Here is a 72089-nt window from a genome sequence, read left to right on the forward strand (position 1 = left end):
TCACAACAATCTATTGGGTAATTATAATTATTCCCATTTTGCACATGACAAAAATAAGGCTCTCAAAAGACAGGCAACTTGCTGAGGATCATCTTGTGTTTTCTGTTATCATCTGTCTGCTTCCCCTCGGACTGCTACTAGGGCTATCCAGGGGGCCTCAGAGACAGATATGTCTTATTGGGGCTGGAAGTGATCTGTCAACAACTGAAAGATAGCTAGTTAGGGAAAGTGGCAGTATAATCAGACACATTCTGAGACATGTGTATCCTTGCCTCGTCTATGCCTCTGCCACCCCTTCTCATTCTGCCTCTCTTTCCCAGCTCTCTCTCTCTCTCTCTCTCTCTCTCTCTCTCTCTCACACACACACACACACACACACACACACACACACACGCACACAGCAGTGCTATGATCAGACCTAGGAGTACTGGGTTCCCCTTCAGCATTCAAAACAGGTAAAGGGGTGTATTAGGTAAATGGTGCATCATCTTGTATGTCTGTCCTTACATTTATACTCACAAGAAAGAGCGTAACTAATTACATCCTGTGCAGAAAATCCAGCACCCAAGAAATAACTGAAAATATAATAATTTGTTTCTAAGCATTTCAGCCCCAGGGAATGCTATCAGGAAATGCAGAAATATGAGACAACTATCAAGTTAAAGAGACAGATGTTATATAAAAACATAACTGAAATTTCTACAAACTTCCAATACAACTTTTTACTTTTATCATAAAAAAATATTTTCCTTTTTCTTTCTGATAGAATGACAAGAACCAGAAGCAGTAAGGAAAAGGGAGTTATCAAATAATTTCATTCCCTGAAGACAAAAATTAGAATTTGACTGACAAGTAAGAGTTGGAATCTAGAAAAAAACTTTAACTGAGCAACATAGTAGATGGTTGAGTATTTTTAGCCCTAGCCAGTCAGCTGGCTTAGGTCCACACCTGACTCAGCACACCCTCATAAATGGTCAGTGCTAACTGATCATGATCACCATGAATAAATGAGGGTTAGTAAAAAGAGCATTAAATACCAGTCAGCAAGTTTTAGTTTTTTAGGAGAAACACTAAAAAGGTACTGATTTGTCTTGTTCTTCCACTTAAAAAAAAGCAATATTGTAAATGTGGTCATAAAGATGAAGTAAATTAATTAATATTATAATGGTAGCAATGATAATTCTATATTAATTCCAGTTGCAAAGCAGTTTTTCCTATAAAATAAACTATATGCTTACAAAATCACACCAACATTGCACTGGAAATTACGGCTTGCACTTTTTACGTAAGAGAGAATGGAGGTTTGAAGAAGTTAAACTTTTTTTTATGTTTATTTATTTTTGAGAGAAGACAGAGCGCAAGTGGGGGAGGGTCAGAGAGAGAGGGAGACACAGAATCTGAAGCAGGCTCCAGGCTCTGAGCTGTCAGCACAGAGCCCCACAGGGGCTCAAACTCACGAACTGGGAGATCATGACCTGAGCCGAAGTTGGACCCTTAACCAACTGAGCCACCCAGGCACCCTCTTTTTTTTTTTTTTAATTTTTTTTTTTGAAGAGGTTAATGTGGTTTCCTAAAATTGTACAGTTCATATGAACACTGTTGAGCAAAGGGAACATTTTAGTGCAATTAATTAAAATCGGGGGCCCTTGTTTTCAATGACTATTCCCAAAGCCCTGCTACTAATTTTATATTAACACTTTTTTTTTTTTTTTTTTCAACGTTTTTTATTTATTTTTGGGACAGAGAGAGACAGAGCATGAACGGGGGAGGGGCAGAGAGAGAGGGAGACACAGAATCGGAAACAGGCTCCAGGCTCCGAGCCATCAGCCCAGAGCCGGACGCGGGGCTCGAACTCACGGACCGCGAGATCGTGACCTGGCTGAAGTCGGACGCTTAACCGACTGCGCCACCCAGGCGCCCCTATATTAACACTTTTAAAACAGCCTCCCAAAATATATAATCTTCAAGGGCCCATAAAACTTGGATTTGCCCCCAGAAAAGAAAGCATTACTCAGATCTTCTTTTCCCAAATCCAAAGTTTTTTTAAAACCTTAACCCTCTTACGGGGTTTTTAATTTACATCTCTTAGTTTTTTCTTCCACTAATGATGATGCTGATGCTATCTTTACAAATGTAATGTTTTAGAAATTGTTAATATTTTAGAACTTTTAGGTGGAAGACAAGAGGAGTTTATTCCCTAAAGACCCTACAAAGAAAAGTGATGAATACAGTTATCAGTGACACTGTGTTGAAAACTTTCCTCAAAAATCAAATGCCAAGGATACAGTACTTGACAAAGTTAAAATTACAAAGGCAAACACTATCCCTCTCTTCCATTCTTACCAATGTCCACACCTCCATGCTCATCCTTTTTCAAATAGTTAACCAAGTATTGAACAACTTCTTCCACCATTCCCTCCCACCATGTCATCTACCTTTAATATTTACATTATGTTCCTTCTCTTGTTTTCTCTGACCCTTTCTATTCCATGCCCTTTCCCTTTCCATTGTTCTGGCCTTGAATTTATCTATACATTCACATACTTATCCACCCATTCAATCAATCAACAAGCATGTAGCAAGCACTAACTATATGCCATCATTATACTAAGCATGGGGTGGAGGAGGGTTGACGAACCAAGACAAAAATGGTCTCCGTATCTTACATTCTAGCAAGAAATACAGCAAACAATTGATAATATAATACATATTTTAAACTTTGAATGTGTTACAAGCTAAAAAGACACTTGCTGGAAGCAATGTGTATAGAGAATAAATCCTATTCTAGTGGGAGTGAAGAGAAAACATTCTCAAAGAGGTATCTCCTAGGCGGAGTACTTAAGGATTTGTTGGAATTAACCAAACACAAGTAGAGCCATCCAGGAATTGGAAAGGGAAGCAGCAAAGCCCTGAAAAACAAAGAACTAGGGCATTCCAGAAACAAACAGAAAGCTTCTGTGGCTATACTCAGACTGCTATAGGTCGAGTTGGTTGAGGCTGTTGACATAGGCAGGCACCAAATCACCTAGGAACAGCTATCTCCTTAAAGATGCTGGTCTTTACCTCCTAAGGAAAGTGACATGATAAAATGCTCCTTTCACAGTCTAAATCTAAAATTATTTCAAAGATAAGGCTTTCTTTCATCATTTCTGTGATGTTATATACCATTTTCACTCCTTGCTGCATCATGGCCTTTTAACAAAACAAGGTGAACATCTTTTTTTTTATATATATGTTTATTTATTCTTGAAAGACAGAGACAGAATGAGAGTGGGGGAGGGGCAGAGAGAGACGAAGACACAGAATCCGAAGCAGGCACCAGGCTGTCAGCACAGAGCCTGATGTGGGGCTCAAACTCGGGAACCGGGAGATCATGACCTGGGCCGAAGTTGGACGCTTAACCAAATGAGCCACCCAGGCGCCCCTACAAGTTGAACTTCTGGACAAATACCATTGTTTAGATCCCGGGTATGCTTGTTTCCCAGGAAAACATAGTTACATTCTCAATTAACCTAGATACCTTTCTAGGATACTAATGACTATGCAAAATGCTCAGTTCCTATTCATTGTATTTATTTCTGAGTGCTTATATGTGCTCTCTACTACTTCCTTAGTACACTCTAAAAATATGGATGCGTGGATGCACATTTTTGCAGTATATTTCCATGATAAACTACAACAGATAAAATCTTAAAATATAGAATAAAGTGGACCCTGGGCAAAAGTATGCATTATCATTTCAAGTTATCATTGCTATAATATTCAATTCATTTTTAACATTCTACAATGATTTAATTTCAAAATCAAAACTTAAAATTCAATCAGATAACAGTTAAAAGGGAGCAACTCAGTTAAAAAGCCTTATTGAAAAACACATTTATTCCATGAACTTGAATGAATAAAAAATGAAAAAGAATCAATAGGTAGGTAGATCGCAGGAAGGCAGCAGTAAATTACAGGAAGATACCATATTGGGAGGAAAGTCTCATAATTAAACTTTCATTTATCACACTAGGAAACACACACACACACACACACACACACACACACACACACACACAATTACCCTCACCTCTCTCTTCCACACATACAAACATGAAAATGGAGAGTAAATAAGAATATCTGATCCATTTTTTACCTATGTTTTTGCCCCTTTCAGTAAACACTTCCAATAAACTTTCAATAAACACTACTTGAACCTACAGCTCTACAGAATTAGGTGATCATGAATAAGAGTGTAAATAAGACATCTACCAAATTACAGGGACTTTAGTAGGTGAAAATTCCCCACATTATGTGTGAGAGGTATGCATATTTTCAGCTTTAGAAGAATGCACATCCTTCCAAGTTTACACCTCAAAGACATTCCCCTGGTTTCAGCAAGTTAACAATAAGCTCAAAAACCAGTACTGCTAAAATCTAGACTACTATGACCAGCAAAAGACTATATGAATCCCTGTTTCTCCTGTATTGTTTCTCAATTTTACAGCATCATAAAAATCACAGATAAAAATTTGCTGCTTCTCGAGACCGCTTCCTTTAGATGTGCTCACACACTTTTGCAAAGCTTCTATACCATCTTTCCCTCAGATATACCTTCGTCCCATGAAAGAATCATTCATAAGTATAAAGGACGTTGGTATACCCTGAGGGTATCTGGAAACATCTGGGCTCTTTCTATAATTTCTATCTATCCTTTACATTTTAACAATTAAAGGGAAAATAGGCAAAGAGAGAAGAGCCATTGGTCAAGGTTGCAACATAGCAGCAAGGGAAGAAACAGAAGGAAGAAAACAAAGACAAACAACAACACAGTATAGGAATGTTTCTCAGAGAGTAAATTTTGTAAAACTGACTGGCTCCTTATCCATTGTATTACTTTCATAACATGATGGTTCTGGGTAGAATTTACTTCCGTAAAAGCACAATCGACATCTATTAAAGAATACTTCGTATTCGTAATGACAAACTGTTATATATATTGAAAATTAGGATATATGTAACAGCATGGAATAATCAAAAGGATGAGTTTTGGAATTATAATGGCAGGATTCAAATGTACTAATTAGTGACCTTGAACAATTTATAAAACCTCCAGGAAGCCTAGCTTCTTCATCTATAAAATGGAAACAAAAATGTTGACCTCACAGAGTTACTGTAAAAATCAGTAATGATTTCTCTGCAGTACAAAGTGAGCATTCATTATAAGGTGGCTTTTATTATTAAAGTATTATCTTCTATTATTATGCTTAAATTGACTCCATCACTTATGTATCATCATCAGATCAAAATTTTTATGTAACTAACTTTGAATAAAAAATTTTTTGAGCAATCTCTCTCGCTAAATTTATTGCTTGGAAATAGTTACATTTTTTAAAAACTATAAATCTCAGATACTGCAACATTCTTAGATGCATGATAATATGGGGACCAGAAAAGGAGTTGAGAAAGCACCTCAAATTTAGTGAGAACCCAAAAACAATCCTAGAAAGAAGAATAAAAGAGCCAGGTGAAATTGAAATAAACTGTTACAGTACGAAATGAGCAAAGGAATCAGATGTTGGGTTTCTTCCACTGCAGGGCCACGGGCCTTTATAGCTAGCCAATGTGACATGTCACATAACCCATGCAGAACAACCCCAGCACTGGCCTACTTTTTACTCCTGATTCAACAACAACAAAAAGCTAAGGTATCTGTTACCGTAAACATTAAAAGAAATACAAACAGATAACAAATACTGAATTAATTAAATTCAAGTTGAAAGAAAGATAAAAGAAATGTTGAAATGCCACATTCCATGTAGTTCTGAGTATGGCTGTTGCCACTATGGTCTCAGTGAATTATATGACCTAAAACTGCGAGATTCAGTTTTTGTGACTAGAGGAGCTGGCCCCGGATATGCCCAGGCTTGAGGAATTTTAGTACAAAACACATACAGACAGGTGAATTTGGGGGGTATGGGTTATAATTGCCTTGTAAAATAAAAAGGTCCGTCACTTTATAAAATACCTTATAACCAGTGGCCTTTAAACAGCAAGTACCCCCCCATGTATTTTAAATAATTCTATTTAGAAAACATCACAGGGAACAAATTTTCAGGAACCCATCTCTTATTCTGTTGGAGATTTGCATTACCAACCAATTAGAAGAAAAGTCTCCATGGATAGGAATCTGTCTGGCAGGAATCAGGACACAGGATCCAAGTCCTAAGTATGGCAGGTCAAGGTCAAGAAGCAGATTTCAAACAGGAGGCACATATAAAATTAATCACAAATACCGGCTCAGAAGTCAGCTGGAGAGTCCAATAGAAGAAAAGGAAACTTCACAGTTGAAAGAGAAGCTGGGCTAGAAAAGGTAAATACTACAGATCTGCATATTGGCACTCCCCAGGATGACTGACAATAAACTCTAGTTTTCTAGCTCCCTCAACAGGGAGAAATGCTGCCCAATGACCTCAATGCACGGCAAAGCCAGCATGTGAACCAAACGTGGGTCAACAGATTAATCTCCTTTGGTGTAAGTGTTCTACCTATGAACCAAGCAAAGAAATACGTCTCTATATTTCTCCTTCCTCCCTTCCTTTCTCCCTCCTTTCCTTCCCTCTTTCCTTTCATCTTTCCTTCCTTCCTTTCTCCCTCCTTCCCTCCCTCCCTCTCTTCCTCCCTTCTTTCCTTCTTTCCTTCCTTCCCTCTCTTCTTTTTTTAAGTGATCTAGTCTGCGAATCCATCACCATGGCAATGGGTAAATGCCATTAGAAGAAAAATCCACAGCATTTCATATTTGCTAGAAAAGAAAATGACACATTTCATATTTTAAAATTATTCCTTCAAAGAGGTGGATTAAAAGGGAAAGAAGAACTCACCTAAATTAGCAGACCCTCCAAGCACAGTGAGATAAATAAAAAACTAAAGCTACTCACATCTCAAGTAGTAAAAATTGACCCCTACTTAGGATAGGTAAATTAAGAAGTCTATAAAAGGAATCATGAGCAAAACATTTTCTGCATATGGGCCAAAGAAAATGCTAATTGTATCCAGGAAATGATAAATGATAAACCCAGAATGTGACATATGCCCATATTAGCAGAAAGAAAACAAATGGAATAGGAATATAAATCTGCAAATGATAAAATAGGAACCAGGATGCCAAGGGCAATCAATTTTCTATTTTCATGGAAACAAACTAAGAAAAATATCATCAAGAAATGAATTGCCACAGCCCAGAAACAAGAAATCTTGATTGAATAAGCTAAGAAATTATTTCACCACCCCAAAATATTTTTTATTGAATGAAAAAGTGAACCAAATTCTTCAATGTAGAGAGGATGAACAGGGTCTAACCATCTCTCTGGTCATTTATGACAGGGGAACGATAGGCTCAGACAACCTGAAGCCTCAGAAATATTCTGCAGCATCATTCATAGAATCTATAATGCCTGCAACTCCATTGTGCAACTCCGTAAATAAGTGGAAAGTCCAGGAGCCAGTAGGCCTGGGGTTGAGTTTCCAAATCATTCTCTGAGCAAGAAGGGATGTGTACAATGACTGCAGGTACTTTCGTCTGGTCTATTCACCTTTAACTTGAACACTTAGAACAGGGCCTTGTGCAGTAGGCCCCCAGTAAATATTTGTTTCATTTATGTTGAATGAATAAATTATCTATCCCCTAAATTTCCTCTGTTGAGATTTAAGGCCATTTGCTCATGTTCTGCTCTTATAATGCCCCTGATGACAACAGAGAATAGCTGTTTGTGTTCTTACATAAAGTAGCCCTCCAAAAATTTAAGAGAGCCATTAGGTTGCCCTCAGCCTTCCCTTCAACATTGCCTACCTGTTTCTCTTTGTTCTACTACCTACAAATGTAACACTTAAGAAGCACTTCATATAATATTTAAATGATATTTAACATGCAGAGTGCTTTTCATCCTTAGAGCTTCTTGAAAATAAAGTTAATTTAATAAGAAGATTGCAGTGAAAGAACATGCTCTTATCTAAAGCACCACAACGTGAATAACAAGGATAAAGAAAGTAATTGGACAAGTATATACATGCATATGTAAATAACTTTGTTTAAATGTGCTCTGCAGTGAAAAACACACTTTAAACACCAAATTTTAACAGAGCAGGCTCAATGTGCCATTTCCCTTTTGTGTTCAATCAACTGAAGGATTTTCTCAAACCAAGAGAAAGTAGTCAACTGCATTTGCAATTGGTTAATGTTCATAATAAAGAAAGAACACACAAATATATGTTCTGAAAATTAAAAAAATATTTTTATATGGACTCTTAGGGAATTTCACTTAATATGTTCTTAAGGTCAAGCTAAAAGTTTTGGTTAATGTGTTTACTGAAGTTGCAAGTAGATGTATTTTAAACCACATTAAATTCATGCTCTACTGGGGACAAGGCGGGAGAGAGTGGAGGGGAGGGTGATTCTGCTTCTCAGCATCATTATTCAGGTTGATGACTAAAGTATGAGACAATTCTTCTAAGAGAATACATATATCTCTCTGGAAGGAATTTGGTCATTGGATTAATTACCCATTACATTAAGCCACATGCAATTAAGTTTTAAATACTTTTATATAACATGAATTCCTTTAGTTATTTCTTCTATTTTGTTCTGTTTTATTTGGAGGCTTTATAAGCTTGAAAAAATTACCTTACATTCAAGCCAAAATAAGTGTTCCCAAATGTAAATAATCATTGTCATGAAGTTTATTACATATATAGAAATCCTAATAACAATAATAACGCCTATTTTTTCTTCGGGAGGGGCATGTTATCAGTTAGTTCTTGCCATGTCACAAATAGCCCAAAACGTAATAGTTTAAAACAACAACCAGTTATTTTAACAAATCTAAATAGACTCTCGAGGAACAGCTGGGAAGTCCCATTGATCTAAGCCCCGCTCAGCTGATCTCAGCTGGGCTCATTCATTCATCTGGTGAATGGGCAAGGGAATGGCTGGTCTATGACTGGGCGCTATTCCATGGGGTATCACATTTCCCTCTAGGATTTTGATGGTGCAACAGGAATTCAAGAGAAAGAACAGAGCATGCTGGGCTGTTAGAGAGTTTGGCGAAAAATGGCATACCTCAGAATAGCACTCTGTGGAACAAAACAAGCCTCAAGGGCTGGGAAATAAATTCCATCTCTTGATGGGAAGAACTGCAAAGTCACATTGAAAACATGAAAAACTGGGGCAATTTCTGCATTCAATCTACCACATATGTCTATTATATGCCAGGTATTGTTTTTGTACATTACATACTTTAAACACATTATTTCAATTATACTCAAAACAACCCCATGAGAAAGGCAAGAGGACATTAATGTTTAAAGAAGTGAAATGGCGACCTGCCAAGATCACATAGCTAATCTCCGTAAAAATTTAGGAGAAAAATCAGTTTAAACTTTGCAAAGGGCTTTGACATAATCTCTCTCCTTTTAATCTGTACAATGGTAGTGGGTAAAGCAGAGTATTCCCATTTTACAAATGGTGCCCTGAAAGGCAGGGTGAATTGGTACTTATGAAATGATTGAAAAGAACTTCACTGACATTAAAATATTTAATGATTAGTAAGGTAACAATTTCTAGGATTCCTTAGTATAAGCAATATGATAAAAGTGAAATCATAGCAAAAGCGTACTAGCTAAAAGCACGGGTTTTAGTAAGATTTAGTTTGCATCCTGGCTCCACCATTTATTATAAAGAGATGCTAACAATGCCTACTGAATATATCTGCATTGAAAATTACATGAGATAAGGCACACAGATATACTTGGCCCTAGGAAAAACAATAAAACTTGCATACTATTAGGTATGACAATAATAATAAAATTGTAGTTTACAAATGGTTAAGTTAAAGGCTTTTCACTCTTTAGTTTTTATATATACATACAAATTTCAATCATAGGCAGACAAATCATTATACCTCCCCTGGAGTTTCAATGAGGTTAAGTTCCTTCCACAAACTCACAAAACAAGCAAAGAAGCACAGGCGACATGTAAACCAAGGTCTTCTGTGTCCCAGTACAGCACATTTCCTGCTGTACCACAGCTCACTGTAAAATGTTCCTTCACAATCAACCTGCTTGCATAGAGCATTACAGATAGTTCAAGTGAATTTTTAATTACATCGTTAAAAATAAATATATAAGCATGCCTCACTCTGCTAGAGAACTGAGCAAAGACAATTATAAATCAGATTCCTGTGAAGAGAATCTTCTTTCCGCATTGCATATTATTACAAGAACACAATTTTAACTCAACATCTATTGATAAGGAAAATCAAAATGTAGGACCTTATATTTTTATAGTGCTTTAACCTCTAAGGGAACTATGTAGATTCAAGTCTCTACAGTAGACTGATTCACTCTGGAATTAATTATTTTAATCCAATTTTTACCCAGTTCATAGAAGTCTCTAAACTCCAAATTAAAAACATGATGAAACTTAGCTCCTTTTCTTTAGCATTTGCCAAAGCCAATGTAAGAAAAAAACAGGTTCAAATCATAACTTTGCATCTTATATTAGGTGTTCCATCTGGAAAATACACCATGTCTATTTTCTATAGAAATCAAAAATCTAGTATGTATGTATAAATCAATCCTATCTCATCAGCTATGTACATGTACTATTCTATCTAATGTAATCTGAAAACAGAAAATATACGTTTCAATTTTTTTGAGAAGAGCTGTAAACTTTAGTTTTATTGTGAACTTCACATCTTTTTACTTTTATTTATTTATTTTGAGAGAGGCAGAGACAGCGCAAGTTGGGGAGGGGCAGAGAGAGACGGAAAGAGAGAGAATCCCAAGCAGGCTCTGCACTGTCAGCACAGAGTCTGACATGGGGCTTGAACTCATTAAACTGTGAGATCATGACCTGAGCTGAAACCAAGAGTCAGACGTTTAACCAACTGAGCCACTCAGGCACCCCTGAACTTTGTAATTTAAAGATGCATTAATATGGAATCTTAATCTTTTTTCTTTGTTAAAGAGCAGTTGGTATTGAATCATAATCTAGTGACTGTTACCACAAGCAACAGATTAAAAAGTCATCAGACAGATGGCCAATCTAACTAGAATAAAGTGTACAAAATATATGATTATAATAATTAAACATATTTTAATTGCCAGTAATTACTGTAAATTACCAAAGAAAGCTAATTATAACAAAATGTGAGTAAACTGACTTGTTTGTACCCATTCCTACTTGATAGCTTGGCAATAAAATGGGTCCCCAAACATTCTTATGGTTCAAATAAAGCTAATATATACATTTTTAAAATAGTGTAAGGAAATTTAACATAATATTATTTACTTATTCCCAGTGTTTTTTCTGAAAATGACACCTTTTTAACTCATATTATTAGAATAAGTAGGAAGTACTGCTACATAATTTAACATAAAAAATGACAACATTTTACTAGGCAGTTTATGCTAATCTCTTACAATCCAAGCACAATAAAACCGAGATCAGTGTAGGGCAAACAACAAGGACACTATAATCTGCTGTGTTTTAAACAATCATATTTGCCTTTGTCCAAAATTTCCATCTTAATATTTTCATAACTATGAAAAATTATAGTAATTTTGAAATTATAAGCATCTTCTCATTCAAAAATGTGTGCTAATTATATGACATGGTATTATCTCTAATTTTAATAATTTTGTAGTTTTCTAAATATGCATACGAATAGTTATTTCCAGGGCTAATCATAGAGGTTTATTGGTCTTGGATGGATAAAAATACTAAGTAAAAAGCAGGTCAGTATCAAAGAGAAGTTGTTATATGGTGTCTAGAACAAAGGGTAGCTAATATTTACTGATATTGGACTCTAAAAGACTGCAAACACCAACTGCATTAAAATCCATTAGTCCATGGTGACAAAAAGGGAGATAACACACATTTGCCATCAATAAGAATCAAAATGTCTGGTATGATTTAAGCAAGACCCCCAATAGACAAGTAGAAACAAGATATACAATATTAATATAGTTGTATTCAATATGTTAGATACGTTTAAATGCATTATCACTATGACTCTGGTATATATGAGAAAAATTTTAAAGCATGTTGTGTAGCTTAAGAATTTCCAAAGTTTAAAAAATTTTTTTAAAAAAAGGGCACCTGGGTGGCTCAGTTAAGCATCTGACTTCGGTTCAGGTCATGATCCTGTGGTTTGTGAGTTCAAGCCCCTCATCGGGCTCTGTGCTGACAGCTCAGAGCCTGGAGCCTGCTTCAGATTCTGTCTCCCTCTCTCTCTGACCCTCCTCCACTCATACTCTGTCTCTCTCTTTCTCAAAAATAAATAAACATCAAAAAAAATTAAAAAAAGAATTTCCAATGTTATTCAGGAGGTTATTCAAATGTATGTTATTCATATATTTCATTTCCAAATAGATTATTAATAAAAAGGAAACTTGGAATCTTTTTTCAAAGTTTCTTATTCAATTTTAGTCATAATGTACATATGGGTGCTTTCGTTTGTTTATCTGTTTTGAGAGAGAGAGAGCACATGCGTGTGCATGAGCTGGGGAGGAACAGAGATAGAGAGGGAGAGAGAGAATCTTAAATAGGATTCACAATGGTCATGGAGACTGATGCAGGGCTCAATCTCACAACCATGAGATCATGAATTGAGACAAAATCAGGAGTTAGAGATTTAACCGACTGACCCACCCAGGTGCCCCAATAGATGTTTTTATTATGACTGGTTTTGTTGTTATTGTTTTGGTTGTTTATTCTGGTAACACTGATTTTAAATAACCATTACTGATCACTTTCAACTTAGTTTTGTTGATCCCTGTGCTAATTATCATTATTACTCTCATTGTTTTCCATCTGGCAGGTTATATTCAGGTTCTTAAAATTGCCTGAGCTGCCAAGAACACAAAACATTCTGGGGATGTTTCATTGCCTAATTTCTCCATGTGGTTGACACCATCTTAAGGATGGCAGGACCCAGAAATCAGGAAGCTAGGATAATACAATTATAATGCATGTTCCACTAATGAGGACTTTATTTAACACTTTTGAAGCACTTACTAGGGGTCAGGCACTGTGCTTAGGCTCCAGGGATATAAAGATGAGTAAGATTAAACAGTAGCAGTAAATAGTGTTATTTCACAGTTATGTTGTAAACAATCTTTCACATGAACACTATCACATATGTTTTCTGTAGACTTTTCCAAGCTTTCTTACTACTGAGTTCATCTTCAATTCAGGATTATGTTACTATTTTCAGCTAATTCAATTTTCCCACTAAACTAGAAGCAGCATTAATGTAAAATACTCTATGGTGTCTGTAAGGTAGGGAATTGATCATTTTTTTGACCTAATTACCCATATACTATCTGTGATAAAGTTACCTGCATTCTCCAACCTCTTCCCAACTGTGGCATCCATGTTATATATTGCACTAGCAGCATTTATACAGGGGTTCTCAAATGTATTTATTATATGGGGGGTGCCTGGGTGCCTTAGTTGGTTAAGAATCTGACTCGATTTAGGCTCAGGTCATGATATCACAATTTGTGAGACGGAACCCCACGTCAGTTTCTGCGCTGACAGCATGTAGCCTGCTTGTGATTCTCTCTCCTTCTCTCTCTGCCCCTCCCTGCTTGTGTCCTCCCTCGCTCTCAAAATAAATAAACATTTTTAAAAATATATTTATTATATGAATGCTGCTATAAGGTTTCAGTACTATCACATGAAGTAGACATCATTATTGTATTTGCATCCAGTTAATTTATACCTGGTTTTAGAGCTGGTTCTATAGTCTAAAAATGCTACCAATCTAGTAATAAATATGAAGGAACATCTGAAGATGGTTTGTAAGATAAATTTTCTATTTTTCTGGAAGCATTTTGAAAAAAATATTTTGAAAATCTAAAACCTGCACTTGTATTCTTCACATTATCTTTTTTCAATAATCTCCATTATTACAATGGAGATTCATTTCAGCAAAAGTAATGTTGGTCCCAAAGTACAATAGAAATAATATAGAAAAACAACTGATCGTTTTATACATAGAGAAAAATATTTTTCTAGTGAAACATTATTAACATTTTTCTCAAATTGCTGGGAGGAAGAACAACTTACTCATGCTAAAACAGCTCATAAATGTCTTCTTTGCTCTGAAACTACATCCTGTTAATCTATCTCAATTTAGCTAAGCCGAGGTAAAATGGCTTTGATGCTGCTTTGATTTTCTGCACCTCACAGGCCTCTTTTGATACAAACCCAGAAAGGGCTGAAGAAATTCCACCTATTTGGCTAGAGTAAGGGCATAGGCCTCTGGTTCTGCAGTTTGTTCACATAACATAGGATGCTGGCTAGAGGGATGAATAAGGACTGAAATCCACTTCCTGCTATGCTTGCCAAACTATCTGCCCTGCTGCAGGACTGACAGCTTCTGGAGCATGTTAGAGGAAGGTGTACCTCTTTGTAATTTTGGGGGATGGTCATTTTTTGCCACCTACTCATCTGTGCCACCTACATATGTGTGTGTGTGTGTGTGTGTGTGTGTGTATCACTGAAATCATGTAACTCCTTTCTTGACCTCATTCTTCACATCCAAACACAGCAACATGTCTCTCTCTTATCCCCTTACCACTGCCTTTTGTTTAGGACTTCATCTTCTCTCACATGGAATGCTTTGACTGCCTTTGAATTGGTCTTTCCTCCAGGCCCTCTGGGTACTCAGAATCTGATTCATATCCCTATTGCCTGTTGACCACTCCACCTCAAATCTGATAACTCCACCCACCTCCATCGTCCACACTCAGACCACTCACACTCAGTGTGAACCAGAATGCAACATACCCTCTTAGTTTTCAGGATCCTCCTCCCTTGTCTCCACAGCCTGGCATCCTCTGCTCCTTCACTTTTTTTTTAAGTAAATTTTTGCTTATTTATGAGAGAGGGGGAAGGGGCAGAGGGGGTTGGACAGAGGATCCCAAGTGGACTCCATGCTGACAGTAAAAAGCCCAATGTGGGGCTCAAACTCATGAACCATGAGATCATGACCTGAGCCGAAGTTAGACACTCAACAGACTCAGCCACCTAGGTGACCCTCCTTCACTTCTACTCTTCCTAGCTTGTTGATTTTCCAAACTCAGCTCAAACATCACCTCCTTATGAAAGCCTTCCTCCCTCCCCTTCTTAGAAAACATCCTATTCCTTTGTGATTTACAACACCTTGTGCATGCCCCTGTTATTGCCCTGACCACACAGATTTATAATTCTTCATTATCTCATCTGCAGTATTGAGTTGCTTGAGGAAATGAACTCTTATTCTCTGCTATAATCTCATTACCTAGAACAACACTGCCACATCTAATGATAATGAATAAGTTATTCATTTGGAAAAATATGGAAGAATTACAGGGTTGAAAAGAAAACATTAACAATCATCTAACTAAACCTTCAATTATAGATGAAAAAATTACTCTTAGCTGTTATTCCAAGATATAGATTTCTCAAATCTGGGAAGTCTGGCCAATCAGCAAAAAATTCAAACACTTTAAGAGCTATATATAGGGGCACAGTTATATGCCACTGAAATTAGTGTCCAAAATGCTTTCTACATTATTTTAAAATAATATTCTTATAACTATAAAGGTAAAGTGTTCTTATTGTAAAAGATTTAAAAAATGTACAAAAGATTAAATAACTAAATATAAAATAGCTGAAATAACATCACCCAGACATAACTATCATTAATATTTTATTATGTAAACTTCTAGTCTTTCTTTAATATCAAGACAATGATAATAAACAAAATGTGTATCTATATATATATATGCATCTATACCACTTTATTGAACGGGCTAGATTCAGTGGAGTATAAAGGATATAGCTTTGCTGGGTCTTCATTTGGCTTTCAAACCTCCTGTCCTTGAAATATCTTAGGCCAATCCCAAAACTTTCTGAACCTTTGAAGTATTAATAACTAGTCTAATTCTTATGTGAAAAATTTCACTTTGTAATTCAGTTTAAAGTTGATTTGCCTCCCCTAGTTCACACTTGTTTCAGTCTTAGAAATCTGCATAAGGTTGGAGAGAGGAGGGAGTTCAGGGAGAAGGCTCACATCTTTACTACTTTCCCCATCTTAATTTTCCACTCTTCCTTCACCACTCACTGGGTTGTCTCTGGCCTCACCTAAGTTGGAGAGATGGGCAGGTGAATAAAAAGAAAAAGGTTGCAAAGGTCACATTCAATAATGACACGGCAAATCCCCCAAATGTTGGCTCTTTCTTTCAAGGAGAGCTTCTGTGGGACTCTGAGGTCAACTCTCCTTCACAACTCAATCCAAGTTTGCTGATGACCTTTCTCTACAATACTCACTGGGATAAACCATGGCCCTACAGCTGACTGTTGAAGCCGCACCCCACCCACTGCCATGGTCCACTGCATGTAGACTTATTCTGGGGTCCTCCCACCCTGGCATTGACTCATCTTAGGTATCCAATGTTCTCTGCAGTCCACCAAAACCAGGATCTCCTACCCATCTTCAATGGAAGAAGTACAACCTACTTTCAATGCAGCTTTCTTTCTTTGCTCTGCTACCTTAGACAGCTTCATCCAGACTTTGGTCTTTGGCTTTTTTACAGAAAGATATCAGACAACAGTCTCTACACTCTACAAGGAATGAAGGTCAAATTTTCCTAACATCTACCTCCCCCACACCAAATCTGCTCTCATCACAAGGTAGCAAGAGGTCCCTGAGTGGTTTTGCAACACAGAAGATTATAGGATGTGGGTGTCTCCTCTAAAACTTCCAATCTCTCCTGAGCAATTCTATACATCCTTTATTCAGGTTTCCTCCAAGGTAACACCTAGCAAAACTACAGTACAGTATCATTAAGATATTGACACTGAAACCATCCACTGATAATATTCAAATTTCCCCAGTACTTCTTGCACTTATTTTTGAGTGTGTATTTTTTTAGTTGTACACAATTTTATACCATAAGTTCTACATATCTACACTCCACATTCAGAATAGCTCCAATACCACAGAAAATGCTATGCTGCCTTTTTATAACTACACTCACCTCCAAACCTACCCCAAAACCTGGAAACAACTATTTTTTTTCCATTTCTATAATTTTGTCATTTTAAAAATATTATAATAAATGGAGCCATGTAGTACATAACCTTTTGAAATTGGCAATTTTGATTCAGTATAATTCCCTGAAGATTCATATAAATTGTTACATATATCTCTAGACCACTCCTATATATTACTGAATTGCATTCTATGCTATGAACACCACAGTTTAAATTTTCACCTATTGAGTGAGAAACATTTGATTATTTTAAGTTTGCAGTTATCATGGATAAAAATGCTATGATCATTCGTGTATTAATTTTTGTGTGAATATATGTTTTCATTTCTCTCTGACAAATGCCTAATAATGCAATTTCTAGGTGGTATATTGGAGACAGGTTTAATTTCATAAGAAAATGTCAAACTTTCTTCTAGATTGGCTAAACTATATTATATTCCCAACAGCAAAGTATGAGTGATCCAATTTCTCTGCCTTCTTGCCAGTATTTAATGTTATTTTACATAGTCTGATGGTACCAATACTTCACTGAATTTTAAATTTTCATATCCCTAACGGCTAATGATGTTAAACATCTTTTCATGTGGGTTTCCATCATCTATATATACATCTATATATACTTGGTGAAATGTCTCTTCATACCTTTTGTTCCTTTTCTAACTGGATTATTTACATTGATACTGTTGAGCTTTGAAAATTCTTGATTTACTCTATATACCAGTCCTTTGCCAAATACATGGTTTGTAAATATTTTCTCCTAGTCTTTAACCTGCTTTTTTATCCCCTTCACATGGGCTTTTGCAGAGCAAAAGATTTTAATTCTGATGAGGTCCAACGTATCAATTATGCTTTTTGTATGGATTGTACCTTTGGTGTCAAATCTAAGAACTCTTTGCCTAGTACTAAGTATGAATATTTTCTCATTTTTTTTTAAAGTTACATAGTTGTATGCTTTGTGTTTCAGTCAGCTACCCAGATTGTGTTAATTTTTGGACAAGGTGGTAAGTTTAGCTAAATGCTCATTTTTGGGCTATAGATGTTCAATTGTTCCAGCACATAAATAACTTTTAAATATATTATTCAGAGCTTTTATTTACTGAATGCTCACATTTGGACTTAGTCAAAGAAAAGTGAATTTATTCTCGAGATCTATGGCCACATTAAGGTTACTGTCCCCAGTAACTGTGGCAATTATACCAGGCTTAAATGACTCAAAATATTAAAGAGAAAGTACAAAAAAAGTATCCCTATTAAAACAAAACAATCTAGAAAAATAAGAGCAAAATTATTTAACTAGCAATTTTTAATCTTTGCGTAGTTACTATTTAGGAAAATTTGTTAAGGGCAACACTGAAAAATATTCATAAAGTTTCACCTGGAAAAAATACATTGCTCATATTAAACTTCGGTTACTAGCCAAGTAGCTAAATTTGATCTGGATATTCTCTATGGTATTAAATATACTAAGATTCAGTCACAGGCAAATATTCAAGAGAGCATCCATTTCTTTGCAGCTCTCTGCCATAAAGACATAAATTGAGCATCTCCTGATGCTGCAGATATCCTCACCTCAACAATAATTTATACCTGGATAAAGCTCTAATGCCCTAAGCCATCAATGCATGTAATAAGTTAACTCCCCTTCTCTGCATCTAGCATGGTACTAGGTATACACTATTCTTGGGAGATTTTAGAAAATAAAATCTCGTAAATCATTTCTATGTGTTCCAGTTTAGATGAGAAAATTAAGAAAGACTGGGGAAGACAGGTGATGCTTTGCACCTTTGGGATATATTGTGGTGCAATATATTTTTCCTTTAATGCTCCCCCCACAAACAAATGGCATTGAATTATCAAACTATATTGGCTCCTTGGGACTTTCATGCATCTTGTGACTAACTCCTTCCAACCAGGAAGATGTTGTCTAGCATTCAATTACATATGGTTTCTAACTACCTAATTTCATTAAAAACCTTTATTTTCCACTGAACTTCTCTTGTTCCTATAATATACGTATTTGACTGATAAGCTTCCTTCCTGCTGTATTTCTTATATGTAAAGAATTGTCTACAGTATCACAGTATTCATTCGATTCTTCAGAATATCATCATCTTCCTCAGACACTATATTTAACATATGCAACTTGGGGCTTTTTAAAGGTAAAAAGAGATGCTAAAATTAACAAATAAAAAGTTTTGGTTTCCTCCTAGCACTTTGTACAACTGTTGTTGTGATGGAAGATCCTCCTTAATGCCACCATTAAATTGACAGAAAACCTTTCCCAGGTGTTAAACAAAGATAGAACACACTCTTAAGTGTGCCAGGTCTCAAGCATGCAAAATAAATCTATAATGTCTTTGCCCTAAAGAAGCCCATGGTCTAATTTGAGATAAAAGATTAACCCAAATTAACTAATTAAAAAGCAATACAAAGGCTATGAAAGTGTAGACAGGTAATTGAGGTCTAATGCCTAATATGCGGAAATTTTTCTAGATGGCGGAAAACAAATGCCTGATTTTCTGAGCTGGGGCAGAGAAGACTTTGAAAGAACATGCCACAAGTGCTAGGAAATATTTCAGGACCAACAGATGCGGTCATTGGCTATTACAATGTGACCTTTTTCACACCTGCTCATTATTATCCCAGGTTGGGTAATTCACTCTTTTATCCACTACTAGGAGCTGTGAAGCATACTCAGCTGCAATTGGTAATACAAATACCTTTCTTTCTACCTTTTTTTTCCCTGCCTCCAAGTGCATTTAACCTCACTTAAGCTTTTAAATAGATACCCCAAAAGCTTACAGTGCAGAATGAAGTGACAGCATTTTATAAGGCTACCAGGAGGTGGCAGTGTCCAGTTCTAACTTTAAATCATCTGTACAGAAGATGTCACACTCCACAAACATTGCCAAGAAACATCTGATGCTCAGAAATGTATAGTTTAAATTGCTAGCATTCTCTGGAAAACAGAAACTTAAAAGTGCATAATTATCAGCCATACAATAACCCAGCCTTGACTAGAGTATGAAAATGTTCCTTTCTTCATATACTCCAAATGTTGCTATTCAAACCCTGTTAATTAGATCATCCTGAAGGCCAAGAGCCAATAGTCTAAAAATATTTTGCATGGAAATGTCTATGTCTCTTCATCAATTTGGCTTAGATCTAAATGTGATGATAAATTTGTCACAAGAAAGACTGTGAATCAGAAAATAAAGAGAATAATAATAATTAATAATAATAATAGATAAAATAATACTTATAAAGTTATAATGGTACTTATACACTAGAAGTGTTGCTTATTTGTTTGCTAACTAAAATTATTTACTTCAGGATAAATCATCCAGGGTTTCACTTCAGGGTAGCAAAATGTATCATCTCCTTTCATGGTTTCATCAAGTTTAAAATTTTATAGTGAGCACTGGATAATGCTATTAATCTATAATATACATTATGCTTTTGTACAGTTCCATAGTCTCTCCCTCCTCAAACCTAAAGTGTTTCATATTACTTATAAGTAACCACTCTGAAAGAATGATTCACTAACTGTTTTAGCCAGAACAATCTTTTGGAATAAGTGGGTGGTGACTGACAACAGAAGTTTCAGTATAGGTCCTCCTAAAATGGCAAGAATAAATACACTTTGCATAAGTCTCCTCACTAAATTCCACTTAGCGACACCTGCAGAAACACCAAATAGCTTTAATGACCAGTGAGTGAATGGACACTATTTTGCATAGCATCATACTGATTTTAACAACAAAACAATAACTTGTCAAAGCTTCCCATAAATAATGTTGTGATACAGGGATGACATGACTCTGCAGTTGTAGGCAAATGTATTTTTAATTCAATTTATGAATTGTTTAAAAATACTGAATAACACATACCACATTCTAATCATCTTCTGGAATATACCCTACAACAACGGTCTTAGGCAGGATATAAAATCACACATTTTCTGTGTGGGTTTCAGTTAAGACCCAAAAGCCAAAATGCAAAAGTAGTTGACAAGTATCCCCATGAGTTTTTTTCTTTAATAAGACTTTTAAAAATACATATATGTTTGTTTTTGAGAGAGAGGGAGCACATGCATACACAGAGGGGCAGAGAAACAGGAAGACGGAAGATCTAAAGTGGGCTCTGCACTGACAGCAGAGAGCACGATAAGGTACTTGAAGTCACGAACCACGAGATCGTGACCTGAGCTGAAATCAAGAGTTAGACACTGTGGCTGAGCCACCCAGGCGCCCCACCCCATGTTTTTAATGGAAGTGCTAGGTCATGTATGTAAAACTTTCATGGAAACTCAAAAGCCAGTTTTGTGGTCAATGTCCCTTGAAGCTCAATTGGTCAAAAGGCTGGAAACTACAGAAAAAAGTTTTTTGAGTTGTTGATGTAGTATAAATACCATCTCCTCACCTCACACCTTGAAGAAGCTTTAAGGAAACCACTTCAAAAGCTTGAAATGCCTAAGGGAAACAATAAAGCCCAATACCTGTCTTAGAAGACTGTTCTAAGACCACTGTTGTAGGGTGTGTTCCACAGGATTATTAGAGCACAGTTTGTGTCATCTCATATTTTCTAAGCCACTTATAAATGGCATTAAAAATGAAAGACTATGCTCCTGAACTGGCACAGTAGAGAGAGGTCAAGCTATACTTTCCCAGGAGACACAAGATTGTGTAAATGTTTCCAGAAGACCAGAGGTGGGCAACTTAGAAGAAAAACTTGTTTAGAAGACATTTCAAATCCAACCCAAGAAGAATGCATACAGGGATAAAGTCATCCCAACAGAAGAGATGGATTTCTGGATTTCCAGGAAGTAGGACAGGAATATTATGCATCTAGCTGAAAGGAAAAGCATTTCTTGTGTCATAGAAAATACAAATACTCCCACTCCCTCTGAGAAAGTCATGTATCTTTCTGTTTTGATAGCTTATGTTACACTGTGGTAACAAACAACCCAGTAATTTAGTAGCTTAAAACCACAGAGATTAGTTTCTTGCTCATACAACATGGTTGCTGTGTGTCAGCAGTGGGCAGAGACTGGGTCTTTTCGTTAAAGTTTCAGTGGCTCAAGAGGACAGAACAGCCACCATCTCTAAAGCTCCTGACTGCAGTGTCAGAAGGAAAAGATCTCTGGAGATGCTTGCACCAGTTCACCCTATCAGTGACACTTGCCACTTCTGCTCAAAACTCCTTGGTCAGAGGGCCTCACCTAAACACAGAAAGCCTATAAGTTCTATCCTACCATGTGCTCAAGAGGCACAGAAATTTTTGATGAGCAACATTAATGTCTACCATGACATCCTAAGGTAAAACAAGGAGTCCACCAAGCCCTGAAAAAACATTGCCAAGGTGACATTCACATCCAATAAATCAGACCTCACCTTTACCTCTTCTACTTTTCTGAAACTCAGCTTTAAAGGGGTCATAGGCACCCTATTTAAACAGGACAAAAAACATGGAAGTCAGCTAGGGGAAACACAGGAGAGGCTGACCAACTTCCTCTTTTTCCCATGACAAATGGACAGGAGAAAACTAGCAGCAGCTAAGGTAGGCAAAACTTTATCACTAAATGAATTTAGGACTTCCTTCTTTTTTTTTTTAATAACCAACTTTTTTTTTCAGCTTTATTGAGGTGCGGTTGACAAATAAATATTGTATATATTTACACTCTACATGATTTTTTAATGGTGTGCAATGTTTTGATTTTCTATTGAAGTATAATCAGCATGAAATGTTATATTAATTTCAGGGGTATAACATATTGATTTGGTAATTCTACATATTACTCAATGCTAACCACAATAAATGTAGTCACCAACTGTTGCCATACAATATTATTGTAAGATTATTGATTATATTCCCTATGCTGTACTTTTCATCTCTGAGACTTATGTATTTTATAACTGGAAGTCTGTACCTCTTAATCCCCTTTGTCTATTTTGCCCATCCCCCTACTCACCTCTCCAGAGGCAACCACTAATTTGTTCTCTGTATTTAATAGTCTGTCTTCTTTCTTTGTTTGTTCAGGACTTCCTTACTAAATGAATAGGTTATAACAGAAATGAGACTATTCTCATGATTAGAACTGATCACAGAGCATTTTTTTTTTCTAATAGTAAATAAGTTAAGATATGAGCCCTATTTGAGATTTTATTCACAAGCAATGAAAAGATTAGACCCGCTGAGCAGGTTTAAATGGAGAGCAGTAGAGACAAAGGGGATAAATACCCATTTGCTTAAAAACACTTATGAAAAAAACAAGTTTGTGCTAGGTGAATGCATTTTCACTGAATGCTATGGTCAGCAAGAATACGAGTGACAAAAGAAAAAGACACTTCAAAGTGAATCCGAATAAAAACAAAACTATCAATACACCTTTAGAAAATCAGAGAAAAATATCACATATAACCAAGACAATCTCAAAAGCATTAAGATAAAAAGCTATTACAGAAATGGGAATAAAGTTTAGAAATGAGGCTAATCTACCTTGGAGTTTTTCTCAGATACATGAAACCCAAGTTAAAGCTAAAAATGCCCTAAGAATCTGACTTAAGTCAAAAATACCTACAAAAATGCTCCATCACAGCAAAATGAATGGCAGAAAATCTGATTAGACTCTGTAACATCGGCCAAATAGGAATGCTGGGCAGAGACGAAAAACATAATTTATTTCCAACAAACTAGATTTAGGCATAGAGTGATAACCCCTTATTACTATCAGAACACATTAATAGTGGATCTCCCAGAAGCAAACTACTATTAAATCAGTAACTACTTGCTCTTTGAATTTTCTATCAGTGATCTAGAAAGTAACAAATAAGAAAATAAGACACAAGTGCTTGAAGAGGTCAAATGTTCAAAATAAAGAAATAAAATACAGATTATTTTACGTAAATTGTAATTTCAAGAGAGGGTAAAACACTGGAGCGATTATTCACCAAAAGAGTTGTTCAACAGTCTTCAATCCAACTGTAAATGACTGCATGAAAGTTATCAACTAATCCATCTATAACCAGTGTTAAACAACCCTTGTCCAATCTGTATTGTCACCTTTGCTTCGTAATCTATAAAATACAATTGGTATATGAAAATTTGATGAAATATTACAAAAAAGGCAATAGAAAGAAATCAATTTCAAGTTTGGGTTTTGGTTTTCTATATAAATCCCACACTTTGTTTCTAAAAGTGATTCACATTACTGCATTTGATATTTTATCAATGGCTTTTAAATATATATTTAATTCAATAATGACGTCATTTGTACAGGTACAGAGTATACAAGTTTATTTTCACTCACTATTCTATTACCATAAACTCTATATAAAATGTGTATGGCAGAAAGGTGTTATCACACCTATTTCACATTAGGAAATTAACACTTCACGAGACTAAGAGATTGCTTGACGTCCAACAATTAGTGTCAATGGCAGAATCAGGATTTGAAAACAAATCTTTAAACTTTTAACCACTGTACGCTATCTCCTTTACCAACTGGGAATAGTATTGTGATAGTTTGGGACACATTTTTAAACTGTCTAGGATGTTCTAAAAATCACATTTCAATCCATTCCAAAAATATTGAATAAAAACTGACAGTATTCTAAATTATTTTTTAAAATGGTGACAAATAAGGTATAATTTTTACCATCAAGGACCCATCATGGTTTGGAAAGATACACAGAGCAGTGTATAATAATAATAATAATAATAATAACAATAATATATTTTAAAAATACATATAATAACAGAAACTTATAAAAGAAGAAAGATTGCATTTTGTCTCAGGCTTCTGGAATACCTTATTGAGAATATGATATAGGCTAGTTTTCAAAAGATCTATTGATCCTGCCTGGATATTCTGGAAAAGGATATTTCATGTAGGGGGCTCCCAGTGTACAAAGCTATGCAGATACATTAAAAATTAAATAGTTTTATCAGTAAGTACTAGATTATTTTACCTTTAAATACTATTTCCAACATATCAAAACTTAGTATGAATTATTAATTAAATTCATTAGCACTTTATTCTTATAAAGCAATTAGTACACTTGATTCTACATTCTTTCTTCTCCCACAAGAACTAAATGGTAAGATGAGTGATTATCTCCCCCAAATGCAAAAACTTCTCCATGTTTTTCTACCATTACTAGTGATAAAACTTCTGATTATCATCCATATTCTAAAGCTATAATTTTAAATCATTAATTTCTATTGAATCAAACTGTGTACCCTCCCTTGAACTTTACATTAACATAATCATTGAATGTTCTTTTTCTAAGCTTTGCTCCCCTCATCCCTCTCTCTATAAAATGCACAGTAGGTTCTCCTGTAGACAGAAAAGAGAAGTAAAAGTTCCAGGTCCAACAAGACAGTCATCCAATGTACCTCTACTCAACAGCTTTTGCTAAGCTCCATAAGCACCGATAATAACATGCACAATTCATTTCATATCATATTTCACATTAATTTTATCAGTCTCATTCATACATATTTTCAAGGAGAATGAATGACAAAATAATCCATTCTTTATTTTGATTATAATTTCTCTGCCAAAGATACACTACATTTTTGTTCAAAGTTTACATAGTACCCTGCAAGAATCTTGAATACTGAACCAACCGTAAATGCTTCCCTCTTAATTTTAGCATCTACAAAAATAAGATCATTAACATATGAATATGTTCTAGAATGCTCTCCAGTAATTTTAGTCAAAAAAGTTCTTTAGGAAAGAACAGGCAACAGGGCACCTGGGTGGCTCAGTTGGTTAAGCATCTGGCCCTCGGTTTCAGCTCTGGTCAAGATCTCAGGGTTCATGAATTCAAGCCCCAAGTTGCGATCTGCACTGACAGGGCAGGGCCTGCTTGGAGTTCTTTCTCTCTCTCCTCCTTCTCCTCCTTCTCCTCCTTCTCCTCCTTCTCCTCCTCCTCCTCCTCCTCCTCCTCCTCCTCCTCCTCCTCCTCCTCACCCACTCATGCTGTCTCTTGTCTTTCTCAAAATAATAAACTAAAAAAAAAAAAAAAGAAAGAAAAGATGGAATGCCATTAATCTAATTTGGTTATGTAGAATGAGTTTTTATGGCAAACAATAAAAAAATATCAATTAAAGCCATGTACAGAATCATAAAACAACCCACTATAGGCTCCACTGTTTAAGGGTATGTTAGACAATTACTTGGAGGAGGTATGCTGGAAGGCATATATCCAAGACACAGGTAAATGCATTAGATGGGTAAGTCCCCTCAAAGAAAAGATGAAGGGAGGGGCATCTGTGGTGTATCTGCTAGTACCCTCTTACCCACACAGGCTGGCTCTTTTGCCTCGCTGCCCCAATTCTGACACAAAAATGAACTCTGTTGTCAGTCTGTACTAGGCATCCAGTTGCATTAATGTTACTAAGACTTATGCGACTCTGAAGATTTAGAGATCACAGGAAGCAGTGCCACTGTACAAGGTTTAACACTGTATTTTTAAAATTCCCATGTACCATCTGTCTTCTCAAATCTTTTCTGGTCCCTGACCACTTAATCCTCTTGCCTCTTAACCACACAGTACACAGTCTCACTCTTCTCTCATTTCTTATGCAATATAGTTTCCTACTTTGTGAAAGGGGACCTCAGGTAGCTCTTTCACTTTGAAATTATGTTATTTCTGTAATGCTGAATCTTCCAATGATGTATTTTACTTTTATAATCAGAAAGAAAGAAAAATGATTTAAAATTACATATGGAGAAAAAGACATCAATTAGGTTAACTAAAAAACAAGGATATGCTTCAAACAACTGTGAATCCCTAGCATTTAAGACGATGCATTTGTTCATAGTGGGTGCTCAATGAATGCTGACTGTGATATGAAAATTATTGCACGTGAGAGATTCATGTAACAACACATGGGAAGTTAATGTGATAAGAAAGTAGAGTATGTATTTATTTATTTTTAATTTTTTTTAATGCTTATTAATTTTTGAGAGAGACAGAGACAGAGCACAAGCAGGGGAGGGGCAGAGAGAGACAGACACAGAATCCAAAGCAGCCTCCAGGCTCTGAGCTGTGAGCACAAAGCCTGACGTGGGGCTCGAACCCACAAACCATGAGATCATGACCTGAGCTGAAGTCGGACACTTAAACGACTGAGCCACCCAGGCGCCCCTGAGTATGTATTTTTTTTTTAATGTTTTATATTTAATTTTTGAGATCGAGACAGAGCACGAGCAGGGGAGGGGCAGAGAGAGAAGGAGACACAGAATCTGAAGCAGGCTCCAGGCTCTGAGCTGTCAGCACAGAGCCCGATGTGGGGCTCGAACCCAAGAACCGCAAGATCATGACCTGATTCAAAGTCCAATGCTTAACCGACTGAGCCACCCAGGTGCCCTGTATTTCTTAAACACTGGATAGGCAAGTTACTGGATATGAAAGGAAATAAAATGAGGTGGGAAAGAAGAATGGTTTGAATTAGTTTATTACAAGGTTCTCTACCAAGTGCTCACTAGGTACCAGACATGTCTTAAATATTCCCATCCCTCTCCTAACACTCATGGGTAAATCCACACCATTCTACTTAGTTTCTTTTCTGCAAAAAACACAATTTCTCATTACATATTCAATTTATTTCAGTTTCATTATAGTTCTCTCCCACAATAGCCTGTAAGTCTTTCAAAAGAATTATATCTGCCCCTTCCCACAAATAATATATACAGAAGGCCTATCCTAGTGCTTAACACAGAGGAGGTATATAATAAATACCTGTTGACTATATCAATCAACCTACCATAGACTAAGCATTGTTCTACAATTACATTGTTCTTCTTAATCTCTAATATATAATGCAGATTTTTCTCTGATGATATTTAAAGAACTGTAACACTCTGTTTACCTTATTAAACCAGCAACAGAATCCATTGTATTCATACTCCAAAGTTTATTGAACTATATTCCCAAGGGATGTCTGGGTTTTTTGTTGTTGTTGTTTTGTTTTCTTTTGTTTTTCAGTTCTTCAGTAAGCAAGCAGTTGAGCATGTCTTCCTCTTCCTTGGCAATCTATCTGCCTTTTTGAGTTTTTTCTTGCCTTGATTGGATAGAATTTCCAATATAACATTGAGTAGAAGTGATGAGAGCAGACATTCTTGTCTTCCTTCTCAGATTACAGCAAAAGAAGTTGGTCTTTTGCCATTAAATATCGTATCAGCTACAGGCTTACTGCAGATATTCTATATCAAGCTGAGGAACTTCTCTTATATACCTAGAGTATTTGCTAAGAGTTTTTATCAAGAATAAATGTTGGATTTTCTCAAATACTTTCATTGCATCTACTGAGATGATCATGTACTTTTTATTTCTCATTCTGTTAAAGTGAACTACATGGATTGATTTTCTAATGTTTAACTACCACTGCATTTGGGAGATGAACCCAACTTGGTCACGATGTATTACCTTTTCATATACTGTTGATTTATATTTGTTAAAGTTTTATTAATACTGTTTACATCATGTTCATGAAGGGTACTGGTCTGTACTTTCCTTTCTTTATATTGCCTTCTCATGGTATTGGTATCAGGGCAATGCTAGCTTCATGGGATAAAATATAAAGTGTTTCCTCCTCTACAACATCCTGGAAGAGATTGTGCAGAATTAGTATTATTTCTTCCTTAAGTGTTCAGACATTTTATTAGTGAGGTCATCTGCACCTGGGGTTTACTTTGTGGGAAGACTTAGTGGAGTACTGTTTTGTTTGGAATTGTGGTTATTCATACAGCTGTATTGAGATATAATTTATCTACCATAAAATGTACTCATTTTATGTAAACAATGCAATGACTTTTAGTAAATATATAGATTTGTGTAACCACAGTCACAATCCAATTACAGAATAGTTGTTTCACCACAAAAGATTCCTCATGCCCATTTGTAGTAACTTATCATCCCCACTCCCAGGGCCTGACAAACACTAATCTACTTGCAAATTCTGTAAATTCGCTTCTCTGGACATTTTGTATAAATGGAAGCACACAATATGTGGTCTTTTGTGTCTGGCTTCTTTTTTTAGCATAATGTTTTTCAGGTTTTTCTCATGTTATAGCATACATCAGTATTTCATTCCTTTTTCTTGCAGAATATTACTCCATGGTATGAATATATCTTATTTTTGTACTCATCAGCTGATTTGACATAGGAAGGTTTTAACTACTAACACAATTTCTCTACAGGATATGAAGCTACTTAGTATGTATGTTTTTCTTTTATATACATAATAAATCTTTGTAAATTGATGAGAGCATTTTGGAAGATACATTCCTAGAAGAGGAACTATGAAGCCAATTATTATGAACATTAGTAATGTAACAGATATTTAAATAATAAGTATTTACATTTCATTCCAATGGGGTTAAACTGATACACAATATCTCCAATTATATGTATGAGTTCTGTTCTCCCACTCCATTAACAACATAGGAAATCTATCAGTGTTCACATCTTTGTACTAACTCATCACCAAGACTATCTCACTATTGTGTAAATGTGCACTGTTTCAATTATTTCTGAAGTTATATATTTATTGCTCTTTTAAATTCTACTCCACCTTAGATCAATTTCCTCCCCTTTTTTTTTATTTTTTTTAAATTTTTTTTTAATGTTTATTTTATTATTTTTGAGACAGAGAGAGACAGAGCATGAACAGGGGAGGGGCAGAGAGAGAGGGAGACACAGAATCGGAAGCAGGCTCCAGGCTCTGAACCATCAGTCCAGAGCCCGACGCGGGGCTCGAACTCACAGACCGCGAGATCGTGACCTGAGCCGAAGTCGGGTGCTTAACCGACTGAGCCACCCAGGAGCCCCAATTTCCTCCCCTCTTTATGAGAACTCCCCAGGCCACTCTCATCTCACCCTATCCTGAATTGCCTGCTTATACAACTCTTGTATTGTTATGATTACTCTCTGTAGTCTTGTGAACAATAGATACTTAAGAATTTTCTGAATGAGTTGACAGACTATTCTTTGTTAACTTCCAGTTCACTTTTTGCCTTCTGTCTTTAACAATATTACAAGATTCTTAAGCACAAAATATAATATACATACACCATTCAATCCTGAATATCATAAAGAAAATCACTTTAATGTCAGTAAGTATTTGAGAATTAATTGATGTGAATGTAACTAACTGAGGCCAAAGCTAGGGTTTTTCATTACCTGCAATGAAATTAATGGCAAACCATAAAGAAAAACCATCTGCAAGCCATAATCATATACTTAACTAATGGGTAATAGTCAAGAATATAATTACACAAGGACTATGAACTGCTTTTAAAAGGAGATTTAAGTATCTATAATACATATTATACATAATACATAATCTATATTAATACATATAATACATATTATACATAATACATAATCTATAATATGCAGTATACTATCTAATATATGTAAAATATTATATGAATGTATCATAATATATGTAATATACACTATATAATACATATAATACAATGTATATAAGACTATAGTATATATGAAGTATAGTATGCAAAGTATATATACAGAGAGAGACAGAAAGAGGGGAGAGAGAAAAAAATATATAGAAAAGTCCAATAAAAAAATAGTTGAGAAGATAAAGACTCTTTCTCTTTGACAAATGAAGCCCACCATTTCAAAATCAACATTTATCACAAGGCACTGTTGTTGGCTCCCCTGGTACACCAGGAGCAATACAGTTTTTATGCTAATTATTTCCCTTCATGCTGGCTACTAGATAGATATCTTGCAGCTAACCATAGTTACATTATAATAGAATGAGATTGTATGAAGACACAAAATCCTCTTATGCAGTCCAATTTAGAATCCATTTCAAAAACTCTCTAGTGCTATACCTAGAAACTGAAATGTGCTGGGAATCTTAGATTTTTGCATATATTTCCGTTACACTGGATTTGGGCAAAGATTTTTGTAAAGACAATAATTCTTTTTTTTTTTTACAGAAAATTTGATATTATGTTCTATTACACCTGCAATAAAAAATGTAATTTGTTTTTTTAGGCTAAGTTCCTAGGTTTACATTTAGTCTTACTAATACTATTAGAGAAAATACACTTGTAGTTTATATTAACAATGAAACTAAAATTCTAGGGGAAGAAATGGTATCTGTCTTATCCTTGCAACTGGTACAGATAAGCTGTTCCTAATATTAACTAGTGTTTACATGTAGAAAAGCAACAAAAATTATTCTAGTCCAAATTCTAGCAGGCACCATACTTTATCAAAAGAGCACATAATTATTTCAATGGGGCTTTTAAAGTTTTATTCAAATCAATGAGTCATGTAATATCTATCATTTACTTTCTTACTAATTCACCTGATTAAAATAATCTATAAATAATATTACTAGTTTTTAATAAAATAAGACAAATGGACTATCAGCATTCCTGAGAAAATTCCATTGTAAAAATGAAGACACTGTATTAGTTTTGTGTCAAACATCACAAATTAAACCATTGAATCAACATTTTAAAGAAAAATATTTTTAAACTGCTCATACAAAATGGGTAACTAACCTGATAATAATGAAATCAATGGAAATTGCTACTTGCATTGCATTAAGTATTCACAAGAAGAAAAATGTAGAATGCTTTAAAAAGGCAGGGGGGGTTCCATTTAAACCTTATTTATTCAAAAATAGTTTCCTCTTCTTTTCTTTTTCTTCTTTTATCATCATACCTCTTTAAAAGTAACTCGAATGCTCAGATGTCTCTCACAGTAGGCATCACATAATTTTTACCATATTAATAATAACTTTGAGGAAAGCATCCCACATACATATATATTAATGTAAATTTTACTTTCATGATACTCATTAATAGTCCCCTGGGCAGGTGGGGTGGGGGACAACAACAACTCTCATCAAAGGCATTTCAAAATCCATGCTTCATTATGGAAGTTTGATAGATATTCTTTAAATAGAGTTAATTTACTTTTCTATCAAGTGTTACAAGGTTTGATATTTACTTGCCACCTGAAAGGTTTGGGAGTTTTCTTTGGTTTTTGTTTTTTGTTTTTTTCTTCTCTTTTCAAAGCTTAAAGCTAGGTGTGGTCAAGTTTTAAATACAAGAAGACAGTGTGTAGCTTTTAATTTTCCCCATTTTGCAGAATTCAACACTGAGCCTTAGAAAAACAAGACAGCTTTTCAAAAGTGACACCATTAGTGGCAAGAGAGAAGTAGAATTCAAGCCTTCTAAAACCAAATCCAGTGATTTTTTTCTACTTCATGCTGCCTCCTGGTGGCACTGAATTAGTTTCTCTTGGGAGATTTTTGGATACTAGATTTTCTCTTGGAGGACATTTAAAAACTGTTTAGCAACTGGTATTTGATGAATGACACAAAGAGAATTACATTTAGTAAAGACTTAGATGGAGTTAAGGATTTTCCAAAATGGATTACTAATTTCTGACCAGGTATAAATTGACAGGTATAACTCAACTATTTGCTTACTGTGAATATTTCAGGTTTGATTGCATTGGCCAGATGCACATGGACAAAGTATCAGCTACATGGAAATAAGTCACTCAAAGCACAAATGCACCATGTTTCAAGGCAGCCCATCCACCTCCAGGGACTACTATCCAGGCTTGTGGAGAAACAAGGAGCTAGAACCAGACACAAGAAGTACCAACAAAGTAAGAGAGAACCACCAGCTGATGACTTCTGCTCCCTCAAGAATCATCCCCACACTCTAGCAGGTTTCTTCTATATACATTTTAAAACTAAACACAACAGTCAATATTTTAAAACTACATCCCATTAAAAAATTTATCAATTGATCATTGTAAACTAACTGTAATTTTGGCATGGCTTTTTTTCTGAAGAAAATATTTAACCAAAAGAAAGAAAAAAGAAAAGAATGAAAGAAAGAAGGGAGGGAGGGTAGAAGGAAGGAAGAAGGGCAGAATGAAAAATATTAATATTACATTTAAGTTTAAATTTTTTAAAATGTTGCTGAGAGAAGAAATAATAGACATACATGCAGTTAGAGTATTTAACCTGTCTCTCCTATCCTCTTTTCATTTCCTCATCAAACATCTTTTTAAAGCTCAACTGATTTTCTTTCAGGAAATATGATCTTTTATGATTAGATAGTTCTTAAAGTTCTTTACACTGAAATAGCCCCTAAACCATAAAAGGAAAGGGCTTGGTGAAATAGTTCCTCATCAAAATTATAAATGGAGTCCCCACAGGTTGAGGGTTATGACAAAGAGGGAAACATTCATGTAAATTCAGAAAACTGATTTTTCCCCCCAAGCCCGCATCCTGCCTTATAGGTAAAATGCAACCAAACTGGAGAATCACTAACTGGCAAGCTTTTTTTTTTTTTTTTTTGCATCTAGTGACCTCCTCTCCTTGTACTACAGGAAAACATTTCCACCTAGAGTCCTTTCACAGAATATCTAGAGACCAAATGAAATCAACCATAATGACTACCAGAGCCAGATAATAATCAGTTTTTAATTGAAGCATCAAGCCAATTAATTTGTGACAACATCCTATCACCTCTTATTCTTGACATGAAGTTTCAGAGGACTCAAAAACAGTTTTCAGGTCCATAGCATCCCTGGAACATTTCAGTGTTTGGTCTCTTTTAAAATCACATTTATTAGAGACAGAAAAACCTCTTTGTGGAGATAGAGTCCTAAAACTGAATCTGAGGTTACAAACCAGCCTCACTAGTTTGATTCAGTTAAGTGTCAAGAAACACAACATTTTTTATTCATCACGTACACAGATTCCTCATACTAGGAGATCTCCCTCTGGTTTCAGAGATCTCTTTCACAATGAAAGCTGAGCCCTTATTGTGTATTTGTCTTGGTTAATTCAATTCAACAAATAATTTGTATCTATCTATGCACGCAGATAAGTACATTTAGATTAGTAACTATTTTTTCGTCACACAATAAGATTTCTACAACAGTTTATTTTAAGAATTTAAGCCATCCTTCTTGAGATTTCAACAAGATATTTATTCTTGTCTTCTACCCAGAGCTCCATACAATGCAATACATTTAACGACAAACTTTATATAAATCTTCCTTGAGATCATGCCATGTGTTATTCTGGAATGAGAAACATCAGTAAATTGGCCTGTTTTCACTTGCACTAAATTACACTTATTATATAATATTAACTCACATATTTACCTTGATCAAAAGTAACAGATGTCCGACACATAACCAAACCACTATGGTCCTCACCAATAGGCAGACCATTCCATTTAAATTCTTAGGGTGAAATATCAGACAGTATCTCACAAGACATTTTACTGTTTTTCAGCAGGAAGTGCTTCATGTTTTTCTGCCTCACACTCTAACTGTATTGGAAGTAATGCAAGCTACTGGATGATGATGGTAGTAACTACAGAACATCCCCTTCTTTTAAAATGCTACCCACTGCTTCATCCCTGAAAAAAGAAATATTTGGCACTCCTTCCCTATGTGGCCCAATATTTCACAAACGCTGGATCTCAGGTTTTATTCAGTATTCCTAGGACAGTCCATGGCCCATCACATTTCCTGCCTTCCTTCAGTGTTATTCTGCAGGAGGTTTATTATCACAAGTCATGTTTGTGAAGAGCCACCTTTGGAAGACTGAAATTGCATTACTGAATGTAAAATGACCACATATGGTATGCACAAACACAACACAGCACAATGAAAATCACATACATTTCCTGCTGCCTGACAGACACGATGTAATCATGCCAAAGCACACACAATACCCGCTTTTTTTTTTTTTTTTTGGCCTAGACACAATCATCAAACATACTCTGTGCCCACCGTGCCCAAGGCAATACCTAGCAGAAATGATTTCTGTTAGTAGCTTGAGCAAGGATTATGTCAAAGACAGTGTGAAATGTGAGCTGAATCAGACTTTATCAAATAATCTGGAACTCCAAGGCTATTTCCCAGCACCCCCCACCCTATACACAAGCTTAACTTCACCCTCCTTCCTTCCCTGATGTTCTGGCCATGACTTCCCTCTCATTCTCCTCTCTCTCTCTCTCTCTCTCTCTCTCTCTCTCTCTCTCTCCAAGTCTCTCAGCAGCTTCGATCCGTTCTCAGAGCCAAACCCTTGGGAAAAGAAATCAGTTAAATGCGAGATGGTGAGACCTCATCATCAGGTGAGAAGGACAGGGGAGGAAAAGAAGAGGGTGTGGTACGCTTTTCTTCACCACACCCCAACCCTGGAGTCGCGCACTTCAAGTCCACTGCGGCTCAGGGGAGCACAACGGGTCCCCTCGCTCACCTTGGAGCAGCCCGGCCCCAAACCAGCCACCCGGCACTCTCTGCAGAAAACTTCCCTCAAAGCAGTCAAATATTCGGGGGAGGGAGGGGGGGTGAAATTGGAGACTAGTTCGAATACACATTCTACGGAGCTCCTCGGAACAGGACTGAAAGGCACCTTTAGATATGGACCCTACAGACCCTCACCCTCCACTCCCTCCCACCCTGCGCGTTAGGCTGAGGGGGTACGGAGAAGCGCGGGGCGAAAGGAGTGGAGAAAGGGGACGTTACCTCCCGGGACTGCCCTCAGGGCGCGGGCCAGGATCGCCCTCTCGAAGTGTCTCCGACTCTGGGGCACAGCTTTCCCGAGCTCAGCCCGGATTCGGACCCGCGTCCCCCGCAGCTCTGCGCTCGGCCAGGAGGCGCGCCAGGACTCCGGCTCACGTCCCCCGCCCTAGCCGGGCTCGCCTCCCCCTGCCGCGCCCGCTCCACCACCCCGCGGGCACGCTCGCTCCCCGCGCTCGCCCCTCCGCCTCCCGGCGCCCCCACACCCACCCGCTCCGCGGCGCCCGCTGGGAGCCTCTAGCGGAGGCGAAGGGAACCGCAGCAGACCCGCGGCGCCTGGGCTCCGACGCCCGCTCCAAGAAGCCAGCCAGGCGGCGGCGTGGGCTTCGCGCGCCCCGCGATCCGCCGGCCGGATGCCGCCGCCCCCACTTGCCCACCTGCGCCAGGCTCACCTGCCACCGCGTCCTGGCGGCGTTCGCCGGTGCCCACAGCGCTGAGTGGCCACGAGGGGATGGGTCTGCGGTGCTAGCGGCGGTTAAAAAAAAAAAAAAAAAAAAAATCTCGCCGGAAACACACGCACGAATCCACGCTGTAAATCAGCCCAGACAAGTCGACCCAGCTACACACCTATTTCCAATAGGCTCCAAAAAGTGTAAGGTCAGGACACCAGAACACTCCCTTCGGTTGCTGCCTCCCACCTGGGCACCGGCGGCACCGGCTACTCCCTGACTTGTCCGCTCCAAGGCACTCGCGCGGCTTGAGCAATCTCGTGGCGACGCCCGGAGAGATCATCCTAACTTGGCTTAAGCCCCCACCCCATCCCCGACATCTATTTTAAGTTATTCTTCTTCCTGGCGGTGCTTGTGCTGCCTCTTACCTTGAAACGCTGTTAATTCTCGTTCGCGTCCTTAAAATCCAAAGCCAAGGATGCGTTGAACACAAGTCCAAGCTTTTACTTGTCCCCCCACCCACCCACCCCTGGCCTCAGCTCTGCCGGCTTTTCCTTCCGAAGGGATCGGGAGGTGATGGCGGTTTCAAAGCCCTCGCGCTGGAGGCGCCTCTAAATCTTCACGCCCGTGGAAACGGGGACGGGGACAACCTTTCCGGCGTCCGGAAGCCTCCCAGCCCCTCCTCCGTCAACTTGGCTTTTCTATTTAATTTTCTTCGTTCGCCCTCCAGGCCCATCGGTCAGTTCGGCGGCATCAGGCAGGAGAGAAGCGCCTATCCTCAGCTGTGGCCGCTCCTCCCTTTCTCTGGATGAAAACCCCTCCCCCTCCACTCCCCCGATTTGGGGAAAGCTTCTACCTTCTGCCCGGATTTGGGCGGGGGGTAGAGCACAGCTGAGAGGTGCTGGAAGAAGAGCCACTCCAAGGCACAGCTTCAGAAATCCATCTCCCTGGGCAGCCCTTCGCCAAGGTGCCCGCTCTGAGGAAACTTTGAGGGGAGGCAGCGGCAGCCGAGGGGGCTGAGCGGGCGGCCGGCGGCGGGCGCCAGGTGAGGAGCCTGCGAAGACGCGGCTGCAAGGAGGTGGGACGCCAGGCAGACGGGCGGCAGGCGGCTGGGTCCCGGCGACCGGGCTCGGCGCGCGGGCTGCGCACACACACCCCCGCGCGCGCGCGCAGCAACACACGCACGCCCAGCCCCGCGCCGGCGGCCCCAGGCCACTGGCGAGCGAGAAGTCGCGAGGAGCGAAGCGGGGCAGGGGCTCCCCGGATGCAGGAGACGGGGAGACTCAGTCACTCCTCCCTAGTTAGCGGATTGCTGCTGGCAGGCAGTTCCTCGCCGCCAGCCCTCAAGTGCGTTCGGCCGCCTCTCTGGTCCCTGCCCTCCCAGGTATCTCGGCTCCCAGCCTCTTTTCCTCGAAGCCAGTTACTCTCCGGGCAGCCTGCGTGAGGTCGCCGGACTAAAGATTAACCCGGTCCCGGTCTCCACCCTCCAGAGCCACCTCCGCCCCTTTCGCGGAGCACTGAAGTGGCTGCCGCAGCCAGCGAGGGAGCCGAGGGGCTCCCCGAGGTCTTTCGAATAGAGGAGCCAACGCATATTTTCCTGGAATATACAGTCCCCTCTCATGCCCCCTTTCCTGCGTACTCCATCACGTAACATTTTCCCAGGAGCCCCTGAAACTCAGGTAGATTTTTCAAAAAGGAACTGCCCAGGGATTTGTGACGCCCAGCTTTTGGAACCGGGCTAATGCACTGTCTACGCTTATATTGTAAAGTGGACGGTAGCAGGTGAAGGGCTCAGCTGGAGAAAGGGAGGGATTAGGAGTCTGGAGACTCAGCCCCTTTAGCAGCCATTTCCGACGTTTCGCACCAAGTGTAGGTGTCCTGCTCTCGGTCTAGCTCCTTTCCCAACTTCTGCCTCTTCTCTGACAGCCGGGAAGGATCACTGGGTGCCACCCAGCTGGGGAGCCCCAAGTCGGAGACACTCCTCTCTCAGAACAGCCCCAGGCTCTTTCACTCCTCCCCGGAGAAGGAGACTCCCAGCGGGAGGGAGTTTGTCTTACCCAGACTGGGATTCTGGAATTGCTCTCCGAAAGTAAACTTCTACCCTCCGGGTTTTTGGGGGTTTTTTTGTTTGTTTGTTTGTTTGTTTGTTGGTATTTTTTTTTTAACCGTGGCTCGCCTTTGTGCTCTGGAAGGTCGCTACACCAGCAGAGCGTTACTCTGCCATCCCAAGGGCTGGCCAGGCCGAGGACTGCTGTGGGTTTTTTCACTCCAGAGCTTCGAGAATCTCTGCAGCTTGGGACCTGACGGAAGGAAACACAAAAAGTTGCGCAGCGAGGAGATGGCGCGAGCTTCTCTTGCCCCCACTCTGGGCGCCTGGCTCCGCCAAGGTCTCCCTTCAGGTAGCTCTTGCCTGGCTCTGGGAATCCGCTTCGAGTTGAAAGGCAGCCGACTTTGCCGGGAAGACAGTGCATGAATGCCAAAGCCGAAGGTACAGTTGCCGAGGCGCAAAAGTGGAACAAGTGGATGATTTGGTGCAAAAGATGAAACTTGTGTTGATAGGAGTCCTAGCGGCGCTACTCACAGCTCAGAAATCCATCCAGAGCGTTCGAAGGTGAGCCTTGCCGCGCGCAGAGTCTGTGGACCAATAGCTACCAATTTCAGGAAAGAACCTGCTTTGGATTCGGTTTGAGCCGACTCTGGAGGAAGCAGAGACCAAGGGAGACTGTCCATTTGAGAGGGTGATGGATCATTCGATGCTGTCCCTCGGAACCAAGGGAACCTCTGGCAACACCTTCTCGCTAACTTGCGTCTGTGCAAAAGGCTACTCACACAGTCACGCTTGGGGAATCGCAGCGCGCAGTTCCCACGGACTGGCTTCCCTTCTGATGCAGTTAAGAGAAAAGCTTGAAGCTCAACCCGGGAGCCTGCATGAAGAAGTCAATAATGAATTTGGTGGTGAGATACTAAAGGATAAAGAGGCGTTTAATTTCTGTGTGAATTAGTTTGCCCGGAGCGACTTTTTAGGTTTAGTATTCCAAGATGTATCACGGACAGACACCGACTTTTTGCAGAATTGCAAGTGGAGGATGTTCCCAGTGTTTTTTAACCCGGCGTAAATCTGTACATTGTCAGCTTGCCACAAGGTTGGATGCTCCTAGGAGTTTTGATTCTCACAAATAATTAATAAGTGCTAATCGACTGTTTCTGGTAATGAAGTGAAGTGGCAGTAATAGTTATAATGAACTATTTCCGACAAAGGCCATCTAGCTTGTGAGTTCTGTTGACATAAGCCTACAGATTAATAATAAAATACTGTGGCTATTAGACAAGAATTGCAGAACTTAGTGGAGGGACTTAGTGGAGGGACTTGAAAGAAAATTTGGAATTCAGAGTTTACTCCTCTTCATAAAGATTCTGGCTGGTAATTCCTTTCCTGGTTGCTGTTTTTGTGCAGGCTGCTGTCTGCTACTAAAGGGCTCTCTTTAAATAAAATAAGTAAACAGGACTTTTACACATTTCGTACCTGAAAAGTTGTCTTATAGTTTTGGAAAATGTTGTGGAAGCTCCGAGGAGTATTTTTCACTTACCTTGAGCTTTTGGTTTACAAGATGTGTAGGCAACAGTGGTAGTCAGAGGTATGATATTCTTGATATTTAAGCAGCTTCAATGAAATAAAAAGGTCTGTGGATTTATGGACCCTTCAAGAAGCATTCACTTCTCCTCAAAAAGTGCAGTTTCCTCAATGACTTGATTATTGCAAAACCAAACTCACATTTATTGTTATACAAAAAACAAAAACAAAAAAACAAAACAGGATGTGAGGGTGTGAATCACTTTTCCCTCCCACTTTTCACACTATGCTTTTATGAGGAAAAATAGTTGACAATAAACAAAAGAATCAAATCTCAAGGTCAGTGGATTCACTTCATTCCCTATACTTCAGATGAGTCTACATTATCAAGAAAAAATTATTGAGGCTCAAAGGTACTCCAGGAGCCCTCCGAATCCCACCAGTAAATTCAAATAACTACTTCATTGTTCCGGTGTTATATATTTCCCTATATTCTGTGACAAGTGAAAATTGAAGTTGGTATATGGTATCTCTTCCAGTGAAAACTTTCTTGAACCTTTTATTTCTTTGAGATAATTGCTGAGGAAAATGTATTTTCAGATCACTTTTCTTCCCAGGAGATAGCATTTAATCTACTGGTGTATTGCTTGTTATAAATTAAAGTTATTCTTTGCTTACTGGCATGCCTTTCCCACTGTACTATAAGCCCCAGGAGCAAGGATGGTGTTGTATACATTGCTGTCCCCCAACATCCAGTACAGAATCTATCTCAGAATAGATGCATATAATAATGTTGGGGATGATAATGAAAGCTACCATTTACTGAGTAACTATTATATGATGTGATTGAGGTACATTTTCTCAGTTGATCCTCTTTATATCCCTCTGGTCTAAATTGTATATTCTCAAATTGTGGGGAAATTGATGCATATGTAAATTTATCCAAGATCACAAAGCTATTTTCACAAACGAGGTGGGATTAGAATCTATATGCGCTTGACTCTGAAGCCTGGACTATTAACAACTTTGCTCTATTCAAATAGCCAGGCACCACATGTTCAATATATATATATATATATATATATGTATATATATACATATATATATATATATATATCTGTGTGTATATATATATATGTATATATATATATGTATTTAATGTGGAATATAAGAATATGTCAAATTTAGAATAAATTCCTTAGCACTAATGCAATATAATCAATATCAGTTTAAGTGTGGAACATTGAAACAGTGTAGTTCTCATGTTAAAATATGATACTGTCTTCTAGGAATTATTGCCACAAGAATGCCAAATATAAGTTTTGTTTTTAGTTTTTTGAGGGAAGGGGATTGGGACACCATGAATTTAAAGTTATAGAAAACTTTTCATTGTTCATGTCCATGTTGATTTCCTTATGTTAAAAAAAGAAGGGAAAGCTGTTAGAAAATTTCAGTAATGCAAGATGAATAAATTCTAGAGATTGGCAAAATATTGTGCCTATAGTTAATAATACTATATTGTACACTTACAAATTTAAGAGAGTAGCTCTCATGTTGGGTGTTTCAACTCCAATTAAAAAATAAAAATAAGAGTCTGGGAACACAGAGGACGTTGGATATAGAATGGCATAGAAACATGCTACAGAGATGTAATTATCACTTCCAGAGACTCACGTTACAAAACATTTTTTAAGCCTTGTATCATTACAGTATAGTTACAGTACATCCATTCCACAGGAGACTATGTTGCTGTGGAAAAGAATAAGAAAGTTATCTTCATACTGATGTGGAAAAGGCTTCATGACATTTTTTAGGTGAAAATTGCAAGGTGCAGTGAGAAAACACCAGAAATTAGTAAAAGTAGTTAGGGTTGAGAAGTAAATGGGCAAATGGTGTCAAGGGTTGAGGAAAGACTTCATGTATGTATGTATGTATGTATGTATCTGGAACCATGTGAAAGTTTCACCTCTCAAAAAAAAAAGTGTTCTTGAGGAATTGCATGGAAATAAGAATATAACAAATGCATCTCCTCCATTACTGAAAGAGAAAAAGATGAGAATCTGGCCTGTGGTACATTTTCTCATTCACTCTCTTTATTAGAGAGAGACCTTGGGGCAGAGTGAAGAGAAGTGTCTTAGCATAGGTTGCCATAACAAAATATAACAGACTAGGTGGCTGAAACAGCAGAAATGTATTTCTCATGGTTTTGAAGTCTGAGAAGTCCAAGATCAAGGTGTCAACTGATTCATTTCCTGGTAAGAGCTCTCTGCCTGACCTTTACACTGTCGCCTTCTTTATGTGTTCTCATGGAATTTCCTTGATGAGCACATATGGGGAGAGAGGGAGAGTCCCCTCTTCTTATAAAAGCCACTAATCCCATCATGAGGCCCCCTAAGTAAGCCTAATCACCTCCTGAATGCCCTATCTCCAAATACTATTACCTTGGAAATTAGGGATTCAACGTATGAATTTGGAGGAGAGTCGCAAACATTCAGTGTACAATAGGAAATGACCAAGTCTAATCTCCTTGTCAATTGGACATCCTCTGGATAAATAGACTGATGATATTTGCTAGGAAGAAGAGGTCTATCAGTGAAGTGTCTTTAGTTGGATTGCTCTAAGAATTACCTATAATGAATAGAACCAAGGCATGGATCCCTGGAGAATGTCATATCGGCTATCTAACTGTGAAATATAAAATAGAGATGTTTCATAATTTAAATGCTGCCCACAGTGTGAGAAGCCATGCACACCTTACTTCTCTATTCTGGGCTAGAGTAAAGCAACTGTTATAGGAAGGAAAGACCTGGAGAGCAAGCCATTCTTGGTGAACCTCTTATTTGTATCCTTGAAATTATTTAGTTTAGGTTGATACTGCTTATGGTCTCTGATTCATAGCAGTCTGATTTGAAAAGTCCAGTCCTATGAATTGCTCAAAAAGTTGTGGGCTTAATTCAAATTATATCCAACTTTACTGAACATCTTTTATGTACCGGGCACGATCCTAAAGAACTAAATTTATGGCTTCATTTCATACTAACAGCAAAAGTATTAGTTATTATCATCTCCATTCTACAGATGAGAAAACAGTCACAAAGAGGGCAAGTGACCTTGCCATGGTTACACTGCTGATTAAGTAGTGCATGCAAGGTTTGAACCTTGACTGTCTTGATTTGGAGCCCAGCTCCTTAAACTGCACTAGAATGTTCGGTATAGGCTGTAAGGTCTGTTAGAGCAGGACTCGGATATACTGTTCATCATAGACTCTTGGGCCACAAATTGTACATGACTCTTGATTGGGGAAAAAAACACAGAAGAGAGAGCTGTACAAATGGCAATAACATTAACCAAATATCCTCTGTGTGCCATGCCCTGTGTTAGTTACATAATACACATTATCCTATTAAATTTTCAGAAAAAAGAAACATACATTGGGCAATATTACTGTTTTCCTAATAATCAATGCTAAGCTAATCAATTCCTCAAAGTCTCACACCCATTAAGTATAGGTCCAGGATTTAACCCAGACCTATTGCTTTCAACCATTGTGTCACATTGCCTTTAACTTAATGTCATTATTTTAAACTACAATGCTCTGTTTGCAACAAAGTCACTTGCTTAAAATTGAATAAACATTCTAGCTTTTCTAATTCAAAACACATGCAACAATAAAACAGAAACTAAACACAGAATTGGAATATATGTTTCTCTAAGCAGTAGGAGTGCTTTGCTGATGAAACTACCTAACAGTCAGTGATTTGCCACTTGCCATCCTCCGAAGATAAACAGGTACCCTTGTGATTTTATTTTATTTTATTTTTGAAAAGGGAGGAAATCAGACAAGGGAATGTGGTCAGGAAAATACAGTCCTCTCTTTGCACAACTTTTGCCCATGTTATTTCTTACACAGAAGCAGTGTTTATTTTCCTACACTGTCTCTTGGTCTGTCAGTGGATTCATAAAGCCATCACATAAAATGTCAAAATGGCATTCTCCATTGCACATCAGAAAAAGGAAATAACCAATAGAGAACTTTTATTTCTACCCTAATTCAAATTTGTCTTTTCCCTAAATCCTAAACATAAAGCAGTGCTTGGAATGGGAGTTGAGAGATGAGCCAGAGTCGTTGCCCAGAGACCAGCTGTCGGTGGGGCACATATACCAGGCCAAGGAGTTTGAAATTAACCCTGACAGTAATGGTCATCTTATAAACAGTTTGTCTCTGGGTTCATGCATTTGTGTGTAGTGGTTAAATCTGCAGAGTCTGCAGTTAAACCTCTTGGGTTTGATTTCTGGCTCTGAGACTTGCTAGTTGTTCAGAGTCTTCCAAGGAAAATCAAGGGTCCCACGGGGGCACATAGGAGGACACTGTAAATCATTTTAGGAAACACAGGAACAGAAAAGGTCAGGAAAGGTCAGGGGCTCCTACACAGAGGAATATCATCCTAAGCAGAAGTATAAAGGACAAGTTTTGGCAGTAGCCCAAATATGAACTGAGAGGCACTAACCTATGCAAAGTTTTCGAAAATCGATTGAGGGCTGAAAGGAGGTAGGAAAAGAGAGAGGAAGGAGAGTTTGTTACCTTTGGGGTAACTACAGACAAATGTCTAAACTTATGCTTAAGCAACAACTATCCCCGAGTACCTCAGAATGTTGCTACATTTGAAGATAAGAGTAATTAAGTTAAAATGAAGCTGGTAGGGCAGAACATGATCCGATCTCTCTGATACCCATGTAAGAAGTGGAGATCATGACAACAGAGAGAGACATCGGGGGCTCATATGCACGAAATCACAAGATTGCAACCATTTTTCAAGGCAAGGAAGGAACAAGGTCTCAGAAAAACAACAACAACAAAAACAAAAACAACTTTGATCTTGGATTTTTAGCCCGAAGAACAAGAAAAAAAAAAAACATCGCTATAGTTTAAGATACCCAGTCTGTGGTATTTTGTTATGGAAGCCCCAACAAGCTAATACAGAAGGGAAGATCATCAAAGACGTGGGATTAGAAATGTCAGCTTGAAGCTGGCTATTGATAAGACTTGCTAGCTGCAATTAGGTGATAAGAACAACATATTGCAAAAATCATGGATACATTATTTTCAAAGTCTTGGGGTATTATTAATAAGCCCATTCTCATAAAATCACTTTAGAGAAGTGATTGCAACTGGTTTCTCAAGGATGTGGTATTTAAGAATATGAAAGTGAAGGGAGAGATAGAGAAAATGAACAAAGATTAGATGAACCAAGATATGGTGAGACCATATAATGGTTACTCATGCACAGGAAGTGAAACAGAGGTTGGACAAAACAATTAAGGAATATAATTGGAAGTGTTTTTGGAACTACATGTGAACGACACTATAAGGAGTTTTGAATTTGGGGATGAATATGGGGATTATTTTATCCTGTTTATATTGGGGACACATAAGTTATTGTCATTGGGCCATGCATTAGTAATGGCTAGGCTCAGTTGTGAATAACATCATTCCTTAAGCAATATAATACTCTATTTCTCTTGTAGGAAAGAAGTCTGTGTGCAGTCCCGGTCTGTGCGGTGTCTCCACTGTGGGCCCTATGGTGGTTGTTCTGCTATACCTAGCTTCCATTCTTAAGGTCATTTTGTGATCTAAGAAGTCAGCTGAAACTCCAGTCATCAAATAGAGTAGGATGGAGAAAGGTGAAAAGGCAACTCCAAGGATGTTCCCGCACAATACTTTGGCTGACATATCTTCACCCAGATTTTAGCCACTCGGTCACCAAAACAATAAGGCAGAGTAAGGGAAATGTTCCCTTTCAGCCACGTGGCAACGTGCCTAGTTAATTGGAGATCACTTACAGAAAGCTAAAGAGAGAATGAATATTCAAGTTAGAGATCCATTCTGGGCCACTGGTTATTTTTTGCTTGAGTTCATTTTTACAGAATAATAGAAGAGGCGTTTTCTTATTATTGTTCTTAAATTTTCCCAGATTTTTTTCTTTTTTACTTTTTGTGTTCTTTTGTCTCAGATTATAAACATTTTTGTCCTTAAATTTTATCTTGCCTAACTGGTACCCAATATTAATATATTAGAGTATTTTGGTTTTGCATACATGTAAGTGCAAAAAAAAATGTTTTCATCGATAAAGTATGATTGTATGAACAATATAATCTGAAGTCTAAAATAATGAAATCTTCATGTGGCAATGCCACATAGAACAGATGATAATGTCACAAAGGGGTACAAAAGTGAGGTTTTGTCACCTTGAAAATGTGTAGTTTCTAAAATATTCTAACTGACTTCTCTCTTCATATTCCTATGTCCACAGAATTAGGTCTCTTAGTGGAATATAATTCTGAAGAAATTGTTGCTAAAATTTTGTCCTAAAACCAGTAACTTAGCATAAAGCATCAATGAAAAATTTCACCGTTAAATTGAATGTTGTATAACGTGCCTTAACTTTCTGCCTGTGGACGCTGGGTTTTCTAAAGCTTTGCAAACATCAGGAAGACAAAGGATAGCTTCTATTCCAAGAAGTGTACTGACAGTAAGATGAATGTGAGTCTTTCTGAAAGAGTGCCAACTCACAAGTGTTCTTAGTGGGGAGATAAAGCAACATAGTGATGGACTCAGTTACTGACTGTGTTGACAAATATCAAGAAAACAATGACCCACTTGCCTGACCCAGTGATTGTTTTGGAAGTAAAAATGAACACGTGGTAAAATTTCAGTGAATGCTTTTTATTTATTTTTCTGGGTTACTAGTTTCCTTTTTCCTAAGCTCCTCAAAGGAATGCTGAGTGGGTTTCTGTGGTATAAATAATAGATATAGAGAGGATACTTGTTTTAGCTTCATGGCCAAGTTGATCAACAGTATCCCAGAGACCATTTATTTTCCTTTGTTTCTCACAATACTTCAAATTGTTGAATGGCAACATAATCCACAAAGTTTTAAATGATAGGAGACCTTATTACCAAAGAGATTGTGGTTTACTCTTTCTTTCATCCATCAAAATAATAATAAGGTCGGTCTCTCTAACAGTACTCAGATAATTTCCATCAAGAATTGGTATGACATGTGAGAGAGAGGTTAGTGGTTGATATATGAAATACAGAACAATCTAAATTATCCAGAAATGAATCCAGAAATGAATTAATAATAAATTAATTATTCAGTAATATTCAGGAATATCAAACATTGATATTCAGGAATATCAAAAAGAGGAAAATCAGCCAAACAGCAGAAATTTAACAAATAAATTTATTTGCTGGGTCTAGAATATTTAGCAGCGTCATATATTCTCATTATTATATATCTGTATATACACAAGATCACAGTTTCATATAATTTTATTAATATTAATCCTTGGCTCATGACATACCCTTATCATTATTCTAAAAAAGACGTACTTAAAAATGTAATTACAATTTTTCCCCTTAAGAATGTAATAGACAACCATAAATCCATTATGTATAACAGAAGTTTGGATCTTAGAAATAATTTACCTCTAACCCTTTCTCATCTCATCCTATAATTAACCTATTTTCCTACCTTTCCCAAATATAATCTTAAATATTATATTCATCATTTACTTTCCTTGTTATTTGTTTTTCTATATCCATATTTATTCTAAAGATAATTTAATCTATTTGTTTAATTTTATGGAAAAATTATCATGCTGTATTTAAGCTTTTGGAGCTTATATTTTTCATGTATTATTATACTGTATATATATTGCAGTCTGGCTCTAGTTCATTTGTTTTGGCTGCTGTTTTATATGAATATACTACAATTTATCTACTTTCCCATGCATTTAGGTGATTTCTCTATTTTTGCTATCATGAATAATTTCTCTATGAATATTCTTGTATATATCTGCTGCTATGCTTGTACAAGTGGATTGTTGAATCATAGAGGATAGGCTTGTTCAACAATAGAAGAATTTATTGAATTCCTTTCCAAAATGTTTGCACAAATTTGCATTTATAGCAGCGATATACAAGATATCATGTGAATATACAGCATCTGCAATATGAGGCATTGTCAGAGTTTCATTTTTGTCAATCAAAATGATATATAATGATATTTTTGTATGGAATTCATTCCTTTGATCAATTATGATTCTCATCATCTCTACATGTTTCATAGCATGAGTATTCCCTTTTCTGTGAAATGCCTACTTATGTACCTTGATCATTTTTTTTAGTGGGTTGTTTGTACTCTTCTTATTGATTTGTAGTTCTTTATGTGTTCTTAGATCTGCTTTTTGTTATTGTTGTTTTGTCAGCACAAAAATAAATCTCCTCATTTGTAGGTTTCACCTGTGACTTTATTCTTCTTCATGTTTAATCTTTTGTTACCCTGAAGTGTCCTTGATAAAATTATGAAAGCTTTACTGAAAAGTAACTAAACCCCTAAATTCATTGTACCTCCTATGAATGGGACACCTCCTAATCTGTTTTATCAGTCTTAAAAAAAACATAGCAAATGTAAAACATACAGTGTGACATTGTATGTTTTATTTACCTGAGAGATGATCAAAGGACAATTAGTGCTATGATAAATAGAAATCAATCATTGCCAGCTGCCAACTCAAGCAGGAAGCATGTATAAATGCTAAAAGTTTCTAAGATTGTATCAGTAGCTTAAGAATGTTACTACTATTAGGCTAACCTGTACAGTTTTGCTTCAAATAAAACATCTTTGGAAAGGATATATGTTCATTGCTTCTATCGTAGAACATTGCTTACGTTACTGCTTATTGTAGATAATTAGAACCCTGGAAATATAGCATCTGCACACAGTAATATTTGCAAACAGCACTGATGATTTTGTACTGTTTTCCTTAACCACAGCGCTAGAAAAGAAATCTTTTGGGTTTAGTTTGGGATTTGGAAATGTATCTTCTACTATTTAAAATATTTCTTCTTGGGCCATTAAATATTTAGGTCTTTCGAAAAGTAATTTGAAAAAGTGTGCCAAAATCCTACTCAAAAAAATGTTTGTACATTTCAGGGCAATCTCCTCCCTGTTACCTACATCTCCACTTTCTTCCACGCCTAAGATTTCTTTACCCATCTTTACATCTACCATTGATTTCATACTTACCTAGATCATCAGAAATCCCAACTTATAAAATTTCTAGCTTCCTCATCCAAACTGCGTTAAGATTTGTATTAATTTTCTTTTTCAATATCTTAAAATTTCATGATGGAATTTATTTATTTTTTAAAGTTTATTTTTTGAGAGAGACAGAGATAGCACAGGTTGGGGGGGGGGGGGGCAGAGAGAGTGGAAGAGAGACAATCCCAAGCAGGCCCCATGCTGCCAGCACAGAGCCTGATACAGGGCCTGAATCCACGAAGCCATGAGGTCATGGGCTTTTTTGGAAAAAAAAAAAAAAATTAAGTAGGAAAGAGAAATGTGAAATATCGGTTCCATGCTCTTAAATGAAAATTCATGATTAGCAAACACTAATTTATCTGGCCTTAATACTGTGGTTCAGTTAACTTAAGGATTACTTTCTAATTTATTAAAAACTCAATTTTTCCCATTTTCCTTTTATTTTAACTATAGTAACATAATGTCACTGCTCTATTTAAAATACTACCCATTTAAAAGGAGACTATTGCTTTATTTTGTTTGAAATTGTATGCTTCCCTACAGGAATGCAAATGCAGCATATTCTTTCTTACAATATCCCTGCCTTACTTGATAGAGTTGATCATGTTCCACAAATACTGCCTATGTATCTTACCCAGGCATCTCTTGCTATTCTTGCCATTTACTATTACAATGCACTTGCTTAAATGTCTGATTCCTAGACAAGATTGCTTGTTGAATTCTGTGAAGGTAGAGATAAAACTACATTTGTTTGTCCAGTTCCCAAAAAAATTCTTGGCACTTAGTAGGGGCTTGGAGAATATTTAAACAACCTACCAAATGGATGTTTATCTGCTATTTTATAGGTAGATTTGTTTTCAGCATTCTAATACATAAAGTGCTGGCATTTTTAATTTATTCACATTAATAGAGATAATTTCTCATGATCAAAACCTCTCTTTTATTGTATCCAATCACATCACTAACCTATACTAATTGGAAGTGTCAGAGCCACACATGATTAGAAGAGTCTTACATGCCATGATTTGGGTGACTAACATTCATTTATATACAGCAATTTATGAATTGGTAAATCTTCTAATGGTTCCTAATACCATTCAGACTGGGAAGACCTCCCTTCAAACACCATTCTTTATAATCCCTTATTCCTTCATTGCTTATTGTGCATTTAGATGAAGAACATGGCAGGGCCTAAAAATAATACACTTAATGTGCTGCTAGTGATCTTACAGCTCAGGTAAGGCAGAACGATATTTTGTATCAGAGTTTTCTCAAACCTTATTAGACTTTGCATGAGATATGCCTATTTCACTCATAATTGGCATTGTGAAAATCTGAACAGTTACGTTAGTCAGTTTCTTCTTTCTTTTAAAGTGTCCATCTTTTGTTCTCATCTTGCAATCGTTTAATTATGACTCACTTCTAATTGCCTTTCCACTTCTGCCTAGCTGTGCATGTTCCTTCCACCACTACTATAGCAACATGCAGAATACCAGCTTCAGTTGTAAAGGGATTTAAACTGTAAGTTCATAGAATTACATTATCAAAGGACTTGTAAATGTGACTTCAGGGCTACCCTTGGAAAACTCTGAGAAATCATAGAGACCTGAGAGAGATTAAAAAGGAAAATTAGCAAATGTTTTGCTTTGGTAAAAGGAAGCAGCGGGGAATCCTGAAAAATACAAGTTGGTTAACAGAGGTCACTATCATAGAAAAAAATGATTTTACTTAATGATTTAAAAGAAAACTTAGAAAAGTGTAGAGAGCATTAAATATGCATATATACTGTCTAACAATGAGTAAACATTTTAAAATAAGAGAGTGACTGACATATCAGGTTAAAACATAATAAGGTAATATTATATTTTGAAAAAAGCAATCCCGGTTACCTCATTTGGCATCACATGGCTAAATTTTGTCTGGGTTTAAAACTGGTAGTGTTACCATGCTCAGTGTTATTGATTTGTTAATGACGCAATATCAATATCAGGAGAGGGCTCTAGTAAAGTGACTTACATTTGTCTTTAACTTTTCCCCTTCTCCTACCCTTCCTCCTCCTCTTCCTCTTCCTCTTCCTCCTCCTCCTCCTCCTTCCTCCTCTCCTTCTTCTCCTCCTCCTCCTCCTCCTCCTCCTCCCCTCCCCTCCCCCTCCCCCTACCCGTCCCTCTTCTTCTTCTTCTTCTTCTTCTTCTTCTTCTTCTTCTTCCTCCTCTGGCTCGAATTCCATTCATTTCCTGGGATCAACATATATAAGGAATGCAGATAATATAAAACATATAAAGGAGATAGATGGCACAAAGACATTGCCAATAAAAACTGGAATCAAGAATGAGATATTTGGTAATATCTTCTTTCCTGTTGACATCCAATGAGAATTCTAGGGCCAGCCTGTATGCTAAAAACATCAGCTACACAGGGAAGAAATGCTTTGGCAACTTTTCACTAGAGGGGACATCTGTGTTTATCCTGACTGATGATGTGATATGGTTACAACACATTTAACATAGTCTTCAGTTGCTTCAAAAGGAACACAGATTCAGGTTTACATGAGAAAAAAAAAAAGCCACGGAGAAAAAACTGCTACTTGAGACCACATCAGAATTGTTATGTTAGGGGCGCCTGGGTGGCTCAGTTGGTTAAGCGGCTGACTTCGGCTCAGGTCATGATCTTGCGGTCCGTGAGTTCGAGCCCCGCGTCAGGCTCTGTGCTGACAGCTCAGGGCCTGGAGCCTGTTTCAGATTCTGTGTCTCCCTCTCTCTCTGACCCTCCCCCGTTCATGCTCTGTCTCTCTCTGTCTCAAAAATAAATAAACGTTAAAAAAAAATAAAAGAATTGTTTTGTTAAATTATCTGCCATATTTTTAGATGTATACTGTCAATTACAAAGAATATGACATATACACAAGTTTTCTGAAATATGAACGAGTCCCATTCTAAAAAGAAAAGTATCTAAGTGTTCCATGGTAGAAAATGTTTTAGGAATGCAGTGTTAATCAAAATAGAAAGATTTTTTTACTGAAGAACATCTCAAATTTTTGCTAAGGTGACTGGTGACTTTTTTGGAGAAGTTTATGTATGCAGCATTTTCCCAAATGATATGACCATAGTGTTTCACAGAATACCTTTTAAAAAACCCTGGCCAAGAAATATAACACTGTGAGAAGAAATGATGGTTGTAAAGAAGTAGAAAATTTGTTCCAGTCCCTTTTTGCAAGGGAGAACCAGTTAGTCAATTTTAGGTTTAATACAAGAAGAATAAAAGATATCCTAACAACTGTATTCAAAAAGACTGAATAACCACCTGCAGGTAGGATGCTGATGAATTGGGTAATATGATTTTGAAGTCAATGTCAACACTCAAATTGATGATATTTGCTCCAGGAAACACTACCTGCTGTCATTTGTAAAGGAGATCTCCAGATATCCCATGCTCCTAGATTTAAGGAAGGCCTCAAGACCTGTGAATTTTTCTTCCCAAACATACCTTGACAAAGGCTAATTACTATAACTTTTGTTATGATCCTGGACTGGATTACCAGCATATCTCTTTAGATTCTAGCAGTTTCTTCCTAACTGGTCTCAAATTTCCACACTTGCCTTTCTTTCCTTCACTGCTCCCATCCTACTCCATCCTTTATGCACACAACTAGCACAAATTTTGGAAACGCCACCAGATTATGCCACATCTAGTCAACTTATAGTAACCTCTAGCTATCCTGGCCTTCGTTCTGTTCCTGAGATTGTAATATCTTATTCCTCTGTCTGAAGTAATTTTCCCCAACATGGTCTGATGACCTGCTCACCTCGTTCAAATCTATGCCCAGATATCACCTCTACAGAGGGGACTTTCTGATGCATTCTCTAAATAAACCTCCCATCATTCCCCTTGTAAACCTCCGTGTAAACCTTCCTGCATCCCTACTTCCAAACCCCAGGCCACTGTCTATGATTTTATATCACTGTGTTTAATATGTATTTGGAATATTTTTTGGTCTACCTCCTCCAATGGAATCTAAACTCAAGAGGGCAGGGAATTTGTTGTCACTTTATTATTTTTCTTAGAGTAGTGCCTTTGTAGAGCAAAGCATGCTAGGTATTATATTTTTCAACAAATGAATACATAAGAGTTTACTTTTTAAAAAGTAATTGAGTTAGGAAAATTATTTTTAGAAAAGGTAACTATTAAATTACCATAATTACAGTATGTTACAGCTAACTTAATATTACTATAATGAAGCTAAACTACCAAAACATGGGTTCTTCAAGTCATTTTAAAGTAGCCTATATGTTATGATCATTTTTTTTAATTGCTTCAGAATTTAAAAGAGGCAGTTATTTACAACCTACATTGCAACAAGTTGCTAAGGTAACTACAGTATGGCTAAAGCATTTCATCACTTTAATAATTGTATAGATTTTCCATAAGCAGCACACAAGACATATTAAGTAAGATGCATTATTGTGTAAATTACTTTAGTCTAGAAACCAACCTTCCTAGCACATATTTACAGGGGGTGCTTTTCAAGGACATTACCTTGTAAGGATGAAAGACTAAACATGCCTAAATATTAATAAGTATGCCATTCATAGTACAAAGTTATTTTGCAAACCCTGTGGTCAGAATTTCATAAGTTGAACAATATACAAATTAGCAATTTGATCTAGAAGATTGCCTAATGCACTGTGTATTACACTATGAAATCTAAAAGGTTTCAAAATGACATTGTAGAGCATTGTTTAGATGTCCCTCACTTTACAAAAAGAGCTTTGTATGCATTATTACCTAATGTGGTAGGAACTATTATTAACCACACTTTCACATGAGGAAACCAAGGCAACGAGAGGTTAAATCTCTACTTTTCTCAGAGACCTCCTCACCACTGAGCTACCCAGAAAGCAGAGTAATAAAGCATTAGGGGTCTTACTCCCAGGTCTGTGCTCTTAATCCCTGTTACCATGTCTCTTCTTTCAATATTTTCTTTACTAGACTTTGAGGATACAAACTGCATTCTCCTTGGAAGGTTAGTTGCTAGAGAAACCAGAACTTTGCTGGATATATATTCAAGGTAAGAATACAATGAAATAAGTCAGCATATGAACAAAAGAGGAATGGGAGAGTTCATACTGAATGATTGGCAAAGGGCACATGATGACATTAGCATCCACTGGGAGACATAGTATTTGCCTGGCCTGGGACCTGACTCCCCTTGCCTTTTGCCAATTAACTTGACAGGAGACAGCTGCTTGGGCTACTCTAGCTCCATGCACCAGTGACGTCAGAGCTCAGTCAGATGGAAATATGGAAAGCATATGTCCCTATCAGGTCTCACACCATCTAATGGGAATGGAAAGGAAATGGTGCTGCATGTGTGCTCTGACCAAGAAATCCTATGTCCCACTTTAAGTTATTCAAATTCTATATAGACTGGGAACAATCACCTGGGAAGCTCAAGCTGGGGACCTAGATTATCCACCTTCCCTTACCAGTTTCTTTCAAAAACTGATTGAAACAGCAACAGTATGGCAGCATTTGTTTTATAAATGTTAGTTAAAGGCATGATTTGGATAAATGTAATATTTAGATACCTATATACAAGAGACAAAAGTTCCAAAAGTCTCCTAGTTGTTAGCTTATTTTGACTGATGTTTGGTTTCCCAATAATAATTCATTGCTTGTCTAAGGATCTAAAAGGAGAGTAAGTGCTGGCTTCCCACTCCTAATGAAAAGCTTCTAGAGACCACTTCTAGCAAGTATTTTGTAGGTGTTAATGTTTACCCAATATCTAACATTTTAAAGCAATCATATCAGCAATAATCCTTTGTCTAGATAGCACTTAACAATTTTCCAACATAATATACATTTTCTTATTGGATTTTCACAATCCTCAGAGCTAGTATTGTTCAGCAGCTTCAGAGCCTAGCTGATAATTAGAAAGGCCAAGACCAAATTCAGATTTTCTGATTGGCAGGCCTATGTCTCTCAAATTTCATTACAGTTCAGGAGAGCCTGAATGGCTCAGTTGGTTAAGCGTCCAACTGGATTTCGGCTCAAGTTGTGATCCCACAGTTCATGGGATCAAGTCCCATGTCAGGCTCTGCGCTAAGGGTGCCAAGCATGCTTGGGATTCTCTCTCTTCCTTTCTCTCTGACCCTCCCCTACTTGCTAGTGTGAGCACAATAGAGAACTCTCTCTCTTTCTCAAAATAAATAAAAAAACTTAAATAAAATTTCATTATAATTCCAAAAAATTATACTCACTTTAGAAGTCTCTTCTTGGCTAGAGAAATTATCTGACTTAACTGACAACTAACTAATCAATTTTTCTACATTTCTTACATCAGATACATCATGAATAGGACAGTCTTGTCGCATTTGGTAATGAAGAAGGAGCACTGAATTAAGGAAGAATGGAGCCTCACTTAACTAAATAAACTTTATGACTTTCAGCCACTCTTTGCCTCAGTATTCTCACTGTAAACCTGGAGGAAAGACCAAGTGACCTCCAAAGTCATTAATGGTCTACTCTTAAGTTGTGATGTAAATCATCATAATAGATAATTGGCAATATTATACATTTTTAATATCTAAATATATTAAATGTCAGGTGTACTAAAACTTTTCTGAATGCCAGAGTTTTTTATATTCCCAAAGACTCTCTTTCATGATCTAAGAATTCCCGGGGTCATAATACCTGGTTTAAATTGTTTTGCATAAGTGTACAGTGGCAAGGATTGTTCTCTATTATAGAGACTATAGATTCACAGATGTTTCTGTTGCCAGAAATTTTTATATTTCTCTTGAATTTTGATAACCTTATTTGATTCTTCTTTCTTTCTTTCTTTCTTTCTTTCTTTCTTTCTTTCTTTCTTTCTCTTCTCCCCCTCCCCCTACCTCTTCTTCTTCTTCTTCTTCTTCTTCTTCTTCTTCTTCTTCTTCTTCTAAATTCCCAAGAAATGCAAACATTCGGTCACATAGGTTAATCTGTAAATAACATACAACAGTTAGTTACAAGGAGGAGTATAAGAGGCATACATCCTTCATATTATGCCTTATGGCAGAACACAGAGGGTCAGTTGAGTTTTGAAATTTGTCTCAAAACAGATTAAACTATAAAGATCTGAAATATTTCAATTTAGAAATGAAGAAGAAACTATGAGTCCTATTTCTAATATGTCCAAAAAAAGCCTATACACCAGTTGCTACACACACACACACACACACACACACACACACATTTCAGTTATGCTCTGACAATGCCAATACTTTGTGAAATTTTAGCAAGAGCAAATTTTACTCTGATGAGGACTCTTGGAGAAGGGCTGCTTATTTTATTTATTTTGTTTTAGTCTTGCAGAATATTGTTGAATAGGAAAGATAGTGCCAGTTATTAGTAAGAGTTTTTTTAAATTAATTTATTTATTTTCAGAGAGAGAGCATACATAAATAGGGGAGGGGCAGAAAAAGAGGGAGAGAGAGAATCCCAAGAAGGTCCATGATGTCAGCACAAGGAACCCAACATGGGGCTCAATCTCACAAATTGTGAGATCATGACCTAAGCCGAAATCAAGATTTGGACACTTAACCGACTGAATCAGGCATCCAATTAGTAAGAGTTTGACTAATCTTTTTGAACACCCTGAATAACATAATTTACATAACGTATGTAATTGATTATTGTGCTGTGGTGGAAAAAACACTGGACATCAAGATAGAAATTATGAATTTGAAGTTGTATATCATTTTATGAGTCTCTATATATTCATATATGAAATGGGAACAGTAATATCTGGCTCACAAGACTGCTCTGAGTATTAAACAAGGAAAGTTTATCTTAACTACTGTAGAGAACAAAGCTACCTAGAAATATTAGGTATTATTCTTAATATAGATATAATAGGTATATATAGGACTCATGAACCTTCTTAAAAATATCTTCTTTAAATAAAAATAAAATAAAGTTCAAATGCTCTTTATCTTCCACATTCATCCTCTTGTTCCAATAAAATGGATGGCTGTAGACAGTGCAGTAAGATAAGAATCTTGGTACTGTTTGCTGAGTCTCAGAGCAAAGCCTCTACAGCTCTGGTTTCTATCATATCATCATAAGCAGATGAAACTTTTCTCTTTTACGTATTTAACACACATGTTGTGTTACATGATGGAATTCTGAGCCCTTTGTCAAGGTGAGACAGAATATGTGCACATTGTGCCAGGTACTATGGATTGGGGGCAGTGGTGTGCTGGTAGACCAGCTCTCCTCAAAATTAAGTAATAAGAATGTTGATGATGTTGATGATGATGATGATGATGATAATAATACAATCTTAATTTATAGCAACTGCAGATGTCCATGGACTAAGTACTCCCACTACAGCTAATCTCAGGGGCCACTGTGACTTCAGTGAAAGCACACTTGGGAAGAGAGGGGTGGGGAGGAGATGATAAACAATCATTTCTCCAAAGGCAGTGAGAGTCACTGGCTCCAGCAAACTTCTGATGGACCATTGGCATTTGTTTTGATATCTGGTCAGTTTAAGCAATTAAGAAAATACATATAATAGAAGTGCTTATGCTCTGCCTTCATTTCCATAGGCTTGTAAAATATTTGATTTAAAGCATGAATTCCACCTATTTATTTTCATTTATATTTGGAAGGAAAAATGAAAAATTCAATGTTTCCAGGTTGAAATGGTTATGACTTTAAAACAAAATGCATTTGCCTCTTCCCTCTGTCTCTAAAGAGGGGGAAAATGAGTTGAATGTAATTCTAGCTGCAGGATTCCTCCAGAAAGAACACCACAAAGGACAGAGGACTGCCTCAGTGGATTCTTTATTGAGGAACACTAATTCCCAACGGGTTGCATCAGCAACTGTAGGGACTACATAAAACATAATCTTGATTTTATTCCCATGATAGATGACAGTGGTGTGAAGCCGTATATTTTGTTACTTCCCCAAGCCTATAAATATGACCCATATTAATGTCAATGCTATTGGTGGAGAAGGCCTAATATCTCCCATTATAAGAGAAATGTAGAATCTCCTGGTAATGATGTTAAAAGAAATAAGTCAACATTCTAATGACTCTATTTGGTTTTTAAAACATTCAAACAGCAGATGGAATGAGATGGAAAGAGCATTTAAAATGAATATTTTAGGTAGTACTTGAAATGCTTGATTAGCAGGAAATAGGAATTTCACATCAAAATATCCATAATTTAGCTAGAGCTGCATGACGTGTGCTGGCCAAAGCACAGGACAAGGAGACAAGGAATTCTGGTTCCAGGGTTGGATCTCATGCTGCCATTGACCATATGATTAGATCGTGACCTAATCTCTCTATGCTTCCCTTTCTCCTCTTGTAAAATGGTAGACAGCGTTAATTTAAATTAACACACCCAATTGTCCTTTCCAGTTCAAAATGCCTTACATTTATGAATCATGGCATTTACTTATAAATTCTTTCTTTGTGGCTAGCTTAAAAAAATAAAGAAACATTTTAACTGTCATTCTTTGCAATGTCCCAATTGTACAATATGATAAGTAGTACAATTTTTCAATTTACATGATGGAACTCATGCAAATTAATGAACTGTATGAACAAAATATTAAGTTACAAAACTCCAATCTGATTCCAGGATGAAGTTTCCATCCAATGCATTCTTCCTTTCCTAAACACTAACTATTAAAAAAGAAACTTTAACTTTAAAAAGGTAATTCAGCCAACCCTTTTGTTGTGGACTGGATGGTGTCTCCCCAAAATTTATAGGTTGAAGCCCTAACCTCCAGTGTCACTGTTCTCAGGAAAATGGCCTGTGAAGAGGTGACAAAGGTTAAATGAGGTCATAAAAGTGGAACTCTAATCTGATAGGACTGGTGTCCTTATAAGAAGAAGAGACACCAGTGCATCCTCTCACTCTACCAAGTGAGAACACACTGAGAAGGCAGCCAGCCATCTGCCAGCCAGGAGGAGTCTTCTCAGCAGAAACCACATTGGCCAGAACTTTGATCTTGGAATTTTTAGCCCCCAGAACTATGAATAAATAAGTTTCTGTTGTTAAGCCACTTGGCTGTGGTATTTTTTTATAGCAGCTTGGGCTGACTAATATGCCATCTTTTAAATATTTTCTTTTGAAACATTTTGAAGTCACAGTTCCATCCTTTATCATAATTATTTTAATAAATAAAATTTCATCCCATTGTTTATACTTTTAAAATGAATGTAGGCTGGAAATAAATATATATTTCCTACATTTTTTTTACCCCTAACTCTGAAGAGTCATCATCTTGAATTTATTCCACCTATAAAATCTCCCTTTTACTTTCCTTAATTTTTCATCCTTCTTACTCCCTTAATTCGGACCCCTGTACTATCACAACAGTTTCTAAATTAGTCTGTCTGCCTGAAATCTAAACATCCCCAAATTTTTACTGCAAAATGGCTCAAGGATAAGCTTCTTAACATGCCAGAAAATTGTTTAATGATTCCTGGACACCTATATACCCATCAGACAAAATCCTCATACTACTCTATGGATTAAAGAGCCTTCATGAATTAAGGAGCCACTTAACTCCTCACCTTTGTTGATACTGTTGACTTTGTTTGAGGTATTCTTCCCATGTTTATCTCACAAAAAAAAATATTCCTCATTGTCCAAATATTATTGTTAAGCATTTAAATAACACTATGTGTCAACCACAGTCCTAAGTATTTTACGTGTTTGGATGCATTTAATCCTACAAAACCCACGAGAAAGGTGCTATTAATGTCATCTGAGTTTCTGAGTGACAGAAAGATTGTTACTTGGCTCACTGTATAGCTTATAAGTGGTAAAGCTGGAAATGTAACCTAAGTGGCCAAAGCCATAACCATAAAGCATACTGCTTCTCTAAGTGCAAATGCCATTCCTTTCCTTTGTGAAGTGCTCTCTAAATTTACCAGAAAATCTGTAATGGTTCTATCTTCTGTATGTCACTTTATATTAGTCTCTTTTATTCATTACCTTGTTCCATTTTAAGTCTATTTTATTCTTTTTTACTAAACTGAAACCTTGAAAGTAGAGACCATGAATACCTATATCAGTACTTGGTACATGGTCAATATTTTATACATGACTGTTCAATATGTTTTTTTAAACATTTTGCAGATATATGAAAACATTTTACATGTTTTTAGAAATAGAACTCCAGTCCTTGAAACAATTGTATGATTTATTTATCATCTTTAACTATTTGGTTCTATAATTTCCAAGGAAATAGTTAGTACAATGTTAGGGAATAATACATGTCAATGGTATTTGTTTTTATCAGTCATAAGTTGCCCTTAGAATTAAATAAAATATATACCGCTATTTATAAAATTATAATCTTTTCAGAAGGATGATACATTTGTTATCTTGAAAATATTTAAATATCTCCTAAAATAACAAAGTTATGAGCTGCATTATAAAGTCATCAGATTCACAATTAGTTATTTTGGGCATTACATATGGCTTGAAAATTAACATTCTAAATAGCAGTTTAAGGTTTTAGACAATTTTAAAAAAGGAAGTGCTTTCTTTGAGCAAGCTTGTTATGTTCCATTTTATTAACTATGAGTCTAAAAGACAGACATTGTTGAAGAGTATTGATAGATATTATGTCATGTTCAATATGATGCTATTGAAATTCCTCTATATGAACTAGATCAATTTGTAAGAGTATCACCATGGTCAAGCTTATTGAAAGACTAATAACGTGACCAACGAGTAACAGGTCAATGTCTGATTTGACTCCAACAGACTCTCATTTTCTTTGATACAAACAATTGCTCACTAATCTTTATATATTCCTATGTAAAAAAGCTATTGTGTTCTCAAGTTTGTGGTGAGAATCCTGCTTATTATACTTGCAAATTCTCAGAAGAATGAACTAGTTGAAGGACCTTTCATGCACTTGAGAGATTTCTTAAATCCATTTACTAATGGAAAGAAGAAGAGAGGTAATAAAAAATCTTTGTCACGTTATCTTATGTAACAACACATAAAAAAATGACATTAAGCAAAATTAAGCTAGTTTCCAAATTTAGGGAATAGTTTTTGCCACATTTGGTGATATTCAGACCAGACTGATGGCATGCCATGAGATAATAATGTCTCACTACCACCTGCCCAGCCCAGAGATCTTTTCCCTTGATCCTGTTCCGTAAAAGGGAAAATTCATGTTTTCCTGCACTGTGCTTATGAACAGTCATGATGAACATCAAATATGTTTTCACTGAACCAGTAAACTGAAACATCAAAATATTTCCCAAAGCAACTAGAACTAAGTTGACATGTTAAATTACTTCCTAATACTTTTCATAATTTATTCCTGTTTCTTCTCAGATAAAGCCTATGAGGTAGCACATCATAATCTGTCAGCAGTTTATACAGAAGCTCGATTTAGAATTTAATTCAATTAAATAAAGCATGGCCCCTTCAAAACAGTCTCTGAAAGACAAAATAAAGTAACAACATTAGGTAACAGGTGCCGTATGGTTTAGATTTGTACTTAATACGGAAAGAGTCTGAGACTGTGAAGACTTAAAGTCACACCCTTGTGTTCACGCACGTTTTTGGGAGATGCAGAGGTTTTCACAAACTTTCTGACGATGTGAAAGAAGACTTATTTGTCAGTATCATATTTTATCAAATATTTACTTTTATTTTATAAACTACTCCATGACACCCTAACATCGCTCCTCCAGATCCTAAATTGTGGAGGTTTATAATCTGTGTAAGGGCATAGTCACCTATTACAGGATATAATATTCACTCTATAAAGGGAGGATGTGATCACAAATTACTTTTAAATAGGGCAAGACTCCTGCTGGTGGTTAAGACATAAAAACTTGCTAAATGTCACAAGTAGTTAAATTGTTCTCATTCATATAGCAGATTATTCAGGAGGGTTAGTCTTTTGTTACCTGATTAGAGCCTTCAAATATCACGGAATGCCTGGGTCTTCCAATCCTGGCCAAGGCTTAAAAATGATGGCAACAAAATTATATGTAATCAAGTTCTGAATTGTACCAATACATCAGTCCCAAGGCTCCTTTTGTCTGGTAGCAAGCCTATCTTAGTGATTTCAGTGGATTTCTTAGAGTGGAATGGTTCCCCTAGGGGAAATGGTTTTCAGCTTTGAAAGTTCTGCAACCAAATATATGTGAATTAATTGGGAGATTAACTGATGGTATACTGGTTCCTAAATGTTTGTCCAGAAGAAAGTTTATAGAAAGTTGCAAAAAGTGAAGTTAAAAAACCAGCCACACAACAAAACAGAAACATACTAACATTGTGTGGATTTACCTTTCTATTTTTAGATTTCAATAATTCCTCCATACCCTTTATGAACCCAGGTCATATTTCTGCTGCTTTGTGCCCCTCCTTAATGTAGGGCAGTAATTTTTAAGAGTTCTTGACATGTGAGGAGTAGATTTGCTTTCTTAGCACTGAATCCTTGGAGTGGACTCAGAGCTTTGGGTAGTCATATAAGAAGGAAAAAGAAATAGTGAGGTGCCTTGTGGGGTTTGACTCATTCACATTTCACTAACTCTATATAATTCTATATCTATATTATATATGTATATATGTATATATCTATACCCACACTTATATACCCATATACACATGAGTGTATACCCATATGTATACATATATATATCCATATATATGTATGCACACATAATTATATACATACAAATACATATAATAAGTTTTACTCTCTTGTTACTTTATATCTAGATTTTTTTATTTTATTAAAATTTTTTTTTAATTTTTAATGTTTATTTATTTTTGAGAGAGAGACAGTGTGAGTGGTAGAGGGGCAGAGAGAGAGGCAGACACAGAATCTGAAGTGGGCTCCAGGCTCTGAGACGTTAGCACAGAGACTGATGCAGGGCTTGAACTCATGAACTGTGAGATTATGACCTGAGCCAAAGTCAGATGCTTAACCAACTGAGCCACCCAGGTGCGCTATTTATCTATGTATCTATCTATGTATCTATCTATCTATCTATATAGATAGATAGATAGATAGATAGATATAGATATAGATTTTAATCAGGAGAATCAGCATAAGGCAATACTTTACAGAAAAGAAGCTATGAAGTCCCATGTCTGGTACAAATCAAGTTTGTACAGTGGTTCCCAGCCTGAATCTCAGAGAGACTTAGAGAAATCATAAGGGTAAGTCCACACCACATGCGTTTACATGAGCAATGAGGGACTTCTATGAAACCACAACCTGAGATTAAAAAGAGAGAAGTCAAATAAGCATGACCCAGGAAGGAAGGCTGATTCATGAGAGGCAAGAAGCATTTTGAGAACAGTACCGTGACTTTTCTACGTTCTTGCATTGATTGAGCTCCGGGTTTGAGGAAAAGGGGACTGACATTCATTTCTGCAAGAACAGTTTCAATAAGCTCTATGAAACGTGGAGTCACCTGTAACAGTGCTTTGTGATCCTTCTAACAGGGTTAACATGAATGGGAGAGAGGCTTTCACTCCTATCTCTCTTTCCCGTACTTTTCTTTAAGCTTCATGTCCTTTAGCAACTACAGATGCCTCAGTGCACTGGTGCTGATGCCTGCTGAGCAAGAGTCACAGAAGCAATTCCAGGAAGAACTGTTAAGCTAAAGAAACCTGGCTATTACTGCTAATGTGACTTCATGTGTACAAAGAGCCCATGTAGCCTTCAATAAATTTAGGTGACACATTTTTTCCAGGTCCCAATCCTGCTTTTAATCATGTGTACATACATACATATGCAAAAGGACATTGTTTTAAAGTCTCACAGGTCTAATACAACATAGATTATTTTTTTGGTCAGATTCCTTAAAAGTAGAGCCTGAGATAGGTATTCTTATGCTACTGAATCACTGAGAAAGTGCTCTTAGGAGAAAACAAGAAGAGAGTTAGTGAAGCAGGTAAAGACCAGGGAAGGAGGAAGATAAAGATATAGGTTCAGCTCAGTGATTTGCAAAATGTGGCCCCCAGATCAACAACATTGACATTATGTGAGAACCTGCTAAAATGTAGATTCTCAGGCCCAGATCTACAGAATCAGAAACTCTGGGTATGGGGTCCAGTAATTGGTGTTTTCACAAGCCCCACAGGGGATTCTGTTACTCACTAAAATGTGACCATCACTGGTCCAGCTGAAGTCTAGCCTCCACTTGATCATACAGAGAACCATGGAGCATGAAAAGCACTGCAGACTGGCCCTCTTTCAGGCAATAGGGGCAATTTTTGCACTCTTTGTGACTTAGTATTGCTTGCAGACCTCCTATTGGGAGAAATGCATAGCTTCCCAGGCATTTGTCTAACAGGTGGCTGAGATGCATGGACCATCCTCAAGGGAAATATGCAACTGTGGATAAATGTGGATTGCCCACATTTTTAGCAGCTGGAGATGGTCACATCCATGTGGTGAAGAGCATGTAACTGGACATCAGCAACATCTAGCACAATCATATATTTTGCCAAACGGGTTTTGTGTGGATAGAAGAGGTTTTGCCACAATCTTAGATCCAGAGTTGTAGGAGGTCTTCCAGGCATCAAAGACTCTAACTCTGAGGTCAGTTACTTCTTCGCTCCATCCTCTTTTCCAAACTGCATTCTGATCCCTAATTCAAAATGACATTTTTAAGCCTAGAACACTGTGGGCCCCAAAGGGAAGAACATAGAATAAAAATTTAATTAGAATACCAGATAGGGGTGCCTGGATGACTCGGTTGGTTGGGCGTTCGACTTCAGCTCAGGTCATGATCTCACAGTTTGTGAGCTTGAGCCCCTGTGCTGACAGTTCAGAGCCTGGCCCCTGTTTTGGATTCTGTGTCTCCTTCTCTTTCTCTGCCCCTCCCCAGCTCCCACTCTCTCTCTCTCTCTCTCTCAAGAATAAATAACATTAATTTTTTTTAAATAAAATAAAATAAAAAATACCATAGACTCATCATTCCTTTAAACACCTTGTTCAGTAAATATTTATTAGGCACCATCTGAATACTAGGGGGCAGGGAATTCTCTATTTAGGGTTTCTAAGGACAAGATAGAAGAGGGATTGAAAATGGACAATAGTAGTTGCCCATAATCTGGAGGAGGCCTTCTGAGGAAGTGCACTCATGGAGGAACCTCCAGGGACTGGTCACATGTCTGAAGGGAGGAGACCGGTGGTGCTAAGAGGAAATGAGTCCAGCACAAGACCCAAAGTTGTGGGGTTGTCATGAACAAAGAAAGCCATAGCAATGAAAGAGACCTATGCCCCGACCTCATGCTCCGTTCTGTTGCTGGGGCATTCTCTTGATTGCTTCTTTGTCTGCTCAGCTCACTCTGGATACCTGTGGCATGGCAACTCCAAAAGGGAAGTAACATGTGGACCTTTGTCATCCTTGATCTGACCTTGCAGCTTCCAGGTCAGTATAAGTTCGAGGCCCATGTCCTAGTGGAAACCTTCTCCGAGAAAAGCATGTATTTTCTCAGAACCATGTATTTCGGTCCTTTATTGTTTTTAACTCTGCACGTTGATGTTTATTAACCTTGAGTGTCTACCAGGTTCATAGGCTTTTTAAAATCCAGGAGGATTTTTACATGTATACTGTGATTATATCCCCTTTAGAATCTATCACAGTGTTGGAAAAATAGTATATAATCTAAAAAACTTGCTAAATTGATTTCTTTGATTCTATTAGGAGTTTTTCCACTTCCCTGCTTAAAACAGAAGTAACCACACTGAAGTAACATATAAAATATAAATTAACTTCAACCCGTACAAATAGTAAAAATCTGAAGGATACTACCTGCTATTCTCCAAGTACACACAAAAACAACATTTTAACACTTATGTGAGTCTTCGGGCCTCTTATCTCTGACACCATCCTTATATTTTAACACAATGCATTTTTCTTTCTCAGTTTCCCACTGCTGCTCTATTGTACAATGCTTGGGAAACTCATGGGCCTTACATGAACTGTTGCACTAGAAGTTTGCGTTCAACATTGGTTTGGTTCAGGTATATGTAAACATAAATGCACTAAAAATTATTGTCTGAACTGTCCAAAGAATGAGAGTGTGCAGCTAACACTAAACTGTGCTGAAAATTGGCTGAGTAGGGGCACTGAACAGATCCAGGCACCAAGAGGTCTACAAGCCAGCTGAAGATTTGCATCATCTCAGGCCTCATCAGGCAGAGCTGATAAATGGCTTTTCATGTTTAAGAGGAGGATGCCGGAGGGTAGTGTTGGTTTCAGACAATTTAAATGCAATGACTGTCACAAATCATGAAAGGCCAGTGGTGTCACTTTGTTAGTGCTGAGATCTAAGAGGCCAAGTCTGATCTGTGGCTGTGCGGCCCAACTATTTATACAGAAACCACTTCTTTTTATCTTGAGTCCTTCCATCCCTTTAAGGAAAAAGAAAATATTTTATATATATATATATATATATATATATATAAGCTCAAGTATGTGTTATTTTTGCAAAGTTGAATCCTCATTGCTTTATTTCAAAGAGCAAACAAAACTAAGACTCTTTTCTGACATAGAATAAAAGAGATATCTTGTCTTCAGTGAAAATTCCATCAGCACCAAAACAGACAAGGGAGTCATCCAGCTAGCAAACAAATTGGGATGTTCAAGAAAGGAACACATTACAAAGTGTATTTTGTTGCTATGTTGCTTCCTGGAAGCATCTTGCTTCCTGTGTGGATTGGAGCCAGCTTGAGGGCAGGAACTATGTCTAAGATTTTTGTAAATTCTCACACAATACCATATATTAGTAATTTCAGTGCTAAGTTAATACTTTAGTTGTTTGATTTATTAATTAAGTTTATGGATTTAAACTTGACAGGTAATTTCTTGCTTTATTTCCCCTTTAGTAGGTAGATTTTTCAAATATGGCTTTAATCATAACAATTTATTATATTTTATATCACACCTACAATTCCATTCAATGATAAATCTGGCATTCTGGACCCCTTGTGATGAATTTTATGTGTAGAAGTTTTAACAACTTTACTTTCAGGACCCTTACAGACCATCAAATTACTTAAAATCCTTTGAAAATAAGCTTTACTAGTTTCTTTAAATGCCTCAGAAGCCCCTTTTTTCTTTCAAGTTCATACCTGTGCTCTATAACTAGTGAAAAAGATAAAATTATTTTTTACATTGTGAGAAACAGGCAGCATTTCTCCACAAGCATGCTTTAGTTCATACTCCTTTGGGATTTCAGCATGTAAATACTAGAATCTCAAAATCATAACCATCCAAATGAATGCAAGGTCCTGTTTTCTTAGCAAATGTTAGAAAAGGCAGATAGGCTATTTGATTTTGGATTTGAAACAAGGACAGAAAACTTCAATGAAAGTAAGGTGGTTTAAGAGCTTAGACTCTTCACTATTTATGCTGTCATCCTCTGAGAGCAATGGCCTAGAGAAAAACAACAGAAATAGAAGGGAAGAAAGGAAGGAGAGCACAATTCAACTCCTCCCTGGACTCCTTCTGCAGCTTACCTGCGTCCTGCACCAGGCTTGAATGAAGTTCTGTGGCAAAAATCTCCAGCTTCTTTTGAAGATATTCTGTGTTATTTAGATTGGAGCTGGTGAGATAGACACGGGTGTCACTTTGTCTTCATGGGTTCTACTTTGTCCTTATTCTCTCCTTCCTGCTTTCTGTCTAGGTATGCTTCAGGCAGACTGAAGCCTGCAGGCCTTTAGTGTTTTAGGGCTACACCCAGGCACCGAAAGAAGAGCATTCTGCAGAATACTTCACCAATTCCCACAACTTTGTAAAATCTAACCTCTAATAAATTGCTTATTCCTTACCATTCTAATGATTGTGCTTCCCTGATCAAAGCTTAGCTGGTACAGAAATTGATAAGCAAAGTGGTTCCAGGGGAAAGAATATTTATGGGTGGGTTATGTGAATTAATTCTGGGCTATCTGGAATGGAAATTTTTGATCTGATCAGAGTTAAAGGCATCAGTGGCCCTGTTGCCACTGACAAAGGGGACACTGAGAATTTATGACATGCAACGACAAAAAAGTTACTTAAATTATAACCTGGAGATACCTGAAATCAAGTGCCTATGAAAGGAAAGTCTTTGGGTAACCAAGTATTTGCTGCCACAGGTAAGGAATAGAACAATGATGGCATTAGTTAGTTATTTCTAAATGTGCTGGAGCACTTGGGGAAAGAAAATGGTCAGCTCAATGGTTTCAATTCCCAGAACAAGGTCCACAGAAAGGAACAAAAACCTCCTATGACTGCCCTTAAGGAAAAAAAACTAAATAAATAAAAATAAAAACAAACCTCTTATCTCTTGTAGCTGCAGGGTCAAAATTTGAAACAAAATGAAAACCAAATTCAGAGTCTGTGGGTGAATGGATTTGATTCAAGTAAATTGAATTCACAGCTTCCCAGTTGCCCTTATGTTGGAATTAAGCACTGATCAGAAAGAAGTTTCACTAAGAAAAGGGGTGTGTGTGCTTTTGCTAGAAGAAAAATGAACAACCTCCAGAGTTTGTTATAATGACATAAGGAATTTAATTTCTCACCATGAAGAGTCATACATTTCATTGTATAAGGATGGTTGGGTCAAGTTGGGCAGAAGCAAGGTTTATATTAATGTCTTTACTTGGAATTAGATATAGACAAAAGGTGTTTGCATGGATGTCAATTTGACCAGGTTGGACTCCAGATATTTTGTGCTGTATCAGCCTGGCTAAGCCAAAACTTTTTCGAAAGTGCCTTTCTCTGTATGGTCTCAGGTTAGGGTTGGCCAAAGGAAAATGTGCATGAGTGTGAAAGGTGGAAGTGAAGCATCAATACTGAAGGTTTGTTTAGGACACCAGACACTCTGCAACTCATGCAAATTACCACTGTGTTACTGACTCACCCTTTTCAGGTAGTGCTGTGCTTCCACTGGATCTCCTTGAGCATCTTTTACCTCTGGGCCAGGTACATGTGCAGCTCCATGGTGAGGTTTCTAGATTTTCTACAGGTTACCCCGTGTCATTGAGATTGAAAGTGGTTTCAGTTTGTCCTTGTGGCTTCCCCTTTGCTATTACTTTGTGTTGCTGCATGCTCATTTTCTCTTTCTGATTGCTATTCTTCATAACCTATATAGGCACTTCAGGTGGGCCACCATATGCAGAGGCAAGCAACTTCCATGAGATGAGTAAGATTTAATTCCTTTTAATAACTCCCTTATCTCATGTCACTCATGTTAGTGCTGCTTCTTTGATATGGCTGATATCAAACGAATCCTCACTGAAACAGTCTACAAAGGACAGTTCTAATAAAGAATAAGGAAAGGAACTTCCCAAGTGTCATTGCTAATCTACACCATGTAGTCATATCATGCTGGGAGTTGACCAAGTGCTGAACTTTCTCAATTTCTAATATTTAAAAGTACATATTTAATGCACCATATCAGCTGACAGAGCTGTTGCAGACTATAGAAGAGTTATGGGGTCAGGTTTTTTTGTGCTTTCACTGAGACAACAGTTGCTGACTTGGGAAGTACAGAAATCCTGGATGTGTCTGGTAAGGAGCAGATGCCTTCACATTTGCTCTTTTCTGCTTCAGAGAATCCAGGGTCCCATGCTGTTTAGTTGGTTAAAAATATCCTACTTTGGAAAAAATATAGTGAGGAGGTGACTATGTTGCACTGTTTGACTGCTGTACCCCAAATAAATTGGTTTCTATTTTAACAGCCTAGGAATTGAGAGTGTAATTGGAACAGTTTATTGGTTGGTTTAGAGAATTGTTCCTACAGGAGAAGCAACGGGGTCCTTTGGGTGAATGAAATAAAAACCTTGGGGGAAGTTATGTTTAGACAGGAAAACTCAGATCAAAATCAAAAATCACAAGGAACATTCAATTTTCCTCAGGTCACAAATATTAATGCATAAAACTTGGGATCTCATCTATGACTCCATATTTTGTGGTAATGGTAGGGATGAATAATATCATGAATATCTTCTATGAATTGGTATACTATATTTGAAACTACTTTATAGCACCTCAAATTGGTTTAAAACTTATGATGTTTATGTTCAGGAATGCTTATCCATATCTTTAGTGACATAACTGAATTTTAATTCGAGAATATTTAAGTTTCAGTAAACACGTATTTACTTCTATAAAAAAGAGAGTAGAGAGAGCAAAAGTCGAGAGAAAGTAGAAAGTAGAGAGAAAGAGAGAGCAAGCAGAAGAAGGGAGGAGAGAAGGAAGGAAGGAAGGAAGGAAGGGAGGAAGGAAAGAAGGAAGGAAGGGATGAGAAAAGGTAGGAAGGAAAGGAGGGAAAAAAGGTAAAGAGGAAGGGAGGAAGGAAGGAAGGAAGGAAGGAAGGAAGATAAAAAAAGAAAAAAGAATCGATAATGTTTTGTTATACCTAGAATTAATCAAAAAGTACTGGTTTTAGTGTCCTCCATTTAGTAATTGTATTTTATTATGTCTTTGAACTTCTCAAATTGGATGCAATAAGGGAGAAAGGATAGCTATCCCTGCCCCTTTCTTTTATAAGCACCCAAATTTATATTTCTGGAGTTCCTTGCCTGAAGTAAAAACCTCATTGCGGGTAGCATGATATCTCATCTGGATCTCATGATAGTGTCCTAGAAGGAGGAAATTGGTGCCCAAGGAACTGGAGTAAGGATTTACTGTTAGTAAATAATTACCTGTTGTACTCCAGAAACTTTGCATTCAGAATAATATTTGAAAATATAGACCTTTATAACTTAACAAGGTCTTAATGAATCAAATATAATGGGGACTATTTTTCAACATTACTATACAAATAAGGTAATACTTTTAGAACATCTAAACTAAGAGAAATTCATTAGCAATCCTTAGTTTTGAGTTTCTCTGAACCAGCTCTTTTCCCAAGAGGCCTTCAGGAATGTATAACCTGCTGCTCATTGGATTAAAGAAACTAATCCTAGTCCCTCCCTGGAAACTGATTCCAAGACTAACTCTAAATCATAGAGATCTGGGCTACTTTCCTTACACTCACCTCCTTTCCAAAGTCAGGAATCAGAAATACTGCCATATGTAGAATTTGGTCAAGTTCATGAAGAAAAACCTACTTAAACAGTGTGAATTGAATATGTATATTTACACACAAAGTAACATACAATAAATGATGCTTTAAGTGTTAAACCTACAAAAATTATTTTCTCTCTCCCACACATTCACAATTTTGTGATTGTTTGCTACAGTAATATAAATAAGCTCATTTAATGGAAATTCCCTTATATAGGGTGATTTTCATATATTTCAAAGTTTATTATAATAATTATGAGATATTGGTGCAACTACCATTTAAACAAAACTAACAGTTATATTCAACTGAATGTATTTCTTCTCCATCCCTGCACACACCCCCGCATTAAAAGCCTTGTGGAATGAGAGGCATTTGTAACTAAGGTAACTCAGTTCTCATAATTGAAAATCTAAGTAAATAGAACTTGCACAATTGTAGGATGATGAAATATGTATATAATAATTGTACTTAATTTCTTATGGAACTAGATTTCTCTTTGTCTATTTCTCTTTCCCTCTCTCTGCCCTCCCCCCTCCTCCCTTCTCTCTCTTGTTCACAAAAGAAAGCAAAGGAATCAATAACACCAATTATTTAAAGCTGAATTCTGAAATATACATTAAGGCATTTTTTGACACATGGAAGAAAAGTCAGAATGTCTGGTCTTATCTGAGTTCAGTTTTAAGTTTCTCTATCAACTTATTGTGTCCCCTTATGAGAGGTTATTACAGTTATGATTTTTCACCATCTGTAATAGGGGAATAAAGTATTTGATACTTAAAGCTCAATGACTCTGTGAAGCACAACCAGGTCATATTTGTGCCATATCATCAAATATTATGAGAAGAAAGCACTCTAAAGCATAAGGTTTTATTATATCTTTTCTTTCAAGATGAAGCAGCACTGAAATTTCTCTAGGCTAAAACAATTAAAGTGTACCTATAAAAGCCTGCTATATTACTAAGATAGACTTGTAGGCATTTCACCCCCATGCCCCCACAAGGATGGATGGCGTATGGTTATATCCATCGACAGGCACTTTTTTCTAGGATAACACATGCGAATTGATTACCTTAGATAAAGTTTAAGACCATGATTTATCCCTTGGAATCCCTTCAGTAAAGCCCTTTGCACTTCAATCAGGAATATGGAAAGAAAATTCACATTTTTTTTCCATTGGTGGGGCACAGTTCTTGGTACCTAAAAAGGCAAGAGAAAAGTATGGCCATCTCATCTCTAAGAATACAAAGAAAAAAATATGAA

The sequence above is a fragment of the Panthera leo genome, chromosome D4 (assembly GCF_018350215.1).
Source record: "Panthera leo isolate Ple1 chromosome D4, P.leo_Ple1_pat1.1, whole genome shotgun sequence".
Classification (NCBI taxonomy): Eukaryota; Metazoa; Chordata; class Mammalia; order Carnivora; family Felidae; genus Panthera; species Panthera leo.